This window comes from Peromyscus eremicus, chromosome 15 (genome assembly GCF_949786415.1).
Source record: "Peromyscus eremicus chromosome 15, PerEre_H2_v1, whole genome shotgun sequence".
Classification (NCBI taxonomy): Eukaryota; Metazoa; Chordata; class Mammalia; order Rodentia; family Cricetidae; genus Peromyscus; species Peromyscus eremicus.
This window is the reverse complement of record NC_081431.1, coordinates 92350428-92422516: the sequence shown is the minus strand read 5'-3', so window position 1 is coordinate 92422516 and position 72089 is coordinate 92350428.

Genomic DNA, 72089 nt, shown 5'->3' with positions numbered 1-72089 from the left:
GGAAACAAACACTAGCTCGCCTTACAAGAAACACACTCTGCATTTGAGAAATGAGCACTCTTCTACTCTACTGTGTTTCCATAGGGCCAGAACTGTGAGCTTGCTCAGAACAAAAGAACTGTGCTTCCTACACACACTGGCCATTTAGTTCAACTCTGCTTATGAAACTGACAAGAACAGTTGCTTCTCTTCAATCCAATACACTGTATTTGCTGGGAACAGACACGAGTGCTATTTGCAATGTATATGGCAATGGTAGCTCAACAGTGACTTTCCTTACCAGAAAACAACTCTTGCTTGTAGGACAAAAAACTGCATGTGATTCAACACCGTTTATGAATGTGAAACAAACACTAGCTCACCTTACCGGAAACAAACTCTGCTTTTGAGAAAAGATCACTCTTCTACTCTAATGTCTTTCCTACTGGGCCAGGAGACTGAGCTTGCTCAGACAAAAGTACTATGCTTCCTACATACATGGTCCATATCTAGTTCAACTCTGCTTAGGAAACTGACAAAAACAGTAGCTTCTCTTCAATCCAATACACTGTACTTGCTTTGAACAGACGCGATTGCTATTTTCACTGTGTATGGCAATGGGAGCGTAATAGTGACTTTTTTTTTTTTTTTTTACCAGAAAACAACTCTTGCTCGTAGGACCAGAAGTTGCATGTGATTGAACTCCGTTTATGAATGGGAAATAAAAACTAGCTTGCCTTACAAGAAGCACACTCTGCTTTTGAGAAAAGAATACTCTTCTACTCCTCAGTGTTTCCTATAGATCCAGAACATTGAGTTTGCTCAGAACAAAAGAACTGTGCTTCCTACACACAAAGGCCATATGTAGTTCAACTCTGCTTATAAAAATGACAAGAACAGTAGCTTCTCTTCAGTCCAATACACTGTACTTGCTGGGAACATACGCGAGTGCTATTTGTATTGTGTATGGCAATGGGAGCAGGAGCACAATAGTGACTTTCCTTTCCAGAAAACAATTCTTGCTCCTAGAACCAGAAACTGCATGATTCAATTCCGTTTTTGAATGGGAAACAAACACTAGCTCGACTTACAAGAAACACACTCTGCCTTTGAGAAAAGAGCACTCTTCTACTCTACTGTGTTTCCATAGGCCCAGAACAGTGAGCTTGCTAAGAACAAAAGAACTGTGCTTCCTACACACACGGGCCATATCTCGTTCAATTCTGCTTAGGAAACTGACCAGAACAGTAGTCTCTTAAGTCCAATACACTGTACTTGCTGGGAAAATATGCGAGTGTTATTTGCACTGTGTATGGCAATGGGAGCGCAATAGTTACTTTTTTTTTTTCCAGAAATCAATTCTTGCTCTTAGGACCAGAAACTGCATGTGATTCAACTCCGTTTTTGAATGGGAAATAAACACTAGCTCGCCTTAAAAGAAGCACACTCTGCTATTGAGAAAAGAGCACTCTTATACTCTACTGTGTTTCCATTGTGCCAGAACAGTGAGCTTGCGCAAAACTAATGAACTGTGCTTCCTACACACGGGCCATATCTAGTTCAACTCTGCTTAGGAAACTGACAAGAACAGTAGCTTCTCTTCAGTCCAAAACCATGTACTTGCTGGGAAAAGACGCTAGTGCTATTTGCACTGTGTATGGCAATAGGAGGACAATAGTGACTCTTCTTATCAGAAAACAACTCTTGCTCATAGGACCTGAAACAGCATGTGATTCAACTCCATTTCTGACTGGGAAACAAACACTAGCTCGCCTTACAAGAAACACACTCTGCTTTTTAGAAAACAGCACTCGTCTACTCTACTCTTTTTCTGATACGGCCAGAACCGTGAGCTTGCTCAGCACAAAAGAAGTGTGCTTCCTACACACACGGGCCATATCTAGTTCAACTCTGCTTAGGATACTGACAAGAACAGTAGCTTCTCTTCAGTCCAATACACTGTACTTGCCGGGAACAGACGCGAGTGCTATTTGCACTGTTTATGGCAATGGGAGCCCAATAGTGACTCTTCTTACGAAAAAACAACTCTTGCTAGTAGGACCAGAAACTGCATGTGATTCAACTCCATTTCTTACTGGGAAACAAACACTAGCTCGCCTTACAAGGAACAGAATCTGCTTTTCAGAAAAGATCACTCTTCTACTCTACTGTGTTTTCTATTGGGCCAGAACAGTGAGCTTGTTCAGAACTAAAGAACTGTGCTTCCTACATACACGGTACATACCTAGTTCAACTCTGTTTAGGAAACTGACAAGAAGTGTAGCTTCTCTTCAGTCCAATATACTGTAGTTGGTGGAAACATACGCGAGTGCTATTTGCACTGTGTATGGCAATGGGAGCGCAATAGTGACTTTCCTTTCCAGAAAACAACTCTTGCTCCTAAAACCAGAAACTTCATGTGATTCAACTGTGTTTATGAATGGGAAACAAACACTAGCTCGCCTTAGAAGAAACACACTCTTTTTTTGAGAAAAGACCACTCTTCTACTCTACTGTGATTCCATAGGGCCAGAACTGTGAGCTTGCTCAGAACAAAAGAACTGTGCTTCCTACACACACTGGCCATTTAGTTCAACTCTGCTTATGAAACTCACAAGAACAGTAGCTTCTCTTCAGTCCAATACACTGTACTTGCTGGGAACAGACACGAGTGCTATTTGCAATGTATATGGCAATGGTAGCTCAACAGTGACTTTCCTTACCAGAAAACAACTCTTGCTTGTAGGACAAAAAACTGCATGTGATTCAACACCGTTTATGAATGTGAAACAAACACTAGCTCACCTTACCGGAAACAAACTCTGCTTTTGAGAAAAGATCACTCTTCTTCTCTAATGTCTTTCCTACTGCGCCAGGAGACTGTGCTTGCTCAGACAAAAGTACTATGCTTCCTACATACATGGTCCATATCTAGTTCAACTCTGCTTAGGAAACTGACAAAAACAGTAGCTTCTCTTCAATCCAATACACTGTACTTGCTTTGAACAGACGCGATTGCGATTTTCACTGTGTATGGCAATGGGTGCGTAATAGTGACTTTTTTTTTTTTTTTTACCAGAAAACAACTCTTGCTCGTAGGACCAGAAGTTGCATGTGATTGAACTCCGTTTATGAATGGGAAATAAAAACTAGCTTGCCTTACAAGAAGCACACTCTGCTTTTGAGAAAAGAATACTCTTCTACTCCTCAGTGTTTCCTATAGTTCCAGAACATTGAGTTTGCTCAGAACAAAAGAACTGTGCTTCCTACACACAGGGGCCCTACTAGTTCAACTCTGCTTAGGAAACTGACAAGAACAGTAGATTTTCTTCAGTACCATACACTGTACTTGCTGGAAAAAGACGTGAGTGTTATTTGTACTGTGTACGGCAATGTTAGCACAATAGTGACTTCCTTACCAGAAAACATCTCTTGCTCTTAGTACCAGAAAGGGCATATGATTCAATTCCTTTTATGGATGGGAAACAAACACTAGCTTGCCTTACAAGAAACACACTGCTTTTGAGAAAAGAGCACTCTTCTACTCTACTGTGTTTCCTATAGGGCCAGATGAGTGAACTTGCTAAGAGTGAAAGAAATGTGCTTCCTACACACAAAGGCCATATGTAGTTCAACTCTGCTTATAAAACTGACAAGAACAGTAGCTTCTCTTCAGTCCAATACACTGTACTTGCTGGGAACATACGTGAGTGATATTTGCATTGTGTATTGCAATGGGAGCAGGAGCACAATAGTGACTTTCCTTTCCAGAAAACAATTCTTGCTCCTAGAACCAGAAACTGCATGATTCAATTCCGTTTTTGAATGGGAAACAAACACTAGCTCGACTTACAAGAAACACACTCTGCCTTTGAGAAAAGAGCACTCTTCTACTCTACTGTGTTTCCATAGGCCCAGAACAGTGAGCTTGCTAAGAACAAAAGAACTGTGCTTCCTACACACACGGGCCATATCTCGTTCAATTCTGCTTAGGAAAGTGACCAGAACAGTAGTCTCTTAAGTCCAATACACTGTACTTGCTGGGAAAAGACGCGAGTGATATTTGCACTGTGTATGGCAATGGGAGCGCAATAGTTACTTTTTTTTTTTTCCAGAAATCAATTCTTGCTCTTAGGACCAGAAACTGCATGTGATTCAACTCCGTTTTTGAATGGGAAATAAACACTAGCTCGCCTTAAAAGAAGCACACTCTGCTATTGAGAAAAGAGCACTCTTATACTCTACTGTGTTTCCATTGTGCCAGAACAGTGAGCTTGCGCAAAACAAAAGAACTGTGCTTCCTACACACACAGGCCATATCTAGTTCAACTCTGCTTAGGAAACTGGCAAGAACAGTAGCTTCTCTTCAGTCCAATACCCTGTACTTGCTGGGAAAAGACACTAGTGCTATTTGCACTGCGTATTGCAATAGGAGGACAATAGTGACTCTTCTTAGCAGAAAACAACTCTTGCTCGTGGGACCAGAAATTGCATGTGATTCAACTCCATTTAGGACTGGGAAACAAATGCTAGCTCGCCTTACAAGAAACACACTCTGCTTTTGAGAAAAGAGCACTCTTCTACTCTACTGTGTTTCCTATAGGGCCAGAACAGTGAGCTTGCTCAGAACAAAAGAACTGTGCTTCCTACACACAAGGGCCATATCTAGTTCAACTCTGCTTAGGCAACTGACAAGAACAGTAGCTTCTCTTCAGTCCAATACACTGTACTTGCTGGGAACAGACGAGAGTGCTATTTGCACTGCGTATGGCCATGGGAGCACAATAGTGACTCTTCTTAGCAGAAAACAACTCTTGCTCGTAGGACCAGAAACTGCATGGGATTCAACTCCGTTTAGGACTGGGAAATAATTGCTAGCTCGCCTTGCAAGAAACACACTCTGCTTTTGAGAAAAGAGCACTCTTCTACTATACTGTGTTTCCTATAGGGCCAGAACAGTGAGCTTGCTCAGAACAAAAGAAATGTGCTTCCTACAAACACGGGCTATATCTAGTTCAACTCTGCTTAGGAACCTGACAAGAACAGTAGCTTCTCTTCAGTCCAATACACTGTACTTGCTGGGAACAGACGCGAGTACTATTTGCACTGTGTATGGCCATGGGAGCACAATAGTGACTCTTCTTAGCAGAAAACAACTCTTGCTCGTAGGACCAGAAACTGCATGGGATTCAACTCCGTTTAGGACTGGGAAACAAACGTTAGCTCGCCGTACAAGAAACACACTCTGCTTTTGAGAAAAGAGCACTCTTCTACTCTCCTGTGTTTCCTAGAGTGCCAGAAGAGTGAGCTTGCTCAGAACAAAAGAGCTGTGCTTCCTACACACACGGGCCATATCTAGTTCAACTCTGCTTAGGAAACTGACAAGAACAGTAGCTTCTCTTCAGTCCAATACACTGTACTTGCTGGGAACAGACTGAGTGCTATTTGTTCTGTGTATGGCAAAAGGAGCGCAATAGTGACTCTTCTTACCAGAAAACAACTCCTGCTCGTAGGACCAGAAACTGCATGGGATTCAACTCCATTTCTGACGGGAAACAAATACTAGCTCGCCTTACAAGAAACACACTCTGCTTTTGAGAAAAGAGCATTCTTCTAATCTACTGTGTTTCCTATAGTGCCAGAACAGTCAGCTTGCTCAGAACAAAAGAACTGTGCTTCCTACACACACGGGCCATATCTAGTTCAACTCTGCTTAGGAACCTGACAAGAACAGTAGCTTCTCTTCAGTCCAATACACTGTACTTGCTGGGAACAGACGCGAGTACTATTTGCACTGTGTATGGCCATGGGAGCACAATAGTGACTCTTCTTAGCAGAAAACAACTCTTGCTCGTAGGACCAGAAACTGCATGGGATTCAACTCCGTTTAGGACTGGGAAACAAACGTTAGCTCGCCGTACAAGAAACACACTCTGCTTTTGAGAAAAGAGCACTCTTCTACTCTCCTGTGTTTCCTAGAGTGCCAGAACAGTGAGCTTGCTCAGAACAAAAGAGCTGTGCTTCCTACACACACGGGCCATATCTAGTTCAACTCTGCTTAGGAAACTGACAAGAGCAGTAGCTTCTCTTCATTCCAATACACTGTACTTTCTGGGAACAGACGCGAGTGCTATTTGTTCTGTGTATGGCAAAAGGAGCGCAATAGTGACTCTTCTTACCAGAAAACAACTCCTGCTCGTAGGACCAGAAACTGCATGGGATTCAACTCCATTTCTGACGGGAAACAAATACTAGCTCGCCTTACAAGAAACACACTCTGCTTTTGAGAAAAGAGCATTCTTCTAATCTACTGTGTTTCCTATAGTGCCAGAACAGTCAGCTTGCTCAGAACAAAAGAACTGTGCTTCCTACACACACGGGCCATATCTAGTTCAACTCTGCTTAGGAACCTGACAAGAACAGTAGCTTCTCTTCAGTCCAATACACTGTACTTGCTGGGAACAGACGCCAGTGCTATTTGCACTGTGTTGGCAATGGGAGCACAATAGTGACTCTTCTTAGCAGAAAACAACTCTTGCTCGTAGGACCAGAAACTGCATGGGATTCAACTTCGTTTACGAGTGGGCAACAAACACTAGCTCGCCTTACAAGAAACACACTCTGCTTTTGAGAAAAGAGCACTCGTCTACTCTACTCTTTTTCCGATAGGACCAGAACCGTGAGCTTGCTCAGCACAAAAGAAGTGTGCTTCCTACACACACGGGCCATATCTAGTTCAACTCTGCTTAGGAAACTGACAAGAACAGTAGCTTCTCTTCAGTCCAATACACTATACTTGCTTGGAACAGACGCGAGAGCTATTTGCACTGCGTATGGTAATGGAAACGTAATAGTGACTTTCCTTACAAGGAAACAACTCTTGCTCATAGGTCCAGAAACTGCATGTGATTCTACACCATTTACGAATGGGAAAAAAAAACCTAGCTTGCCTGACAAGAAAGACACTCTGCTTTCAAGAAAAGAGCACTCTTCTGCTCTAATGTTTTTCGTAAAGAGCCAGAACAGTGATCTTGTTCAAATCAAAAGAGTGGTGCTTCCTACACACACAAGCCATATCTAGTTCAACTCTGCTTATGAAACTGACAAGCACAGTAGCTTCTCTTCAATCTAATAAGCTGTTCTTGCTGTGAACAGATGGCAGTGCTATTTGCACTGTGTATGGCAAAGGAAGCACAATAGAGACTTTCCTTAAAAGAAAACAGCACTTGCTTGTAGGACCAGAAACTGCAAATGATTCTACACCATTTATGAATGGGAAACAAACACTAGCTCGACTTACAAGAAACACACTCTGTTTTTGAGAAAAGAGCACTCTTCTAAAGTACTCTGTTTCCTTTTGATCCAGAAGAGTGAGCTTGCTCAGAACAAAAGAACTGTGCTTCCTACACACACGGGCCATATCTAGTTCAACACTGGTTAGGAAACTGACAAGAACAGTAGCTTCTCTTCAGTCCAATACAATGTACTTTCTGGGAACAGACGTGAGTGATATTTGCACTGTGTATGGCAATGGGAGCACAATAGTGACTTTCCTAACCAGAAAACAATTCTTGTTCATAGGACCAAAAACTGCATGCGATTCAACTCAGTTTAGGAATGGAAATCGAACAGTAGCCTGCCTTACAAGAAACACACTCTGCTTTTGAGAAAAGAGCACCCTTCTACTATCCTGTGTCTTTTATAGGGCCAGAAATGTGAGCTTGATCAGTACAAAAGAACTGTGATTCATACACACGGGCCATATCTGGTTCAACTCTGCTTAGGAAACTGACAAGAACAGTAGCTTCTCTTCAGTCCAATAAACTGTACTTGCTGAGAACAGACTCAAGTGCTATTTGTACTGTGTATGGCATGGGAGCGTAATTTTGTCTTTCCTAACCAGAAAACAACTTTTGCTGTAGGAACAGTAACTGCATGTGATTCAACTCCATTTATGACTAGGAAACAAACACCAGCTCGCTTTACAAGAAACACACTCTGCTTTTGAGAAAAGAGCACTTATCTACTCTACTGTGTTTCCAATAGGGCCAGAACAATAAGCTTGCTCAGAACAAAAGAACTGTGCTTCTCACACACGGGCCATATCGTGTTCAACCCTGCTTAGAAAACTGACAAGAACAGTAGCTTCTCTTCAGTCCAATACACTGTACTTGCTGGGAACAGAAGCAAGTGCTCTATGCATATGTATGACAATGGGAGCACAATAGTGACTTTCCTAACCAGAAAACATCTCTTGCTCATGGGAAGAGAAACTGCATGTCATTCAGCTCCATCTATGAATGGGAATCAAACACTAGCTCGCCTCAGAAGAAACACACTCTGCTTTTGAGAAAAGAGCACTCTTCTACTGTACTGTGTTTCCTAAAGGGCCAAAACAGGGTGCTTGCTCAGAACAAAAGAACTGTGCTTCCTACACATACAGGCCATATCTAAATCAACTCTGCTTAGAAACTAACAAGATCAGTTGCTTCTATTCAGTTCAATACACTGTAATTCCTCTGAACAGACGTGAGTGTTGTTTGAACTGTGTTTAGCAATGGGAAAACAATAGTGACTTTCCTAACCAGATAACTATTCTTGGTCCTAAAACCAGAAACTGCATGTGATTCAATTCCGTTTATGAATGGGAAAAAAAAAACACTACACCCTCTTGCAAGAAATACACTTTGCTTTTGAGAAAAGAGCTCTCTTCTTCTCTAATGTGTTTCCTATAGAGCCAGAACAGTGAGCTTGCTCAGAACAAAAGAACTGTGCTTCCTACACACACGAGCCATGTCTTGTTCAGCTCTGCTTAAGAAAATGACAAGAACTGCAGCTACTTTTCAGTCCTATACACTGTACTTGCTGGGAACAGACTTGAGTGCTATTTGCTCTGTGTATTGCAATGGGAGTGCAATAGTGACTTTCCTAACCAGAAAACAACTCTTGCTCATAGGAACAGAAACTGCCTGTGATTCAACTCCGTTTATGAATGGGAAACAAACACAACCTCCCCTTACAAGAAACACACTCTGCTTTTGAGAAAAGAGCTCTCTTCTTTTCTAATGTGTTTCCTATAGGGCCAGAACAGTGAGCTTGCTCAGAACAAAAGAACTGTGCTTCCTACACACATGAGCCATATCTAGTTCAGCTTTGCTTAGGAAACTGACAGGAACAGTAGCTATCTACAGTCCTATACACTGAACTTGCTGGGAACAGACGCGAGTGCTATTTGCACTGTGTATGGCAATGGAAGCACAATAGTGATTTTCCTAACCAGAAAATTACTCCTGCTCATTGGAACAGACACTGCCTGTGATTCAATCCATTTATGAAATGGAATCAAACACTAGCTAGCCTTTCAAGAAACACACTCTGCTTTTGAGAAAAGAGCACACTTCCACTCTACACTGTTAGCTATAAGACCAGAACAGTGAGCTAGCTCAGAAAAAAAAAAACTGTGTTTCTTACACACGGGCCATATCTGGTACAACTCTGCTTAGGAAACTGACAAGAACAATATCTCCTCTTCTGTCCAATACACTGTATTGCTGGAAACAGACATGAGTGCTATTTGCAGTGTTTGGAAATGGGAACAAAATTGTGACTTTCCTAAACAGAAAACATCTCTTGATCTTGGCACCGGACACTGCATGTGAATCAACTCCGTTTATGAATGGGAAAGAAACACTACCTCCCCTTACAAGAAACACACTCTGCTTTTGAGAAAAGAGAACTCTTTTTTCTCTAATGTGTTTCCTATAAGGCCAGAACAGTGAGCTTGCTCAGAACAAAAGAACTGTGCTTCCTACACACTCGAGCCATATCTAGTTCAACTCTGCTTAGGAAACTGACAAGAACAATAGCTACTCTCCAGTCCAATACACTGTACTTGCTGGGATTAGACTCGAGAGCTATTTGCACTGTTTATGGCAAAGGGACCGCAGTAGTGACCTTTCTAACCAGAATACAACTCTTGCTCATAGGACCAGAAACTGCATGTGATTCAACTCCTATTATGTATGGGAATCAAACTCTAGTTCGCCTTACAAGAAACACACTCTGCTTTTGAGAAAAGAGCACTCTCCTACTATTCTCTGTTAGCTAAAAGTCCAGAACAGTGATTTTTCTCAAAGAAAAGAACTGAGAATCCTACACACACGAGCCATGTCTAGTTCAACTCTGTTTGGACTGAAAGAACAGAAGCTACTCTCCAGTACAATACACTGTACTTGCTGGGAACAGACGCGAGTGCTCTTTCCACTGTGTATGGCAATGGGAGCTCAATAGTGACTTTCCTAATCAGAAAACAACTCTTGCTTGTAGGATCAGAAAGTGCATGTGATTTAACTTCGTTTATGAATGGGAAAGAAATACTAGCTCGCCTTACAAGAAACACACTCTGCTTTTGATAAAAGAGCACTCTTCTACTCTACTGTGTTTCCTACAGGGCCAGAACAGAGAGCTTGCTCAGAACAAAAGAACTGTGCTTCCTACACACGGGCCATATCTGGTTCAACTTTGCTTAGGAAACTGACAAGAACAGTAGCTTCTCTTCAGTCCAATACACTGTACTTGCTGGGAACAAACCCGAGTGCTATTTGCACTGTGTATTGCCGTGGGAGCACAATAATGACTTTCCTAACCTGAAAAAAACTCTTGTTCATAGGAACAGAAACTGCATGTGATTCAACTCAATTTCTGACTGGGAAACAAATACTAGCTCGCCTTACAAGAAACACACTCTGCTTATGAGAAAACAGCACTCTTCTACTCTACTGTGTTTCCTGTAGGGCCAGAACTGTGAACTTCCTCAGTACAAAAGAACTGTGCTTTCTACAAACACAGGCCAAATCTAGTTCATCTCTGCTTAGGAAACTCACAAGAACAGTAGGTTCTATTCATTTCAATACATTGAACTTGCTGGGAACAGATACGAGTGCTCTTTGCACTGTTAGGCAATGGGAGCACAATAGTGATTTTCCTAAACAGAAAACTACTCTGGCTAATAGGACCAGAACCTGCAACAGATTCATCTCTGTTTATGAATGGGAATCAAACATTAGCTCTCCTTACAAAAAACAAACTCTACTTTTGAGAAAAGAGCACTTTTCAACTCTACTGTGTTTCCTATAGGACCAGAACTGTGAGCTTGCTCAGAACAAAAGAACAGTGCTTCCAGACAAACACGGGCCATACCTAGTTCAACTCTGCTTAGGAAACTGACAAGAACAGTAGCTTCTCTTCAGTTCAATACACTGTACTTGCTGGGAACAGGTGCGAGTGCTATTCGACTGTGTCTGGCAATGGGAGCACAATAGCGACTTTCCTCACCAGAAAACAACTCTTGCTCGTAGGAACAGAAACTGCATGTGAATCAACTCCATTTATGAATGGAAAACAAACACTACATCGCATTACAGGAAACACACTCTGCTTTTGAAAAAAGAACACTCTTCTACTCTACTGTGTTTCCTTTAGTACCAGAACAGTGAGCTTGCTCAGAACAAAAGATCTCTGCTTCCTACACACACGAGCCATATCTAGTTCAACTCTCCTTAAGAAACTGACAAGAACAGTAGCTACTCTCCAGTCCAATACACTGTACTTCTGGGGAACAGACAGGAGTGCTATTTGGACTATGTATGGCAATGGGAGCACAATAGTAACTTTCCTAACAAGAAAACAACTCTTGCTAGTAAGACCAGAATCTCTCTGTGATTCAATCCTGTTTATGAAAGGAAACCAAACACTAGCTCTCCTTAAAAGAAACACAATCTGCTTTTGGGAATAGAGCACTCTCCTACTCTATTCCGTTAGCTATAAGGCCAGAACAGTGAGCATGCTCAGAACAAATGAACTGTGCTTCCTCTACACACGGGCCATATCTAGTTCAACACTGCTTAGGAAACTGACAAGAACAGTAGCTTCTCTTCAGTTCAATACACTGTACTTGCGGGAACAGACAGGAGTGCTATTTGGACTGTGAACGGCAATGGGAGCGCAATAGTGACTTTCCTAACCGAAAAACAACTCTTGCTAGTAAGACCAGAAACTACATGTGATTCAACTCTGTTTATGAATGGGAATCAAAACCTAGTTCGCCTTATAAGGAAAACACTCTGCTTTTGAGAAAAAAGCACTCTTCTACTCTACTGTGTTTCCTGTAGGGCCAGAACTGTGAACTTGCTCAGTACAAAAGAACTGTGCTTTCTACAAACACAGGCCAAATCTAGTTCATCTCTGCTTAGGAAACTCACAAGAACAGTAGGTTCTATTCATTTCAATACATTGAACTTGCTGGGAACAGATACGAGTGCTCTTTGCACTGTTAGGCAATGGGAGCACAATAGTGATGTTCCTAAACAGAAAACTACTCTGGCTAATAGGACCAGAACCTGCAACAGATTCATCTCTGTTTATGAATGGGAATCAAACATTAGCTCTCCTTACAAAAAACAAACTCTACTTTTGAGAAAAGAGCACTTTTCAACTCTACTGTGTTTCCTATAGGACCAGAACTGTGAGCTTGCTCAGAACAAAAAAAAACAAAACAAAACAAAATTGTGCTTCCTAGACGCGGGCCATATCTGGTTCAACTCTCCTTAGAAAACTGACAAGAATAGTAGCTTCTCTTCAGTAGAAAACACTGTACATGCTAGGAACAGACGCGAGTGTTATTTGCACTGTGTATGACCCTGGGAATGCAATAGTGACTTTCCTAACCAGAAAACAACTCTTGATCTTAGGAACAGAAACTGCATGTGATTCAACTCCATTTATGACTGGGAATCAAACTCTAGCTCGCCTTACTGAAACACACTCTGCTATTGAGAAAAGAGCACTCTTCTTCTCTACTCTGTTTCCTATAAGGCCAGAACAGTGAGCTTGCTCAGAACAAAAGAACTGTGTTTCCTACACAGGGGCCATATCTGGTTAAACTCTGCTTAGGAAACTGACAAGAATGGTAACTTCTCTTCAGTCCAATACACTGTACTTGCTGGGAACAGATGCGAGTGCTAAGTGCACTGTTTATGGAAATGGGACCGCAATAGTGACTTTCCTAACCAGAAAAGAACTCTTGCTCGTAGGAACAGATACTCATGTGATTCAACTCCGTTTCTCAATGGGAAACAAACACTAGCTCGCCTTACAAGAAACACACTCTCCTTTTGAGTAAAGAGCACTCTTCTACTCTACTCTGTTTCCTATAAGGCTAGAACATTGAGGTTGCTCAGAACAAAAGAACTGTGCTTTCTAAACACACAGGCCATATCTAGTTCAACTCTGCTTAGGAAACTGACAAGAACAGAAGAACAGTAGCTTCTCCTCAGTCCAATACACTGTACTTGCTGGGAGCAGACGCGAGTGCTATTTGGATAGTGTATGGCAATGGGAGTACAATAGTGACTTTCCTAAACAGAAAACAAGTCTTGCTCATAGGAACAGAAACTGCATGTGATTCAACTCAGTTTATGAATTTGAATCAAACACTGGCTCACCTTACAAGAAACATACTCTGCTTTTGAGAAAAGAGCACCCTTTTACTCTACTGTGTTTCCTATAGGGCCAGAAATGTGAGCATGCTCAGAACAAAAGAACTGTGCTTCCTACACACATGGCCCATATCTAGTTAAACAATGCTTAGGAAACTGACAAGAATAATAGCTTCTCTTCAGTCCTATACACTGTACTTGCTGGGAACAGACGCGAGTGCTATATGCACTGTGTATAGCAATGGTAGCACAATAGTGACTTTCCTAACCGGAAAACAATTCTTGCTAATTAGACCAGAAACTACATGTGATACACTCCGTTCATGAATGGGAATCAAACGCTAGTTCGTCTGACAAGAAAAACACTCTGCTTTTGAGAAGAAAGCACTCTTCTACTCTACTCTGTTTCCTGGAGTGTCAGAACTGTGAACTTGCACAGAACAAAAGAACTGTGCTTTCTACACACGGGAAATATGTTGTTCATCTGTGCTTAGGAAACTGGCAAGAACAGTAGCTTCTCTTCAGTCCAATACACTGTACTTTCTGGGAACAGACGCGAGTGCTATTTGTACTGTGTTTGGCAATGGGAACACAATAGTAACGTTCCTAACCAGAAAACAACTCTTGCTCATAGGACCAGAAACTGCATTTGATTCAACTCTGTTCACAATGGGAATCAAACCCTAGCTTGCCTTACAAGAAACACACTATGCTTTTGAGAAAAGATCACTCTTCTACTCTCCTGTGTTTCCTATAGGGCCAGAACTGTGAGCTTGCTCAGAGCAAAAAAAAAACTGTGCTTCCTACACACGGCCATATCTGGTTCAACTCTGCTTAGGAAACTGAGAAGAACAGTAGCTTTTCATCAGTCCACTATACTGTACTTGCTGGGAACAGATGCGAGTGCTAAGTGCACTGTTTATGGCAATGTGGGCACAATAGTGACTTTCCTAACCAGAAAACAACTCTTTCTTGTACAAACAGAAAGTGCATGTGTTTCAATTCCATTTATGAATGGGAATCAAACACTAGCTCGCCTTACAAGAAACACACTCTGCTTTTGAGAAAAGAGCACTCTTCTACTCTACTCTGTTTCCTATAAGGCTAGAATAATGAGGTTGCTCAGAAAAAAAGAACTGTGCTTTCTACACACACAGGCCATATCTGGTTCAACTCTGCTTAGGAAACTGACAAGAACAGTAGCTTCTCTTCAGTCCAATACACTGTACTTGCTGGGAACAGACGCGAGTGCTATTTGGACAGTGTATGGCAATGGGAGCACAATAGTGACTTTCCTAAACAGAAAACAAGTCTTGCTAATAGGAACAGAAACTGCATGTGATTCAACTCAGTTTATGAATTTGAATCAAACACTGGCTCACCTTACAAGAAACATACTCTGCTTTTGAGAAAAGAGCACCACTTTACTCTACTGTGTTTCCTATAGGGCCAGAATTGTGAGTTTGCTCAGAACAAAAGAACTGTGCTTCCTACATAAACGGCCCATATCTAGTTCAACAATGCTTAGGAAACTGACAAGAACAGTAGCTTCTCTTCAGTCCAATACACTGTACTTGCTGGGAACAGACGCGATCACTAATTGGACTGTGTCTAGCAATGGGAGCGCAATAGTGACTTTCCTAACCGGAAAACAACTCTTGCTAGTTAGACCAGAAACTACATGTGATACACTCCGTTTATGAATGGGAATCAAACGCTAGTTCGTGTGACCAGATAAACACTCTGCTTTTGAGTAAAAAGCACTCTTCTACTCTACTCTGTTTCCTGGAGTGTCAGAACTGTGAACTTGCTCAGAACAAAAGAACTGTGCTTTCTACACACACGGGGAATATATAGCTCATCTCTGCTTAGGATACTGACAAGAACAGTATCTTCTCTTCAGTCCAATACACTGTACTTTCTGGGAACAGACGCGAGTGCTAAGTGCACTTTTTATGGCAAAGGGAGCACAATAGTGACGTTCCTAACCAGAAAACAACCTTTGCTCCAAGGAACAGAAACTGCATGTGATTAAACTCCACTTATGAATGGGAATCAAACCCTAGCTCACCTTACGAGAAACACACTCTGCTTTTGAGAAAAGAGCACTCTTCTACTCTACTGTGTTTCCTATAGGGCCAGAAATGTGAACTTGCTCAGAACAAAAGAACTGTGCTTCCTACACACGGAACATATCTAGTTAATCTCTGCTTAGGAAACTGACAAGAACAGTGTCTTCGCTTCAGTTCAATACATTGAATTTGCTGGGAACAGACACGAGTGCTATTTGTACTGTGTTTGGCAATAGGAGCACAATAGTGACGTTCCTAACAAGAAAACAACTCTTGCTTATAGGACTAGAAACTGAATTTGATTCAACTCTGTTCACAATGGGAATCAAACCCTAGCTTGCCTTACAAGAAACACACTATGCTTTTGAGAAAAGAGCACTCTTCTACTCTACTGTGTTTCCTATAGGGCCAGAAGACTGAGCTTGCTCAGAAAAAAAGAACTGTGCTTCCTACATACACGGGCCATATCTAGTTCAACACTGCCTGGGAAACAACTCTTGCTAGTAAGACCAGAAACTGCATGTGATTCAACTCTGTTTATCAGCTTTTCATCAGTCCACTACACTGTACTTGCTGGGAACAGACGCGAGTGCTAAGTGCACTGTTTATGGCAATGTGGGCACAATAGTGACTTTCCTAACCAGAAAACAACTCTTTCTTGTACGAACAGAAACTGCATGTGTTTCAATTCCATTTATGAATGGGAATCAAACACTAGCTCGCCTTACAAGAAACACACTCTGCTTTGGAGAAATGAGCACTCTTCTACTCTACTCTGTTTCCTATAAGGCTAGAACAGTGAGCTTGCTCAGAACAAAAGATCTCTGCTTCCTACACACACTAACCATATCTAGATCAACTCTTCTTAAGAAACTGACAAGAACAGTAGCTACTCTCCAGTCCAATACACTGTACTTCCAGGGAAAAGACACGAGTGCTATTTGGACTGTGTATGGCAATGGGAGCACAGTAGTGAATTTCCTAACCATGAAAACAACTCTTGCTAGTAAGACCAGGATCTCCCTGTGATTCAAACTGGTTTATGCATGGAAATCAAACACTAGCTCCCCTTAAAAGAAACAGAATCTGCTTTTGAGAAAAGAGCACTCTCCTACTCTATTCTGTTAGATATAAGGCCAGAACAGTGAGCTTGTTCAGAACAAGAGAACTGTGCTTCCTGCATACACGAGCCATGTCTAGTTCAACTCGGATTAGGAAACTGACAAGAACAGAAGCTCCTATTCAGTCCAATACACTGTACTTCCTGGGAACAGACATGAGTGCTATGTGTTCTGTGTATGACAATGGGAGGGCAATAGTGACTTTCCTAACCAGAAAAAAACTGTTGCTTGTAGCACCTGAAACTGTACGTGATACAAGTCCTATTATGATTGGGATTCAAACACTACCTCTTTTTTACAAGAAACACACTCTGCTTTTGAGAAAACAGCACACTTTTACTCTACTCTTTTAGCTATAAGGCCAAAACAGTGAGCTTGCTCAGAACAAAAGAACTGTGATTCCTAAACACACGAGACATATCTAGTTCAACTTTCTTTAGGAAACTGAAATAACAGAAGCTACTCTTCAGTACAATACACTGTACGTGATGGGAACAGATGCGAGTGCTATTTGCACTGTGTATGACAATGGGAGCACAATAGTGACTTTTCAAAACAGGAAAAACTCTTGCTTGTAGGACCAGAAACTGCGTTTGATTCAACTCCGTTTATGAATGGGAATCAAACACCAGCTCTCCTTAAAAGAAACACACTTTGCTTTTAAAAAAGAGCAATAATCTCCTCTGCATGTTTCCTATAAGGCCAGAACAGTGAGCTTGCTCAGAACAAAAGAAATGTACTTCCTACATCCAGGCACCATATATTGGAAATTCTGCTTAGAAAACTGACAAGAAGAGTAGCATCTCTTCAGTCCAATACACTGTACTTGCTGGGAACGAACACGAGTGCTATGTCAACTGTGTATAGCAAAGGGAGCGCAATAGTGACTCTTCTTACCAGAAAACAACTCTTGCTCGTAGGACAAGAAACTGCATGATTCAACTCCGTTTATGAATGGGAAACAAACAGTAGCTCACCTTACAAGAAACACACTATGCTTTTGAGTAAAGAGCAGTCTTCAACTCTAATGTATTTCCTATTGTGCCTGAACATTGAGCTTGCTCAGAACAAAATAACTGTGCTTCCTACACACAGGGCCATATCTAGTTCAACTCTGCCTAGGAAACTGACAAGAACAGTAGCTTCTCTTCAGTCCAAAACACTGTACTTGCTTGGAACAGACATGAGTGCTATTTGCACTGTGTATGGCAATGGGAGCACAATAGTGAATCTTCTTACCAGAAAACAACTCTTGCTCGTAGGACGAGAAACTGCATGAGATTCAAATCCATTTATGAATCGGAAACAAACACTAGCTCTACTTACAAGAAACACACTTTGCTTTTGATAAAAGAGCACTCTTCTATTCTTCTGTGTTTCCTAAAGGGCCAGAACAGTAAGCTTGTTCAGAACCAAAGAACTGTGCCTATTTCACACACGGCCATATCTAGTTAAACTCTGCTTAGGAAACTGACAAGAACAGTAGCTTCTCTTCAGTCTAATACACTGTACTTTCTGGGAACAGACGTGAGTGCTCTTTGCACTGTGTATGTCAATGGGAGCGCAAAAGTGTCCTTTCTTACGAGAAAACAACTCTTGCTCATAAGACCAGAAACTGAATGAGACTCAACTCCATTCATGAATGGGAAACAAACAGTAGCTTGCCTTACAAAAACACACTCTGCTTTTGAGAAAAGAGCCCTCTTCTACTTTTCTGTGTTTCCAATAGGGCCAGAAGAGTGAGATTCCTCAGATAAAGAACTGTGCTTCCTACACACACGGCCATTTCTAATTCAACTCTGCTTAAGAAATTGACAAGAACTGTAGCTTCTCTTCAGTCCAATACACTGTATTTGCTGGGAACAGACATGAGTGCTATTTGCACTTTGTATGGCAATGAGAGCAAAATAGTGACTCTTCTTACCAGAAAACAACTCTTGCTCTTAGGACCAGAAACTGCATGTGATTCAACTCCATTTCTGACTGGGAAACAAACACTAGCTTGTCTTACAAGAAACACACTCTGCTTTTGAGAAAAGAGCACTCTTCTACTCTACTGTGTTTCCTAAAGGGCCAGAACAATGAGCTTGCTCAGAACAAAAGAACTGTGCTTCCTAATATACACGCACCATATATTGGAAACTCTGCTTAGGAAACTGACAAGAACAGTAGCTTCTCTTCAGTCCAATACACTGTACTTGCTGGCTACAGACGCGAGTACTATTTGCACAGTGTATGGCAATGGGAGCGAAATAGTGACTCTTCTTACCAGAAAACAACTCTTGCTAGTAGGTCTAGATACTACATGATTCAACTCCGTTTATGAATGGGAAACAAACACTAGCTCGCCTTACAAATAAAACACTCTGCATTTGAGAATAGAGCACTCTACTACTCTACTGTGTTTCTTGTAGGGACAACTGTGAGCTTGCTCAGAACAACTGAACTGTGCTTCCTACACACACGGGCCATATCTAGTTCAACTCTGTTTAGTAAACTGGCAAGAACAGTAGTTTCTCTTCATTCCAATACACTGTACTTGGTGGGAACAGACGCGAGAGCTATTTGCACAGTGTATGGCAAAGGGAACACAATAGTGACTCTTCTTACCAGAAAACAACTCTTGCTTGTAAGACAAGAAACTGCATGTGATTCAACTCCATTTATGAATGGGAAACAAACAGTAGCTTGCCTTAAAGGAAACACACTCTGCTCTTGACAAAAGAGCACTCTTCTACTCTACTGTGTTTCCTATAGGACCAGAACAGTGAGCTTGCTCACAACAAAAGATCTGTGCTTCCTATACACACGGGCCATATCTAATTCAACTCTGCTTAGGAAACTGACAAAAACAGTAGCTTCTCTTCAGTCCAATACACTGTATTGCTGGAAACACACACAAGTACTATTTGCACTGTGTTTCTCAATGGGAGCACAATAGTGACTCTTCTTACCAGAAAACAACTCTTGCTCGTAGGACCAGAAACTGCATGGGATTCAACTCCATTTATGAATGGGAAACACACAGTAGCTCGCCTACCAAGAAAGACACTCTGCTTTTGAGAAAAGAGCACTCCTCTACTCCACTGAGTTTCTAATAGGGCCAGAAGAGTGAGCTTGCTCAGAACAAAAGAACAGTGCTTCCTACGCACATAGGCCATATCTAGTTCAACTCTGCTTAGGAAACTGAAAAGAAGGGTAGTTGTTCTTCAGTGTAATACAATGTACTTTTTGGGACAGACGCCAGTGGTCCTTATACTGTATGTGGCAATGGGAGCGCAATAGTGTCTCTTCTTAGCAGAAAATAACTCTTGCTCTTAGGACAAGAAACTGCCTGTGGCTCAATTCCATTTATGAATGGGAAACAAATGCTAGCTCGCCTTACAAGAAACACACTACGCTTTTGAGAAAAGAGCACTCTTCTACTCTACTATGTTTCTCATGAGGACAGAATAGTGAGATTGCTAAGAAAAAAAAGAACTGTGCTTCCTGCACACACGGGCCATATCTAGTCCAACATTCCTTAGGAAACTGACAAGAACAATAGCTTCTCTTCAGTCCAATACACTGTACTTGCTGGGAACAGACGCCAGTGCTATTTGCACTGTGTATGGCAATGGGAGTGCAATATTGACTCTTCTTAACAGAAAACAACTCTTGCTCGTAGGAACAGAAACTGCATGTGATTCAACTCCATTTCTGACTAGGAAGCCAACACTAGCTCGCCTTACATGAAACACACTCTGCTTTTGAGAAAAGAGCACTCTTCTACTCTACTGTGTTTCCTATAGGGCCAGAACAGTGAGCTTGCTCAGAACAAAAGAACTGTGCTTCCTACACACACGGGCCATATCTAGTTCAACTCTGCTTAGGAAACTGACAAGAACAGTAGCTACTCTTCAGTCCAACACACTGTACTTGCTGGGAAAAGACACGAGCGTTATTTCCACTGTGTATGGCAATGGAAATGCAAGAGGGACTCTTCTTACCAGAAAACAAATCTTGCTCATAGGACCAGAAACTGCATGTGATTCAACACCATTTATGAATGGGAAACAGACACTAGCTTGCCTTACAAGAAACACACTCTGCTTTTGAGAAAAGAGCACTCTTCTACTCTTCTGTGTTTCCGATAGGGCCAGAACAATGAGCTTGCTCATAAAAAAAGAACTGTGCTTCCTACACACGGGTCATATCTACTTAAACTCTGCTTAGAAAACTGACAAGAACAGTTACTTCTCTTCAGTCCAATACACTGTACTTGCTGGGAACAGACGTGAGTGCTATTTGCACTGTGTATGCCAATGGGAGCCCAATAGTGACTCTTCTTACCAAAAAACAACTGTTGCTCGTAGGAACAGAAACTGCATGTGATTCAACTCCACTTAAGAATAGGAAACAAACACTAGCTCGCTTTACAAGAAACATACTCTGCTTTTGAGAAATGAGCACTCTTCTACTCTTCTGTTTCCTATAGGGCCAGAACAGTGAGCTTGCTCAGAACAAAAGAACTCTGCTTCCTGCACACACGAGCCATATCTACTTCCACTCCACTTAGGAATCTGACAAGAGCAGCAGCTTCTCTTCACTCCAGTACACCGTAATTGCTGGGAATAGACGTGAGTGCTATTTGCACTATGTATGCCAATGGGAGCGCAATAGTGACTCTTCTTACCAGAAAAAAATCTCTTGCTCGTAGGCGCAGAAATTGCATGTGATTCAACTCCATTTATGAATGGGAGACAAACTCCAGCTTGCCTTACAAGAAACACATTCTACTTTTGAGAAAAGACCACTCTTCTACTCTTCTGTGTTTCCTATAGGGCTAGAACAAGAGCTTCCTCCGAACAAATGAAAAGAGTTTCCTACACACACTGGCCATATCTAGTGAAACTCTGTTTAGGAAACTGACAAGAACAGTAGCTCTTCTTCAGTCCAATACTCTGTACTTGCTGGGAACAGACTCGAGTACTATTTGCACCGTGTATGGAAAAGGGAGAGCTATAGTGACTTTCCTTAACAGAAAACAACTCTTGCTCTTAGAACCTGAAATTGCAAGTGATTCAATTCCCTTTATGAATGGGAATCAAACGCTAGCTTGCCTTACAGGAAACACACTCTGCTCTTGAGAAAAAAGCTCTCTTCTACTTTACTGTGTTTCCTATAGATCCAGAAGAGTGAGCTTTCTCAGAACAAAAGAATTGTGCTTCCTAAACACACGGATTATATCTGGTACAACTCTGCCTAGGAAACTGACAAGAACAGTAGCTTCCCTTCAGTGCAATACACTGTGCTTGCTGGGAGCACATGCGAGTGCTATTTTTCCTGTGTGTGTCAATGGGAACACAATAGTGACTCTCCTTACCAGAAAAAAACTCTTACACGTAGGACCAAAAACTGCATGTGATTCAACTCCGATTATGAATAGGATACAAACAGCAGCTTGCCTTACCAGAAACACACTCTTTTTTTGAGAAAAGAGCACTCTTCTATTTTACTGTGTATCCTATAGGGCCAGAAGAGTGAGCTTGCTCAGAACAAAACTACTGTGCACCCTACACACTCGGGCCATATCTAGTTCAACTTTGCTTAGGTAACTGACAAGAACAGTAGCTTCTTTTCAGTCCAATACACTGTACTTGCTGGGAACAGACACGAGGGCTATTTGCACTCTGTATGGCAATGAGAGCACAATAGTGACTTTCCTTACCAGAAAAAAACTGGTGATCGTAGGACCAAAAACTGCATGTAATTCAACTCCGTTTATGAATGGGAAACAAACACTCGCTCGCCTTACAAGAAACACACTCTGCTTTTTAAAAAAGAGCACTCTTTTACTCTATTTTGTTTTCTACAGGGCCATAGGAGAGAGCTTGCTTAGAACAAAAGAACTGTGCTTTCTACAAACACGAGCCATATCTAGTTCAGCTCTGGTTAGGAAACTGACAAGAACAGTAGCTTCTCTTCTGTCCAATACACTGTACTTGCTCTGAACACACACAAATGCTATTTGCTCTGTGTATCTCAAAGTGGGCAAAATAGTGACTTTCCTTACAAGAAAACAAATCTTGCTGGTAGGACTAGAAACTGCATGTGATTTAACTCCCCTTATGAATGGAAAACGAACACTAGATTGTCTTAAAAGAAACATACTCTGCTTTTGAGAAAAGAGCACTCTTCCTCTTTACTGTGTTTCCTATAGGACCAGAACAGTGAGCTTGCTCAGAACAAAAAAACTGTGCTTCCTACACACGGGCTATATCTACCTCCACTCTGTTTAGGAAACTGACAATAACAGTAGCTTCTCTTCAGTCCAATACACTGTACTCGCTGGGAACAGACTCGAGGGCAATTTGCACTGTGTATGGCAAAGAGAACACAGTAGTAACTTTCCTTACCAGAAAACAACTCTTGCTTCTAGGACCAGAAACTGCATGTGATTCAACTCCGTTTATGAATGGGAAACAAACACTAGCTCGCCTTACAAGAAACACACTCTGCTTTTGACAAAAGACCACTCTTCTACTCTATTGTGTTTCCTTTAGGTCCAGAACAGTGAGCTTGATCAGAACAACACAACTGTGCTTCCTACACACATGGTCCATATCACGTTCAACTCTGCTTAGGAAACTGACAAGAACAGTAGCTTCTCTTCAGTCCAATACACTGTAATTCCTGGGACCTGACGCGAGTGCTATTTGCACTGTGTATGGCAAAGGGAGAGCTATAGTGACTTTCCTTAACAGAAAACAACACTTGCTCTTAGAACCTGAAACTGCATGCGATTCAATTCCCTTTATGAATGGGAAACAAACCCTAGCTCGCCTTACAGGAAACACACTCTGCTTTTGAGAAAAGAGCACTCTTCTACTCTACTGTGTTTCCTATAGATCCAGAAGAGTGAGCTTTCTCAGAACAAAAGAATTGTGCTTCCTAAGTACACGGACCGTATCTGGTACAACTCTGCTTAGGAAACTGACAAGAACAGTAGCTTCTCTTCAGTCCAATACACTGTGCTTGCTGGGAACACACGCGAATGCTATTTTCCCTGTGTGTGGCAATGGGAACACAATAGTGACTCTCCTTACCAGAAAACAACTCTTACTCGTAGGACCAAAAACTGCATGTGATTCAACTCTGATTATGAATGGGATACAAACAGCCGCTCGCCTTACAAGAAACACACTCTTCTTTTGAGAAAGGAGCACTCTTCTATTTTACTGTGTATCCTATAGGGAGAGAAGAGTGAGCTAACTCAGAACAAATGAACTGTACTTCCTCCACACACGGGCCATATCTAGTTCAAATTTCCTTAGGTACCTGACAAGAACAGTAGCTTCTCTTCAGTCCAATACACTGTACTTGCTGGGAACAGACACGAGGGCTATTTGTACTCTGTATGGCAATGAGAGCGCAATAGTGACTTCCCTTACCTGAAAAAAAATCTTGCTCGTAGGACCAAAAACTCCATTGATTCAACTCCGTTTATGAATGGGAAACAAACACTAGCTCGCCTTACAACAAACACACTCTGCTTTTAAAAAAAGAACACTCTTTTACTCTACTGTGTTTTTTATAGGGCCATAGGAGTGAGCTTGCTCAGAACAAAAGAACTGTGCTTCCTACACACGGGCCATATCTAGTTAAACTCTGCATAGGAAACTGACAAGAACAGTAGCTTTTCTTCAGTAAAATACACTGTAATTGCAAGAGAACACATGCGAGGGCGATTTGCACTGTGTATGGCAATGAGAGAAAAATAGTGACTTTACTTATTCAGAAAACAACTCTTGTTCATAGGACCAGAACCTGCATGCAATTCAATTCCATATATGAATGGGAAACAAACGCTAGCTTGCCTTATAAGAAACACACTCTGCTTTTGAGAAAAGAGCACTCTTCTTCTCTGCTGTGTTTCCTATAGTGCCAGAAGAGTGAGCTTGCTCAGAACAAAAGAACTGTGCTTCCTAAACACACGGGCCATATCTAGTTCAACTCTGCTTAAGAAACTGACAAGAACAGTAGCTTCTCTTCAGTTCAATACACTGTGCTTGCTGGGAACAGACGCAAGTGCTATTTGCTCTTTGTATGGCAATGGGAACGCAATAGTGACTTTTCTTACCAGAAAACAACTCTTGCTAGTAGGCGCAGAAATTGCATGTGATTCAACTCCATTTATAAATGGGAAACAAACACTAGCTCGCCTTACAAGAAACACATTCTACTTTTGAGAAAAGAGCACTCTTCTACTCTTCTGTGTTTCCTATAGGGCTAGAACAAGGAGCTTGCGCCGAACAAATGAACAGAGCTTCCTACACACACAAGCCATATCTAGTTAAACTCTGCTTAGGAAACTGACAAGAACAGTAGCTCCTCTTAAGTCCAATACTCTGTACTTGCTGGGAACAGACGGAAGTGCTATTTGCACCGTGTATGGCAAAGGGAGAGCTATAGTGACTTTCCTTAACAGAAAACAAGTCTTGCTCTTAGAACCTGAAACTGCATGCGGTTCAATTCCCTGTATGAATGGGAAACAAACCCTAGCTCGCCTTACAGGAAACACACTCTGCTTTTGAGAAAAGAGCACTCTTCTACTCTACTGTGTTTCCTATAGATCCAGAAGAGTGAACTTTCTCAGAACAAAAGAATTGTGCTTCCTAAATACACGGACCGTATCTGGTACAACTCTGCTTAGGAAACTGACAAGAACATTAGCTTCTCTTCAGTCCAATACACTGTGCTTGCTGGGAACACACGCGAATGCTATTTTCCCTGTGTGTGGCAATGGGAACACAATAGTGACTCTCCTTACCAGAAAACAACTCTTACTCGTAGGACCAAAAACTGCATGTGATTCAACTCTGATTATGAATGGGATACAAACAGCCGCTCGCCTTACCAGAAACACACTCTTCTTTTGAGAAAAGAGCACTCTTCTATTTTACTGTGTATCCTATATTGAGAGAAGAGTGAGCTAACTCAGAACAAAGGAACTGTACTACCTCCACACACTGGCCATATCTAGTTCAACTTTTCTTAGGTAACTGACAAGAACAGTAGCTTCTCTTAATTCCAATACACTGTACTTGCTGGGAACAGACACGAGGGCTATTAGTACTCTGTATGGGAATGAGAGCGCAACAGTGACTTTCCGTACCAGAAAAAACTCTTGCTCCTAGGACCAAAAACTGCATGTGATTCAACTCCGTTTATGAATGGGAAACAAACACTTGCTCGCCTTAAAAGAAACACACTGTGCTTTTAAAAAAGGAGCACTCTTTTACTCTACTGTGTTTTCTATAGGGTCATAGGAGTGAGCTTGTTCAGAATAAAAGAACTATGCTTCCTACAAACACGAGACATATCTAGTTCAGCTCTGGTTAGGAAACTGACAAGAACAGTAGCTTCTCTTCTGTCCAATACACTGTACTTGCTCTGAACACACACGAGTGCTATTTGTTCTGTGTATGTCAAAGGGGGCAAAATAGGGACTGTCCTTACAAGAAAAAAACTCTTGCTGGTAGGACTAGAAACTGCATGTGATTCAACTCCTTTTATGAATGGAAAACAAACACTAGATTGTCTTAAAAGAAACACACTCTGCTTTTGAGAAAAGAGCGCTCTTCTTCTCTACTGTGTTTCCTGTAGGGCCAGAACAGTGAGCTTACTCAAAACAAAAATCTGTGCTTCCTACACACACGGGCTATATCTACCTCCACTCTGCTTAGGAAACTGACAAGAACAGTAGCTTCTCTTCAGTCCAATACACTGTACTCACTGGGAACAGACTTCAGTGCAATTTGCACTGTGTATGGCAAAGAGAACACAGTAGTGACTTTCCTTATCTAAAAAAAACTCTTACTCGTAGGACCAGAAACTGCATGTGATTCAACACCGTTTATGAATGGGAAACAAACACTAGTTCGCCTTAAAAGAAACACACTCTGCTTTTGAGAAAAGACCACTCTTCTACTCTACTGTGTTTCCTATAAAGTCAGAAGAGTGATCTTGTTCAGAACAAAGGAACTGTGCTTCCTAAACAGACGGGCCATATCTAGTTCAACTCTGATTAGGAAACTGACAAGAACTTCTCTTTAGACCAATACACTGTACTTGCTGGAAACAGACGCGAGTGCAATTTGCTCTGCCTATGACAATGGGAGCTCAATAGTGACTCTTCTTACCAGAAAACCACTCTTGCTCATAGGACCAGAAACTGCATGTGATTCAACTCAATTTATGAATGGGAAACAAACACTAGCTCGCCTTACAAGAAACACACTCTGCTTTTGAGAAAGAGCACTCTTCTACTCTTCTGTGTTTCCTTAGGGCCAGAACATTGAGCTTGCTCAGAACAACACAACTTTGCTTCCTACACAAGGGGCCATATCTAGTTCAACTCTGCTTAAGAAACTGACAAGAACAGTAGCTTCTCTTCAGTCCAATACACTGTAACTGCTGGGACCAGTCGCGAGTGCTATTTGCACTGTGTACGGCAAAGAGAACATAGTAGTGACTTTCCTTACCAGAAAACAACTCTTGCTTCTAGGATCAGAAACTGCATGTGATTCAACTCCGTTTATGAATTGGAAACAAACACTAGCTCGGCTCACAAGAAACACACTCTGCTTTTGAGAAAAGAGCACTCTTCTACTCTACTGTGTTTCCTATAGGGTCAGAAGAGTGATCTTGCTCAGAACAACACAACTGTACTTCCTGCACACATGAGCCATATCTAGTTCAACTTTTCTTAGGAAACTGACAAGAACAGTTACTTATTTTCAGTCCAATACACTGTACTTGCTGGGAACAGACGCGAGTGGTATTTGCACTATATATGGCAAAGGGAGCACAATAGTGACTCTTCTTATCAGAAAACCATTCTTGCTCGTAGGACAAGAAACTGCATGCTATTCAACTCCATTTATGAGTGGGAAACAAACACTAGCTCGCCTTTTAAGAAACACACTCTGCTTTTGAGTTAAGAGCCCTCTTTTCTACTCTTCAGTGTTTCCTTTAAGGCCAGAACAATGAGCTTGCTCAGAACAAAAGAACTTTGCTTCCTACACACATGGGCCATATCTAGTTCAATCTGCTTAGGAAACTGACAAGAACAGTAGCTTCTCTTCAGTCCAATACACCGTACTTTCTAGGGACAGACGCGAGTGCTGCACTGTGTATGGCAATGGGAGTGAAACAGTGACTCTTCTTACCAGAAAACAACTCTCGCTCGTAGGAGCAGAAACTGCATGTGATTCAACTCCATTTATGAATGAAAAAAAAAAACACTAGCTCGCCTTACAAGAAACACACTCTGCTTTTGAGTTAAGAGCACTCTTTTACTCTTCTATGTTTCCCATAGGGCCAGAACAATGGTCTTGCTCAGAAAAAAAGAACTGAGCATCCTACAGACACGGGCCATATCTAGTTCAACTCTGCTTGGGAAACTGACAAGAACAGTTACTTCTATTCTGTCCAATACACTGTACTTGCTGGGAACAGACGCGAGTGCTAATCGCACTGTGTATGACAAAGGGAGCCCAATAGTGACTCTTCTTACCAGAAAACAACTCTTGCTCCTAGGAACAGCAACTGCATGTGATTCAACTCCATTTATGACTAGGAAACAAACACTAGCTCGCTTTACAAGAAACACACTCTGCTTTTGAGAAAGGAGCACTCTTCTGCTCTTCTGTGTTTCCTTAAGGGCCAGAACAGTGAGCTTGCTCAGAACAAAAGAACTGTGCATCTTACAGACACGTTCCATATCTAGTTCAACTCTGCTTTGGAACCTGACAAGAACAGTAGCTTCTCTTCAGTCCAATACACTGTACTTGCTGGGAAGAGACGAGAGTGCTATTTGCACCCAGTATGGCATTGGGAGCACAATAGTGACTCTTCTTACCAGAAAACAACTCTTGCTCGTAGGACCAGAAACTTCATGTGATTCAACTCCATTTATGAATGGGAAACAAACACTAGCTCACCTTACAAGAAACACACTCTGCTTTTGAAAAAAGAAAACTCTTCTACTCTATTGTGTTTCCTTTAGGTCCAGAACAGTGAGCTTAATCAGAAAAAAAGAACTGTGCTTCCTGCACACCCAGGCCATATCTACTTCAACTCTACTTAGAAATCTGACAAGAACAGCAGCTTCTCTTCAATCCAATACACTGTAATTGCTGGGAACAGAAGTGAGTGATATTTGCACTCAGTATGCCAATGGGACCGCAATAGTGACTCTTCTAACCTGAAAACAACTCTTGCTCGTAGGGGCAGAAATTGCATGTGATTCAACTTCGTTTATGAATGGGAAACAAACACTAGCTCGCCTTACAAGAAACACATTCTACTTTTGAGAAAAGAGCACTCTTCTACTCTTCTGTGTTTCCTATAGGGCTAGAACAAGGAGCTTGCTCCGAACGAATGAACAGAGCTTCCTACACACACTGGCCATATGTAGTTAAACTCTGCTTAGGAAACTGACAAAAACAGTAGCTCCTCTTCAGTCCAATACTCTGTACTTGCTGGGAACAGACATGAGTGCTATTTGTACCATGTATGGCAAAGGGAGAGCTATAGTGACTTTCCTCAACAAAAAACAACTCTTGCTCTTAGAACCTGAAACTGCATGCGGTTCAATTCCCTTTATGAATGGGAAACAAACGCTAGCTCGCCTTACAGGAAACACACTCTGCTTTTGAGAAAAGAACACTCTTCTACTCTACTGTGTTTCCTATAGATGCAGAAGAGTAAGCTTTCTCAGAACAAAAGAATTGTGCTTCCTAAACACACGGACCATATCTGGTACAACTCTGCTTAGGAAACTGACTAGAACAGTAGCTTCTCTTCAGTCCAATACACTGTGCTTGCTGGGAACACGCGCGAGTGCTGTTTTCCCTGTGTGTGGCAATGGGAACACAATCGGGACTCTCCTTACCAGAAAACAACTCTTACTCGTAGGACCAAAAACTGCATGTGATTCAACTCCAATTATGAATGGGATATAAACTGCAGCGCGCCTTACCAGAAATACACTCTTCTTTTGAGAAAAGAGCACTCTGCTATTTTACTGTGTATCCTATAGGGCCAGAAGAGTGAGCTAACTCAGAACAAATGAACTGTACTACCTCCACACACTGGCCATATCTATTTCAACTTTGCTTAGGTAACTGACAAGAACAGTAGCTTCTCTTCATTCCAATACACTGTACTTACTGGGAACAGACATGAGGGCTATTTGCACTCTGTATGGCAATGAGAGCGCAATAGTGACTTTCCATACCAAAAAAAACTCTTGCTCATAGGACCAAAAACTGCATGTGATTCAATTCCGTTTATGAATGGGAAACAAACACTAGCTCGCCTTAGAAAAAACACACTCTGCTTTTGAGAAAAGAGCACTCTTCTACTCTACTGTGTTTCCTACAGGGCCTGAACAGTGAGTTTGCTCAGAAAAAAAGAACTGTGCCTCCTACACACACGGGCCATATCTAGTTAAACGCAGCTAGGGAAACTGAAAAGAACAGTAGCTTCTCTTAAGTCCAATACACTGTACTTGCTGAGAACAGAAGCGAGTGCTATTTGCACTGTGTATGGCAATGGGAGCACAATAGTGACTCTTCTTACCAGAAAACAACTCTTGCTCATAGGACCAGAAACTGCATGTGATTCAACTCCATTTCTGACTGGGAAACAAACACTAGCTCGCCTTACAAAAAACACACTTTGCTTTTGAGAAAGGAGCACTCTTCTACTCTACAGTGTTTCATATAGGGCCAGAACAGTGCACTAACACTCAAAAAAAAGGACTTTGCCTCGTACACACACGGGCCATATCTAGTTCAACTCTGCTTAGGAAACTGACAAGAACAGTAGCTTTTCTTCACTCCAATACACTGTACATGCTGGGAACAGACGCGAGTGCTATTTGCACTGTGTATGGCAATGGGAGCGCAATAGTGACTCTTCTTACCAGAAAAAAACTCTTGCTCATAGGACCAGAAACTGCATGTGATTCAACTCCATTTCTGTCTGGGAAAAAAAACACTAGCTCACCTTACTAGAAACACACTCTGCTTTTGAGAAAAGAGCACTCTTCTACTCTACTGTGTTTCCTATAGGGCCAGAACAGTGAGCGTGCTCAGAACAAAAGAACTGTGCTTCCTACACGCATGGGCCATATCTAGTTCAACAATGCTTAGAAAACTGACTAGAACAGTAGCTTCACTTAAGTCCAATACTCTGTAATTGCTGGGAACAGACGCAAGTGCTATTTGCACTGTGTATGGCAATGGGAGCGCAATAGTGACTCTTCTTACCAGAAGAAAACTCTTGCTCATAGTACCATAAACTTAATGTGATTCAACTCCATTTCGGCCAGAACAGTGAGCTTGCTCAGAACAAAAGAACTGTGCTTCCTACACACTCAGGCCATATCTAGTTCAACTCTGCTTAGGAAACTGACAAGAACAGTAGCTTCTCTTCAGTCCAATACACTGTACTTGGGGGAACAGACGCGAGAGCACTTTGCCCTGAGTATTGCAATGGAGCGCAATTGTGACTCTTCTTACCAGAAAACAACTCTTCCTGGTAGGACCAGAAACTGCATGTGATTCAACACCATTTCTATCTGGGAAACAAACACTAGCTTACCTTACAAGAAACACACTCTGCTTTTGAGAATATAGCACTGTTCTACTCTACTGTGTTTCCTATAGGGCCACAACAGTGAGCTTGCTCAGAACAAAGAACTCTGCTTCCTACATACATGGGCCATATCTAGTTCAACTCTGCTTAGAAAACTGACAATAACAGTAGCTTCTCTTCAGTCCAATACACTGTACTTGCTGGTAACAGACAAGAGTGCTATTTTCACTGTGTATGGGAATGGGAGTACAAGAGTGACTCTTTTTACCAGAATACAACTCTTGCTCATAGGACCAGAAAATGCATGTGATTCACCTCCATTTTTGACTGGGAAACAAGCACTAGCTCGCCTTACAAGAAACACCCTCTGCTTTTGTGAAAAGAGCACTCTGCTACTCTAATGTGTTTCCTTAAGGGCCAGAACAGTGAGCTTGCTCAGAACAAAAGAACTGTGCTTTCTACACACAGGGGCCATATCTAGTTCAACTCTGCTTAGGAAACTGACTAGAACAGTAGCTTCACTTCAATCCAATACTCTGTAATTGCTGGGAACAGACGCCAGAGCTATTTGCACTGTGTATGGCAAAGGGAGCGCAATAGTATCTCTTCTTACCAGAAAATAATTCTTGTTCGTAGGACCATAAACTGCATGTGATTCAACTCCATTTCTGACTGGGAAACAAACTCTAGCTCGCCTTACAAGAAATACACTCTGCTTTTGAGAAAATAGCACTCTTCTACTCTACTGTGTTTCTTATAGGGCCAGAACAGTGAGCTTGCTCAGAACAAAAGAACTGTGCTTCCTACACACACTTGGGCTGTATCTATTTAAACTCTGCTTAGGAAACTGACAAGAACAGTAGCTTCTCTTCAATCCAATACACTGTTCTTGCTGGGAACAGACACGAGTGCTATTTGCACTTTGTATGGCAATGGGAGCACAATAGTGACTCTACTTACCAGAAAACAACTCTTGCTCGTAGGACCAGAAACTGCTTGTGATTCAACTCCTTTTATGACTGGGAAACAAACACTAGCTCGCCTTACAAGAAACACACTCTGCTTTTGAGAAAAGAACACTCTTCTTCTCTAAAGTGTTTCCTAAAGGGCCAGAACAGTGTGCTTGTTCAGAACAAAAGAACCTGCTTCCTACACACATGGGCCATATCTAGTTAAACTCTGCTTATGAAACTGACAAGAACAGTAGCTTCTCTTCAATCTAATACACTGCAATTGCTAGGAAAGGACGCAAGTGGTATTTACACTGTTAATGTCAATGGGAGCACAATAGTGACTCTTCTTACCAGAAAACAACTCTTGCTCCTAGGACCAGAAACGCCATGTGACTCAACTCAGTTTCTTACTGGGAAACAAACACTAGCTCACCTTACAAGAAACACACTCTGCTTTTGAGAAAAAGCACTCTTCTACTCTACTATGTTTCCTATAGGGCCAGAATAGTGAGCTTGCTCAGCACAAAAGAACTGTGCCTCCAAAACACATGGGCCATATCTAATTCAACTCTGCTTAGGAAACTGTCAAGAAAAGTAGCTTCTCTTCAATCCAATCCACTGTACTTGCTGGGAACAGACGTGAGTGCTATATGCACTCTGTATAGCAATGGTAGCACAATAGTGACTCTTCTTACCAGAAAACAACTCTTGCTCGTAGGACCAGAAACTGCATGTGATTTTACTCCAATTCTGACTGGGAAACAAACACAAGCTCGCCTTACAAGAAACACACTCTGCTTTTGAGAAAATAGCACTGTTCTACTCTACTGTGTTTCCTATAGGGCCACAACAGTGAGCTTGCTCAGAACAAAGAACTCTGCTTCCTACATACATGGGCCATATCTAGTTCAACTCTGCTTAGAAAACTGACAATAACAGTAGCTTCTCTTCAGTCCAATACACTGTACTTGCTGGTAACAGACAAGAGTGCTATTTTCACTGTGTATGGGAATGGGAGTACAAGAGTGACTCTTTTTACCAGAATACAACTCTTGCTCATAGGACCAGAAAATGCATGTGATTCACTTCCATTTTTGACTGGGAAACAAGCACTAGCTCGCCTTACAAGAAACACCCTCTGCTTTTGTGAAAAGAGCACTCTGCTACTCTAATGTGTTTCCTTTAGGGCCAGAACAGTGAGCTTGCTCAGAACAAAAGAACTGTGCTTTCTACACAGAGGGGCCATATCTAGTTCAACTCTGCTTAGGAAACTGACTAGAACAGTAGCTTCACTTCAATCCAATACTCTGTAATTGCTGGGAACAGACGCCAGAGCTATTTGCACTGTGTATGGCAAAGGGAGTGCAATAGTATCTCTTCTTACCAGAAAATAATTCTTGTTCGTAGGACCATAAACTGCATGTGATTCAACTCCATTTCTGACTGGGAAACAAACTCTAGCTCGCCTTACAAGAAATACACTCTGCTTTTGAGAAAATAGCACTCTTCTACTCTACTGTGTTTCTTATAGGGCCAGAACAGTGAGCTTGCTCAGAACAAAAGAACTGTGCTTCCTACAAACACTTGGGCTGTATCTATTTAAACTCTGCTTAGGAAACTGACAAGAACAGTAGCTTCTCTTCAGTCCAATACACTGTACTTGCTGGGAACAGACACGAGTGCTATTTGCACTTTGTATGGCAATGGGAGCACAATAGTGACTCTACTTACCAGAAAACAACTCTTGCTCGTAGGACCAGAAACTGCTTGTGATTCAACTCCTTTTATGACTGGGAAACAAACACTAGCTCGCCTTACAAGAAACACACTCTGCTTTTGAGAAAAGAACACTCTTCTTCTCTAAAGTGTTTCCTAAAGGGCCAGAACAGTGTGCTTGTTCAGAACAAAAGAACCTGCTTCCTACACACATGGGCCATATCTAGTTAAACTCTGCTTATGAAACTGACAAGAACAGTAGCTTCTCTTCAATCTAATACACTGCAATTGCTAGGAAAGGACGCAAGTGGTATTTACACTGTTAATGTCAATGGGAGCACAATAGTGACTCTTCTTACCAGAAAACAACTCTTGCTCCTAGGACCAGAAACGCCATGTGACTCAACTCAGTTTCTTACTGGGAAACAAACACTAGCTCACCTTACAAGAAACACACTCTGCTTTTGAGAAAAAGCACTCTTCTACTCTACTATGTTTCCTATAGGGCCAGAATAGTGAGCTTGCTCAGCACAAAAGAACTGTGCCTCCAAAACACATGGGCCATATCTAATTCAACTCTGCTTAGGAAACTGTCAAGAAAAGTAGCTTCTCTTCAATCCAATCCACTGTACTTGCTGGGAACAGACGTGAGTGCTATATGCACTCTGTATAGCAATGGTAGCACAATAGTGACTCTTCTTACCAGAAAACAACTCTTGCTCGTAGGACCAGAAACTGCATGTGATTTTACTCCAATTCTGACTGGGAAACAAACACAAGCTCGCCTTACAAGAAACACACTCTGCTTTTGAGAAAAAAGCACTCTTCTACTCCTCTGTGTTTCCTATAGGGCCATAACATTGAGCTTGCTCAGAACAAAAGAACTGTATCTCCAACACACATGGGCCATATCTCGTTCAACTCTGCTTAGGACACTGACAAGAACGGTAACTTCTGTTCAGACCAATACACTGTACTTGCTGAGAACAGACACGAGTGCTATTTGCACTGTGTATGGAAATGGGAGTGCAATAGTGACTCTTCTTACCAGAAAACAACTCTTCCTGGTAGGACCAGAAACTGCATGTGATTCAACTCCATTTCTGACTGGGAAATAAACACTAGCTCGCCTTACAGGAATCACACTCTGCTTTTGAGAAAAGAGCACTCTTCTATTCTACTGTGTTTCCTTTAAGGCCAGAACAGTGCGCTTGCCCAGAACAAAAGAACTGTGCTTCATACACACACGGACCATATCTAGTTCAACTCTGCTTAGGAAACTGACAACAATAGTAGCTTCTCTTCAGTCCAACACACTGTACTTGCTGGGAACAGACAAGAAAGCTATTTGTATTGTGTATGGCAAAGGGAGCACAATAGTGACTCTTCTTACCAGAAAACAACTGTTGCATGTAGGACCAGAAACTGCATGTGATTCAACTCCATTTCTGCCTGGAAAACAAATACTAGCTCAACTTAGAAGAATCACACTCTGCTTTTGAGAAAAGAACACTCTTCAACTCTACTGTGTTTGCTATAGGACCAGAACAGTGAGCTTGCTCAGAACAAAAGAACTGTGCTTCCTACACACACGGGACATATCTAGTTCAACTCTGCTTAGGAAACTGACAAGAACAGTAGCTTCTCTTCAGTCCAATATACTGTACTTGCTGGGAACAGACGTGAGTGCTATTTTCATTGTGTATGGCAAAGGGAGCACAATAGTGACTCTTCTTACCAGAAAACAACTCTTGCTCGTAGGACCAGAAACTACATGTGATTCAACTCCATTTAGGACTGGGAAACAAACTCCAGCTTGCCTTACTTGAAACAAACTCTGCTTTTGTGAAAAGAGCACTCTTCTACAATACAGTGTTTCCTACAGGGCCAGAACAGTGAGCTTGTTCAGAACAAAAGAACTGTGCTTTCTACACTCAAGGGCCATATCTAGTTCAACTCAACTTAGGAAAATGACAAGAGAAGTAGCTTCTCTTCAGTCCAATACACTGTACTTGCTGGGAACAGACGCGAGTGCTATTTGCACTGTGTAGGGTAATGGGAGCACAATAGTGACATTTCTTACCAGGAAACAGCTCTTGCTCGTAGGAACAGAAACTGCATGTGATTCAACTCCATCTCTGACTGGAAAACAAACACTAGCTCGCCTTGCAAGAAACACACTCTGCTTTTGAGTAAAGAGCACTCTTCTACTCTACTGTTTTTCCTATAGGGCCAGAACAGTGAGCTTCCTCAGAACGAAAGAACTGTGCTTCCTACACACATGGGCCATAGCTAGTTCAACTTGCTTAGGAAACTCACAAGTACAGTAGCTTCTCTTCAGTCCAATACACTGTACTTTGGGGAGCAGACGCTAGAGCTCTTTGCACTGTGTATGGCAATGGGAGCACAATAGTGACTCCTCTTACCAGAAAACAACTCTTGCTCATAGGACCAGAAACTGCATGTGATTCAACTCCATTTCTGACTGGAAAACAAACACTAGCTCGCTTCACAAAAAGCACACTCTGCTTTTGAGAAAAGAGCACTCTTCTACTCTACTGTGTTTCCTTTAGGGCCAGAACAGTGAGCTTGCTCAGAACAAAAGAACCGTGCATCCGACAAACATGGGCCATATCTAGTTTACTCTGCTTAGGAAATTGACAAGAACAACATCTTCTCTTCAGTCCAATACACTGAACTTGCTGGGAACACATATTAGTACTCTTTGCACTGTGTATTGCAATGGGAGCACAATATTGACTTATCTTAAGAAAAGAACTTTGTTCATAGGACCAGCAAATGAATGTGATTCAACTCCTTTTATGAAAGAGAAACAAACCCCAGCATGCCTTCCATGAAACAAAGTCTGCTTTTGAGAAAAGAGCCCTCTTCTACTCTATGGTGTTTCCCATTGGGCCAGAACAGTGAGCTTTCTCAGAACAAATAAACTGTGCTTCCTACACACATGGGCCATATCTAGTTCAACTCTGCATACGAAACTGAAAGAACAGTAGCTTCTCTTCAGTCTAATACACTCTACTTGCTAAGAACAGACGCGAGTGATATTTGCACTGTGTATGGCAATGGATCGCAGTAGTGACTTTCTTTCCCAGAAAACAACTCTTGCTCATAGGACAAGAAACTGCATGTGATTAAACTCCGTTTATGAGTGAGAAACAAACCCCAGCTCGCCTTACATGAAACACACTCTGTTTTTGTGAAAAGAGCACTCTACTACTCCTCTGTGTTTCCTATAGGGCCAGAACAGTGAGCTTGCTCAGAACAAAAGAACTGTGCTTTCTACACGCAAGGGCCATATCTAGTTCAACTCAACTTAGGAAAATGACAAGAGCAGTAGCTTCTCTTCAGTCCAATACACTGTACTTGCTGGGAACAGACGCGAGTGCTATTTGGACTGTGTAGGGTAATGGGAGCACAATAGTGACATTTCTTACCAGAAAACAGCTCTTGCTCGTAGGAACAGAAACTGCATGTGATTCAACTCCATCTCTGACTGGAAAACAAACACTAGCTCGCCTTGCAAGAAACACACTCTGCTTTTGAGAAAAGAGCACTCTTCTACTCTACTGTGTTTCCTATAGGGCCAGAACAGTGAGCTTCCTCAGAACAAAAGAACTGTGCTTCTCTACACCTACGGGCCATATCTAGTTCAACTTTGCTCAGGTAACTGACAAGAGCAGTATCTTCTCTTCAGTCCAATACACTGTACTTGCTGGGAACAGACGCCAGTGCTATATGCACTGTGTATGGCAATGGGAGCTGAACTGTAGCTTGAGTTTTCCTGCCTGGCCCACAGTCAGGACAAATCTCTGTCACCCTCCAGTTCCACAGCCACTCAGAATCATCTAAGTAAACAAAGAGACTTATATTGGTTACAAACTGGATGGCCATGGCAGGCTTCTTGCTAACTGTTCTTACAGCTCAAATTAATCTATTTCTATAAATCTATACCTTGCCACATGGCTCGTGGCTTACCGGCCTCTTCACTTGTGGCTTGTCATGGTGGCGCCTGGCAGTGTCTCCCTCACCCAGCTTCCTGTTCTCTCAATTTTCCTCTCTGTTAGTCCCATCGGTACTCTCTGCCTGGCCGCTGACCAATCAGTGATTTATTTATTGACCAATCAGCAATACATTTGACATACAGACCATCCCACAGCATTTCCCCTTTTCTTTTCTTAAAAAGGAAGGTTTTAACCTTTACACATCTCCAAAGTCAGCTTGGTATATTTGGGAATTTGGGCGTAGCTTCTCTTACTACTTCCTGCTGGAGGGGCCCGCTGTATCTTTTGGGGACACAAAGAAAATTTTAGGATTATGTAATAGTCCATGAGGCTGTATTGTCTGAGCCAGTTGCCTTCAAATCATTCTGGAAGTTGGATCATCTGGGCCATGATGTCATCGGAGACCTTTCAGGGGGTCTTGGCTGGTCAAACCTGATGTATCTTAATCTGGAACAAATCCATAGCCTCTGGCTTTCAGTGGGAACAAAAGCAGAGTCTCCTTTCCAAAGCAACATATCTTTACATCCAAATTTTGAAGTCAAGGCACCTTTAAAATATACATTTTGGCATAATTCAACAGCTTTCGTAATCAAATGTTTTTCTTCAGTTACAAATATCAAAGAGAACATAATCCAGATTCTCTGTGTGGTAGCCATCTTTACATGGCTTATTTTTTTATATTAGCTTGAGCCTATTGTTTTAAACTGCAGCCTTCTAAGCCTGAAACGGCGCTGGCGCTATGGCTGCTGGCTCCGCCCACTTCAGCTTCCCAACATGGTGGTGGTATGTTTTCTGCCAGCTCTGGGAGCCATCAACGCTCAGAAATAGTGGGTCTATGCTTCTATCAAAGAAGCGTGTAGCCCAGAAACCTCTTTTTTTTTTGTTTTGTTTTGTACTACCAAAGGCTAAATCCACCACACAGCTTAATGTGCCACTTGCAGAGGCCTCATTCCCACCATACCGCAGGAACCCACCAGTAGTTCAAACTGGCAGCTGCCGCTCATTTGAGAGAGACAATTAGGAACCATTTTTAGCTCCGTTTTAGAATCTTTTTTCTCAGTTTTTAGGTGAAAACTCTTGCCAACACGTTGGGCACAATTTGTAGCTAGAGTTTTTCTGCCTTGCCCACAGTCAGGACAAAATTCTGTCACCCGCCAGTCCCACAGCTGCTCAAACCCAACCAAGTAAACACAGAGATTTATATTGGTTACAAACTGGATGGCCTTGGCAGGCTTTTTGTTAACAGTTCTTACAGCTCAAATTAATCCATTTCTATAAACCTATACCTTGCCACATGGCTCGTGGCTTACCGGCATCTTCACATGTGGATTGTCATGGTGGCGGCTGGCAGTGTCTCCCTCACCCAGCTTCTTATTCTCTCATTTCTCCTCTCTGTTAGTCCCGCCTATACTCCCTGCCTGGCCACTGACCAATCAGCGATTTATTTATTGACCAATCAGCAACACATTTGACATACAGACCATACCACAGCACATGCTTCCTACACACAAGGCCATATCTAGTTCAACTGTGCTCAGGAAACTGACAAGAGTGCTAGCTTCTCCTCAGTCCAATACACTGTACTTGCTGGGAACAGACGCCAGTGCTATATGCACTGTGTATAGTAATGGGAGCAGAACAGTGACTTTCTTTACCTGAAAACAATTCTTGCTCATAGGACCAGAAACTGCATGGGATTCAACTTTGTTTATGAATGGGAAACAAACACTAATTTACCTTACTAAAAACACACTCTGCTTCTGAGAAAAGACCACTCTTCTACACTTCTGTGTTTCGAAAAGGCCAGAAAAGTGAGCTTGCTCAGAACAAAGAACTGTGCTTCCTACACACACGGGGCATATCTAGTTCAACTCTGCTTAGGAAACTGACAAGAACAGTAGCTTCTCTTCAGTCCAATACACTGTACTTGCTGGGAACAGACGTGAGTGCAATTTGCACTGTGTATGGCAATGGGAGCGCAACAGTGACTTGCCTTATATGAAAACAACACTTGTTCATAGGACCAGAAACTGCATGTGATTCAACTTTGTTTATGAATGGGAAACAAACACTAGCTCGCCTTACAAGAAACACACTTTGCTTCTGAGAAAAGACCACTCTTCTACACTTCTGTGTTTCAGGAAGGCCAGAACATTGACCTTGCTCAGAATAAAAGAACTGTGCTTCGTGCACACACGGGCCATATCTAGTTCAACTCTGCTTAGGAAAATGACAAAAACAGTAGCTTCTCTTCAGTCCAATACACTGTACTTGCTGGGAACGGAAAAGAGTGCTATTTACAATGTGTATGGCAACAGGAGCACAATAGCGACTTTCCTTACCTGAAAACAAATCTTGCTCATAGGCCCAGAAACTGCATGTGATTCAACTCCATTTATGAATGGGAAACAAACACCAGCTCGCCTTACAAGCAACAAACTCTGCTTCTAAGAAAAGAGCACTCTTCTGCTCTACTGTGTTTCCTATAGGGCCAGAAGAGTGAGCTTGCTCAGAACAAAAGAACTGTGCTTCCTACACACACGGGCCATATCTAGTTCAACTCTGCTTAGGAAACTGACAAGAACAGTAGTTTCACTTCAGTCCTATATACTGTACTTGCTGAGAAGAGACACAAGTACTCTTTGCACTGTGTATGGCAATAAAAGCACAATAGTGACTTTCCTTACCAGAAAACAACCCTTGCTCATAGGACCAAAAACTGCATGTGATTCAACTCGGTTTATGAATGGGAAACAAACACCAGCTCGCCTTACAAGAAACACACTCTGCTTTTGAGAAAAAAGCACTCTTCTACTCTACTGTGTTTCCTATAGTGCCAGAAGTGTGAGCTTGCTCAGAACAAAGAACTGTGCTTCCTACACACACGGGCCATATCTAGTTAAACTCTACCTAGGAAACTGACAAGAACAGTAGCTTCTCTTCAGTCCAATACACTGTACTTGCTGGGAACAGACATGAGTGCTATATGCACTGTGTATGGCAATGGGAGCACAACAGTGACTTGCCTTACCAGAAAATATCTCTTGCTCATAGAACCAGAAACTGCATGTTATACAACTCTGTTTATGACAGGAAAACAAATCCCAGGTCACCTTACATGAAACATACTTTGCTTTTGTGAAAAGAGCTCTCTTCTACTCTTCTGTGTTTCCAAAATGCCAGAACAGTGAGCTTGCTCAGAACGAAAGAACTGTGTTTCCTACACAAACAGGCCATATCCAGTTCAACTCTAATTGGAAACTGACAAAAACAGTAGCTTCTCTTCTCAAGAATACACTCTACTTGTTGTAACAGATGCAAGTGCTATTTGACTCTGTGTCAATGGGAGCACAATAGTGTCATTCCTTAACAGAAAACAACTCTTGGTCATAGGACAAGAAACTGCATGTGATTCAACTCCGTTTATGAATGGGAAACAAACACCAGCTCGCCTTACAAGAAACACACTCTGATCTTGAGAAAAGAGCACTCTTCTACTCTAATGTGTTTCCTACAGGGCCAGGACAGTGAGCTTGCTCAGAACAAAAGAACTGTGCTTCCTACACACACGGGCCATATCTAGTTCAACACTACTTAGGAAACTGACAAAAACAGTAGCTTCTCTTCTATACAATACAATCTACTTGCAGGGAAAAGACGCGAGTGTTATTTGTACTGTGTGTCAATGGGAGCACAATAGTGACATTCATTACCAGAAAACAACTCTTGCTCATAGGACCTGTAACTGCATGTGATTCAATTCCATTTAAGAACGGGGGAAAAAACACTAGCGTGCCTTATTTGAAACACATTCTGCTTTTAAGGAAAGAGTACTCTTCTGCTCTACTGTGTTTTCTATAGTGCCAGAACACTGAGCTTGCTCAGAACAAAAGAACTGTGCTTCCTACACCCACGGGCCATATCGAGTTCAACTCTGCTTAGGAAACTGACATGAACAGTAGCTTATCTTCAGTCCAATACACTGTACTTGCTGGGAACAGATGTGAGTGCTATTTGTACTGTGTATGGCAATGGGAGCACAAGAGTGACTCTTCTTACCAGAAAACAACTCTTGCTCGTAGGACCAGAAACTGCATGTGATTCAACTCCATTTAGGACTGGGACACAAACACTAGCTCGCCTTACTAGAAACACACTCTGCTTTTGAGAAAAGAGCACTCTTCTACTCTACTGTGTTTCCTATAGGACCAGAACAGTGAGCTCGCTCAGAAAAAAAGAACTGTGCTTCCTACACACACGGACCATATTTGGTTCAACTATGCTTAGGAAACTGACAAGAACAGTAGCTTCTCTTCAGTCCAATACACTGTACTTGCTGGGAACAGACGCGGGTACTATTTGCACTGTGTATGGCAATGGGAGCACAATAGTGACTTTCTTTAAAAGAAAAGAACTCTTGCTTTTAAAACAGAAACGGCATGTGATTCAACTACATTTATGAATGGGAAACAAACATTCGCTAGCCTTACATGATACACACTCTTCTTTTGAGAAAACAGCACTATTCTACTCTACTGTGCTTCCTGTATGCCAGACCAGTGAGCTTGCTCAGAACAAAAGAACTGTGCTTCCTACACAGTGGCCATATCTAGTTCAACTCTGCTTAGGAAACTGACAAGAACAGTAGCTTCTCTTCAGTCTAATACACTGTACTTGCTGGGAACAAATGCCAGTGCTATATGCACTGTGTATGGCAAAGGGAGCAGAACAGTGACTTTCCTTACCTGAAAACAATTCTTGCTCATAGGACCAGAAACTACATGTGATTCAACTTTGTTTATGAATGGGAAACAAACACTAATTTGCCTTACTAGAAACACACTCTGCTTTTGAGAAAAGACCACTCTTCTACACTTCTGTGTTTCGAAAAGGCCAGAAAAGTGAGCTTGCTCAGAACAAAGAACTGTGCTTCCTACACATGCAGGCCATATGTATTTAACTCTGCTTAGGAAACTGACAAGAACAGTAGCTTCTCTTCAGTCCAATACATTGTACTTGCTGGGAACAGATGTGAGTGCAATTTGCACTGTGTATGGCAATGGGAGCACAACAGTGACTTGCCTTACCTGAAAACATCTCTTGCTTATAGGACCAGAAAATGCATGTGATTCAACTCCATTTATGAATGGGAAACAAATACCAGCTTGCCTTACAAGCAACAAACTCTGCTTTTGAGAAAAGAGCACTCTTCTACTCTACTGTGTTACCTATAGATTCAGAAAAGTGAGCTTGCTCAGAACAAAAGAACTGTGCTTCCTACACACAAGGGCCATATCTAGTTCAACTCTGCTTAGGAAACTGACAAGAACATTGGCTTCTCTTCAGTCTAATACACTGTACTTGCTTGGGACCAGACGTGAGTGCTATTTGCACTGTGTCAGGCAACTGAGCACAATAGTGACTTTTCTTATCACAAAACATCTCTTGCTCATAGGACCAGAAAATGCATGTGATTCAACTCAGTTTATGAATGGGAAACAAACACTAGCTTGCCTTACGAGAAACACACTCTGCTTTTGAGAAAAGAGCACTCTTCTACTCTAGTGTGTTTCCTTTAGGGCCAGAACACTGAGTTTGCTCAGAACAAAAGAACTGTGCTTCCTACACACATGGGCCTTATCTAGTTCAGCTTTGCTTAGGAAAGTGGCAAGGACATTCGCTTCTCTTCATTCCAATAAACTGCACTTGCTGGAAACAGACGCGACTGCTATTTGCACTGAGAATGGCAATGGGAGCACAATAGTGACTTTCTTTTCCAGATAACAACTCTTGCTCGTAGGACCAGAAACTGTATGTGTTTCAACTCCTTTTTTGAATGTGAAACAAACACTAGCTTGCCTTACAAGAAACACACTCTGGTTTTGAGAAAAGAGCACTCTTCTACTCTACTGTGTTTCCTATAGAGCCAGAACAGTGAGCTTGCTCATATCAAAAGAACTGTGCTTCCTACACACAGGGGTCATATATAGTTCATCTTTGCTTACCAAACTAACAAGAGGAGTCGCTTTTCTTCAGTCCAATACACTGTACTTGCTGGGAACGGACACGAGTGCAAAGTGCACTTAGTATGGCAATGGAGCACAATAGTGACTTTCCTTAGAGGAAAACTACTCTTTCTTGGAGGACCAGAAACTGCATGTGATTCAAATCCGTTTATGAATGAGAAACCAACACTAGCTCTCCTTACAAGAAACACACTCTGCTTTTGAGAAAAGGGAACTCTTCTAATCTACTGTGTTTCCTATTGGGCCAGAACACTGAGCTTGCTCAGAACAAAACAACTGTTATTGATACACACATGGGCCATATCTAGTTCAACACTGCTTAAAAACTGACAAGAAAACTAGCTTCTCATCAGTCCAATACACTGTACTTGCTCTGAACAGACGGCTATTTGTACTGAGTATGGCAATGGGAGCACAATGGTGACTTTCCTTACCAAAAATCAACTCTTGCTTGTAGATCCAAGAACTGCATGTGATTCAACTCCGTTTATGAATGGGAAACAAACACTAGCTCACCTTATAAGAAATACACTCTGCTTTTGAGAAAAGAGCACTGTTCTATTCTACTGTGTTTCCTATTGGGCCAGAACACTGAGCTTGCTCAGAACAAAACAACTGTTATTGATACACACATGGGCCATATCTAGTTCAACACTGCTTAAAAACTGACAAGAAAACTAGCTTCTCATCAGTCCAATACACTGTACTTGCTCTGGACAGACGCGAGTGCTATTTGTACTGAGTATGGCAATGGGAGCACAATGGTGACTTTCCTTACCAAAAATCAACTCTTGCTTGTAGATCCAAGAACTGCATGTGATTCAACTCCGTTTATGAATGGGAAACAAACACTAGCTCACCTTACAAGAAATACACTCTGCTTTTGAGAAAAGAGCACTGTTCTATTCTACTGTGTTTCCTATAGGGCCAGAACAGTGAGCTTGCTCAGAAAAAAAGAACTGTGCTTCCTACATACCAGGGCCATATCTAGTTCATCTCTGCATAGCAAACTGACTAGAAGATTCGCTTTTCTTCAGTCTAATACACTGTACTTGCTGGGAACGGACACGAGTGCTAAGTGCACTCAGTATGGCAATGGGAGCACAGTGGTGACTTTCCTTAAAGGAAAACTACTCTTTCTTGGAGGACCAGAAACTGCACGTGATTCAAATCCGTTTATGAATGAGAAACAAACACTAGCTCGCCTTACAAGAAACACACTCTGCTTTTGAGAAAGGAGCACAGTTCTTCTCTACTGTGTTTCCTATAGGGCCAGAACAGTGGGCTTGCTCAGAACAAAAGAACTGGCTTCCTACACCCACGGGTCATATCTGCTTATCTCTGCTTTACAAACTGAGAGGAACAGTAGGTTCTCTCTGTCCAATCCACTGCACTTACTGGTAACAGACTCTAGTGCTATTTGCAATGTATGTGGAAATGGAAGCACAACAGTGGCTTTTCTTACCCTAAAAGATCTGTTGGTTGTAGGTCAAGAAACTGCATGTGATTCAACTCCGTTTATGAAGGGGAATTCAGCACTAGCTACCTTATGAGAAACACACTCTTCTTTTTAGAATGGAGCAGTCTTCTTCCCTACTGTGTTTCCTATACAGCCAGAACAGTGAGCCTGCTCAGATCAAAAGATCTGTGCTTCCTCCATGCACGGGCAACATAATTCCACTCTGCTTAGGAAACATGACAAATTGCATGTGAATCAACTTTGTTTATGAATGGGAAACCAGCACTAGCTCGCCTTAGGAGAAACACACTCTGCTTTTGAGAATGGAGCACTCTTCTACTCTCCTGTGTTTCCTATAAGGCCAGAACAGTGAGCTTGCTCAGAACAAAGAACTATTCTTCCTACACACATGGGCCATATCTAGTTCACCTCTGTTTAGGAAACAGACAAGAACAGTAGCTTCTCTTCCCTCCAATGCACCGTACTTGCTGGCAACAGATTGTTTTTTCCATGCTGTATCTTATTTGGAGCCCCATAGTGACTTTTCATGCCAGAAAATAATTGTTGCTTCTAGCTGAAGAGACCACATGTGATTCCTCTTCCTTTATGAAGGGGAATTCAGTAATGAGTTGCCTTAGAAGATACATACTCTTCTTTTGAGAAAGGATAATTCTTCTATTCTACCCTGTTTCCTCTTCACCCAGAATAGTGAGCTTGGTCATAGTAAAGCATTTTGCTTCCCCCACACAGGCCATTTCTAATTCAACTCTGATTAAGATTCTGAGCAGTACAATATCTTCTCTTTTTTTCAATAGACTGTACTTGCTGGGAATAGACGCGAGGACTATTTCTGCTGTGAATCTCATTGGGAGTTTAATAGTAACTTTCATTACCAGAAAAGATCTGTTGCTTTTAAGACAAGAGACAGCATGTGATTGAACACTGTTTATGAAGAGGAATTTAACACTGAATTGCCTTGCCAGAAACACACTCTGCTTTTGAGAAAGGAGCACTCTTCTATTCTACTGTTTTTCTTATACAGCCAAAAAATGAGTTTTCTCAGAACAAAACACCATATGTATTTCAGCACTTCTTAGGAAACTGATTCTCTTCCATCCAATGCACTGTACTTGCTGGGAACAGATGTGAGTGCTATATCCACTGTGTATCTCAAAGAGTTCCAGATACTGACTTTCCTACCAGAAATGAATTTTTGCTGGTAGGACAAGAGACAGCATGTGATTCAACTTGGTTTATGAAGGGAAATTCAATAGGGAGTTGTGCTGTGGGATGTATGGCAAATGTGTTGCTAATTAATCAATAAAACACTGATTGGCCGTTGGCTAGGCAGGTAGTATAGGCGGGGCAAGGAGGAGAATAAAGCTGGGAAGTGGAAGGCTGAGTCAGAGAGACACTGCCAGCCGCCATGATGAGAAACAGCTTGTGAAGATGCTGGTAAGCCACGAGCCATGTGGCAAGGTATAGATTAAAGGAAATGGATTAATTTAAGGTATAAGAACAGTTAGCAAGAAGCCTGCCACGGCCATACAGTTTGAAAGCAACATAAGTCTCTGTGTTTACTTGGTAGGGTCTGAGAGGCTGTGGGACTGGCAGGTGAAAGAGATTTGCCCTGACTGTGGGCCAGGCAGGAAAACTCTAGCTACAAATGGCGTCCAACGTGGTGGCAAGAGTTTCCACCTAAAACCTGAAAAAAGATTCTAAAATGGAGCTAAAAACAGCTTCCTAATTGTCTCTCTCAAATGAGCGGCAGCTGCTGGTTTGAGCTATTGGCGGGTTCCTAGCGCGTGTGCTTGATCTGCAGTAGGGTGGAAATGAGGCCTCTGCAAGTGGCACATTAAGCTGCATGGTGGATTTAGACATTGCTAGTATAAAACAAAAAAATAAGTTTCTGGACTACATGCTGCTTGGATAAAAGCATAGACCCATGATAGCTCCCAGAGCTGGTGGTAAACATAGCCATGTTGAGAAGCTGTGGGCAGAGCCAGCAGCCACAGCTGCTGCAGCTTAAAGCAATAGATTCACAATAAGACAGATTCAGATGTAATAGTTTACAATGTGTGTAAAAGATACGTAGGCTTGAAAAAGACAAAAAAGGTGATATATACAGTTATAGAAAAAAAATACATAGTTTTAAAAAATAAAGTCTTTAAAGAGACAGTAAAATTAATATAAAAAATAAGCCATGTGAAGATGACTATTACACAGAGAATCTGGATTGTGTTGTCTTTGGGATTTTTAAATGCAGAAAAACATTTGATTGTAAAAGCTGTTGAGTTATGCCAAAATGTATATTTTAAAGATACCTTGACTTCAAAATTTGAATGTAAGGATATGTTACTTTGGAAAGGAGACTCTGCTTTTGTTTCCACAGAAAGCCAGAGGCTATGGATTTGTTCAAGATTAAGATACATCAGATTTGACCAGCCAAGACCCCCTGAAGGTCTCCAATGACACCATGGCCCAGATGATCCAACATCCAGAATGGTTTGAAGGCAACTGGCTCAGACGATACACCCTCATGGACTATTCCATAATTCTAAAATTTTCTTTGTTTCCCCATAAGATACAGCGCCCCCTTCCAGCAGGAAGTAGTAAGAGAAGCTACGCCCAAATTCCCAAATTATATGTAATTTTACTTTGGTAAGGTTAAAACCTTCCTTTTTGAAAAAAAAAAAGGGGGAAGTGCTGTGGGATGTATGGCAAATGTGTTGCTAATTAATCAATAAAACACTGATTGGCCGTTGGCTAGGCAGGAAGTATAGGCGGGGCAAGGAGGAGAATAAAGCTGGGAAGTGGAAGGCTGAGTCAGAGAGACACTGCCAGCCGCCATGATGAGAAACAGCTTGTGAAGATGCTGGTAAGCCACGAGCCATGTGGCAAGGTATAGATTAAAGGAAATGGATTAATTTAAGGTATAAGAACAGTTAGCAAGAAGCCTGCCACGGCCATACAGTTTGAAAGCAACATAAGTCTCTGTGTTTACTTGGTAGGGTCTGAGAGGCTGTGGGACTGGCAGGTGAAAGAGATTTGCCCTGACTGTGGGCCAGGCAGGAAAACTCTAGCTACAGAGTTGCCTTACAAGAAACGCACTCTGCTTTTGAGAAAGGAGCATTGTTTCACTCGACTATAGTGCTAGAACAGTGAGCTTGCTCAGAACAAAAGAACTGTGCTTTGTACTTTCACAGACGCAAGTACTATTTCCACTGTGCATCTTAATGGGATCCCAAAGGTGACTTTCCTTTCCAAAAAAGATATGTTGCTCATAGAACAAGAGACAACATGTAGTACCACTCCATTTATGAAGGGCAATTCCACAGTGATTTGCCTTACAAAAAACACACTCTGCTTTTGAGAAAGGAACACTCTTCTACTTTACTGAGTTTCCTATACAGCCAGAACTGTGAACTTGCTCAGAACAAAAGATCTTTGCCTCCTATACACATGGGCCATATCTAGTTTAAGTCTGCTTAGGAAACTGAAAAGAACAGTACCTCTCTTCCATCCAATGCATTGTACTTGCTGGGAATAGATGGGAATGCTATTTCCATTGTGTATTTCAATTTCAGCCCAATAGTGATTCTCCTTACTAGAAAAGTACTTTTGCTTATAGCATATGACACAGCATGTGATTCAACTCTGTTTATGAATGGGAATTTAACACTGAGTTGCCGTACCAGAAACACATTCTATTTGAGAATGAAGCACTCTTTATAGTGTTTCCAATACAGGAGGAACCGTGAGTTTTCCCAGAACAAAAGAATTGTGCTTCCTACACATGGTCCATATCTAGTTCAAGTCTGCTTTGGGAACTAATAAGAACAGCAGCTTCTCTTCCTTTCAAAGCACTGTGCTTTTTGGGAACATATGTGAATTCTATTTGCACTGTGTATCTCAATGGTAGCCCAATAGTGACTAGTCTTACCACGAAAGCACTGTTGCTGGTAGAACAAGAGACAGCATGTGATTAGACTCTGTTTTGGATTGTGAGTCCAACACTGAGATCCCTTACAAGAAACACACTCTACTTTTGAGAAAGAAGAACTCTTCTTCTTTACAGTGTTTAAAATTCAGCAGGAAGAGTGAGCTTGCTCAGAACAAAAGAACTTTGCTTCCTACACATGGGCCATTTCTCCTTCAACTCTCCTTAGAAAACTCATAAGAACAGCAGCATCTTTTACATCCAATGCATTGCACTTGTTGGTAACAGACACAGGTGCTATTTTCACTGTGTATTTCAAAGGGAGCCAAATAGTGACTCAGCTTACCAGAAAAGAACAGTTGCTCATAGGACAAGAGACAGCATGTGATTAGAGTCCATTTTAGAAAGGGAATTCAACACTGTTCCCTTACGAGTAACACTCTCTGCTTTTGAGAAGGAAGCACTCATCTGCTTTACAGTATTTCGAATACAGCAGGCACAGTGAGCTTGCTCAGAATAAAAGAACTGTACTTCCTACACACATGGGCCATATCTAGTTCAGCTCTGCTTAAGAAACTGACAAGAACACTATTTTCTCTTCTGTCCTATACACTGTACTTGCTGGGACCAGACTGTAGTGCTATTTCCACTGTGTATGTCAAAGGGAGCCCAATAGTGGCTAGGCTTTCCAAGAGAAGAAATGTTGCTCATGGGACAAGAGACTGCATGTAATTATATACTCCATTAGCAGGAGCAGATTGAAGTCCTTGAGTTGATACTCAGCTTTAGTAGGATGGAATGTTTTACCTTTTTAAGCCCCTGTAAAACCTGAAATGTGTCCCCTTGCAGGGAACCCAGGGATGTACTTGACCAGAGTCTATTTTTACTGGTCAGTACTTAATTAAAGCTTGCTTTAAATTTTGTTCAAAATTTTTGAATTCATGCAATCCCCATCAAAACACTAACACAATTCTTCACAGACCTGGAAAGAAAAATAGTCAACTTCTTATGGAAAAACAAAAAACCCAGGATAGACAAAAGAATCCTGTACAATAACACAACCTCTGGAGGCATCACAATCCCTGACTTCAATCTCTACTATAGAGCTACAGTAATGAAAACAGCTTGGTTCTGGCATAAAAACCGACATGTGGACCAGTGGAATTGAATTGAAGTCCCTGATATTAATCTGCACACCTATGAACATATAATTTTTGACAAAGAAGCCAAAAGTGCACAATGGAAAAAAGAAAGCATCCTCAACAAATGGTGCTGGCATAACTGGATATCAACATGTAGAAGGCTGCAAATAGATCCATATCTATCACCGTGCACAAAACTTAAGTCCAAGTGGATCAAGGACCTCAACATAAATCCAGCTACTCTGAACCTGCTAGAAGAGAAAGTAGGAAGTAGTCTTGAATGCATTGGCATAGGAGATCACTTCCTAAATATAACACCAGTAGCACAGACACTGAGAGAAACAATCAATCAATGGGACCTCTTGAAACTGAGAAACTTTTGTAGAGCAAATGATATGGTCAACAATGCAAAATGACAGCCTACAGAATGGGAAAAGATCTTCACCAACTCCACATCTGACAGAGGACTGATATCCAGAATATATAAGGAACTCAAGAAATTAGACATCAAAATGCCCAACAGTCCAATTAAGAAATGAGCTATAGAACTAAACAGAGAATTCTCAACAGAGGAAACTGAAATGGCTGAAAGACATTTAAGGAATTGCTCAACATCCCTAATCATCAGGGAAATGCAAATCAAAACAACTCTGAGATACCACCTTATGCCTGTCAGAATGGCTAAGATCAAAAACACTGAAGACACCTTATGCTGGAGAGGATGTGGAGCTAGGGGAACTCTCCTCCACTGCTGGAGGGAATGCAAGCTTGTACAACCACTTTGGAAATCGATATGGCGCTTTCTTAGAAAATTGGGAATCCATCTCCCCCAAGATCCAGCTGTACCACCCTTGGGCATATACCCAAGGAATGCTCAACCATACCACAAGAGTACTTGTTGAGCTATGTTCATATCAGCATTGTTTGTAATAGCCAGAACATGGAAACAACCTAGATGCCCTTCAACTGAAGAATGGATAAACAAAATGTGGTACATATACACAACAGAATACTACTCAGTAGAGAAAAACAATGACATCATGAGGTTTGCAGACAAATGGATGGATCTAGAAAAAATCATCCTGAGTGAGGTAACCCAGACTCAGAAAGACAAACATGGTATGTACTCAGTCATAAGAGGATACTAGATGTGGAACAAGGATGACTGGACTGCTACTCACATCACCAGGGAGGCTACCTGGAAAACAGGACCCCAAGAAAGACACGGGGATTACCCAATGACAGAGAAATGGAAGAGATCTACATGAACAGCCTGGACATGGCGGGGGGGTAATGAAGGGCGAGGGTCGAGGGAAAGAGAGCTTGGGGGAGCAGGAGATCCCAGCTGAATCAACAACAGAGAGGGAGAACAAGGAATAGGAGACCATGGTAAATGAAGACCACATGAGAATAGGAAGAAGGAAAGTGCTAGAGAGGCCCACAGAAATCCACAAAGATACCCCCACAACAGACTGCTGGCAATGGTTGAGAGACAGCCTGAATTGACCTACTCTGGTGATGAGATGGCCAAACACCCTAATTGCCATGCTAGAAACCCCATCCAACGACTGAGGGATCTGGATGCAGAGATTCATGGCTAGGCCCCAGGTGGATCTCTGGGAGTCCAATTAGAGAGAATGAGGAGGGTTTATATGAGCAAGAATTGTTGAGACCAAGGTTGGATAAAGCACAGGGACAAATAGCCAAATGAATGGAAACACATGAACTATGAACCAAAGGCTGAGGGGTCCCCAACTGGATCAGGCCCTCCGAATGGGTGAGACAGTTGATTGGCTTGATCTGTTTGGGAGGCATCCAGGCAGTGGGACCAGGTCCTGTGCTCATTGCATGAGTTGGCTGTTTGAATCCTGGGGCCTATGCAGGATCGCTTGGCTCGGCCTGGGAGGAGGGGACTGGACCTGCCTGGACTGAGTCTACCAGGTTGATCTCAGTCTTCGGGGGAGGCTTTGCCCTGGAGTAGGTGGGAATGGTGGGTGGGCTGAGGGGAAAGTGAGGGGGGCCGGAGGGGGTGAACAAGGGAATCCGTGGCTGATATGTAGAACTGAATTGTATTGCAAAATAAAAATAAAAAAAAATTTTAAAAATCCCAAAGACAACACACACAAAAAAAATTTTGAATTCACTTTTTTTCTCACAAATCTCAAGATTAAGATTTGGAGGCTCCAGTAATATGAGAGAAAAAAATCCATTCCATCTAAATTCTGGAGCTGGACTCTCCAATCTGGCAGTATTAGGCCACCTTTGGATATTTGTGGGGACCTTGGGATGGTCAACCGAGTAGTTGTGTTAGTTTCTCTAGTGAATGACTGCACTTGAAGGAGACAGCACGCATTATTTATGAAGGCCTCATTTTGACAAGTCATAGAAGCCATTTTAGTTTTCTGTGACACTTTTCTCTTGGTTTCTGGATTCTGGTTTTGAGATACCCAGATCTGGGAATGGAGAAGACTTTATGAGGTCTATGAATCCCCATTTTGGGTAAAGACAGATGTCCCACAGTTCACTGGTCATTTCTGGTTAATTTCTGGGAATTCAGCTAGAGACACCAGTTTTCTTTATGACATGCCTTGGAGCCCTGAGAACACACTGGTAATAGTGGGAACCATGGAAAAACTCAGAAAGCCCCAGCAGCTTGGTTCTCATTAGCAGGGTTCTAATATTAGGCTGCACAATATAGCCAAGGATGCCCTAGGACACTGGACTTAGAGTTTGAAGAGACCCAGTATAGGCATTGGGAAATTCAGGGGTTTTCGAAGGAAACAACTGAAACAACACCTTATCTATAAATTTCTCTTGGTCAGATTGGCATAGCTTTCCATACAACACCAATTGTTACATGTCATTTTCTTATGTTTTCTGTTGTAATTTTGGCTCTGTGTCTTATATGGCGTCTATTCTTGTCTTACTGATATGGGTCTCCAGAATTGTGACAGGAATAGTACAAATCAGAATAGTTAAATGATTATTGGTTTCATTTAATTGTCTAAAAGTGTTATATGAACTTTCTATATCTCAAAAGTTAACAATTTCAAACTGATAACATGAGGTTTTTCATTAGAAACCTATGCATACTGCTGAAGGTGAAACTGGGAGTGACCCAGGATCTTTGGATAGGTCAAAAAGTATTGTGGATCAAACTCATATGTCAAGCATTTAATTGTTTGTACTGCTTGAGCTTAGTTTTACCTTCTGTCCCCAATGCTATGGAGACCACAGGACTCTGGGCTAACCATCTAAGTAACGGTCTCTGTCATTTTAATTGATCCATTGGCCATTTGGATTATAATTCTTGATTTAATTTATCCTTCTCAGATGTCTGATGACATTGACAACTAGACTAATTGTAGCTTTGTCAGCTTGTCAGTAGAAGACAACTGGCTCCTCCCCGCTGAGCTGCAGCCTCCATGTTGGTTCATCTAGACTACTAGGTTTCTCATTAATAAAAGGCAAGCAGGTTGTCTTGTTAGCAGTCTTCATAATAAAGGTTTCAGGTGTAGCTTTTCACTAAAGTAATATGCCTTGCAATGACTGATCTCAAAAACTACTCATGTCTCTGGCAAATGATTAGATATAAAAATGATTTGAGAGATATGAAAAATGGAAGATGTTGATCACCCTTCCCCCTCTATGCGATCATTATACTAATATTTTAAAGCTTCAGATTTTTAACATTGAGCAATGGAGTTCCAATAAACTGATTACTTACTAATCAGTTACAAGCTCAAGATTTTAAATTTCCTTAGGGTGTCTTCCAAGTATATACTTAAAGCTTCTTCTCACTGGCCTAAAAACAACTCTATCCAATCTATGTATCTGGCTCTCTAGACAAAGGAAAAATGCTCATGATTTTTTTAAATTTTATTTTATAATTAATTTAATTTTACATATCAGCCACAGATTCCCCTGTCTTCCCTCCTCCCACCCCCCACCTTACCCCACAATCTCCCCCCATTCCCACCTCCTCCAAGGCAAGGTCTCCCCTGGGGATTCAGCTCAGCCTGGTAGATTCAGTTGAGGCACGTCCAGTCCCCTCCTCCCTACACCAAAGCTGAGCAAAGTGTCTCAGCATAGGCCCTAGGTTCCAAAAAGCATAAGCACTAAGGACATGTCCCAGTCCCAATGCCTGAGTGCCTCCTAATAGTTCAAGCTAATCGACTGTCTCACTTATCCAGAGGGCCTGGTCCAGTTCTATGGGGGTTCCTCAGCTATTGGTTCATAGTTAATGTGTTTCCATTAGTTTGACTATTTGTCCCTGAGCTTGAAAAAATGCTCATGATTTTTAATCCAACACTACAATTTCCCCTTGAATACCAAGGCAAAAGTCTATTTTAGATGTTTTACAATGTAGATTTTTGTATAGATTATAAACCATGGTAATGCTAATATATGTTGCTAGATTTTTCCTGGTCCTGCCTGGCCCATGGTCCAGACAAGTCTCTCTTGCCCACCAGTCCCTCAGCTGCTCAGACCCAACCAAGTAAACACACAGAGATGTGTATTACTTATAAACTGTGAGGCCATGGCAGGCTTCTTGCTAACTGTACTTATATCTTAAATTAACCCATTTCTATTAATCTATAAGTTGCCATGTTGCTCGTGGCTTACTGGTATCCTAGCATCTGCTTCTCATCCTGTTGGCTGGCAGCATCTCCCTGCCTCAGCCTTCCACTTCTCAGAATTCTCCTCTCTCCTTGTCCTGTCTATACTTCCTGCCTGGCTACTGGCCAATCAGCACTTTATTTATCAATCATGCATCCATGATTATATCTAATCTATATATATATATATAGCAAATATATCTAAAACTTCTATCTCATTTTTGTAAGCTAAAAATTTATGTAAATTTATACAAAAATTTATGTAAACTTCAGGCAGTCAATGAAATCATAAAATTTGCATCCATCTGTTACAGGTCAAATGGACCACATATAAGTACAGCTTAAGTTTTCCCCCCTGTCTCTTCATGAGGATGGGATCTTTTTCTCTCTCATGATTATGAGATGCCTCCCATCTTCAAGTTATTAGAACTATAGGCCTGAACATTCCAAATGTAGTATTTCCCTTTAAGTTACTAAACTTTAATTTCTGTTCCTAGTTTGTATCTGTTTCAGCATATTTCTACTTGGCTAACAGATAGAATCAAGGAATCAGCAGCAGACTGAAAGTGCTGAGCTCTGGACTTTCTGAAAGCTGATATGAACCAAGTGATACTCACTGTCTGCGTCAGATAACAAGATACTTATAACGAATGCCTCATTTCCCAGCCATCGATTAGATTTTCACCTTCCCTGGACCCTGTAAATAAAGTCCTACTTTCATCCATTAGTAGCAGCAGATGAGAATATGCTATCTCTGTCCCAATAGGTTGAAGTGCTAAATCAAAAGGAAACCCATGCATAGGGAAAAAATTGGCATACCAGGAAAGTGGGTCCAGGTTTATCAACAAGGTCATTAATAAACTGAAATAGTACTATAATATGAAAGGCACTCAGCCTGCTTTATGCAGAACAAATAGGTGTTATATAATTTCAGGAAAAAATATTGTTTTTATGTAAATCATTCTGAATTATAACCTGGCTATACACAAAAAACATAGCTAAAAGGGGACATGAGATGAAATAAACATGACCCCATCCATCTTTAGGCTCCTTCTCAATAGTAACTCTGATGTCAGCCATCACAGGGCCCTTCTGGTTCTGCTAGTTACTGTTGGATCTTTCATCACTGATGCCTTAACTGAATAATAATTCCTATCTGGGTACCATTGAGCTAATGGCTATCAGATCCCAATATAAACAGTTACCCACTTCACAGTTAAAGATTTAACTTAGGATACAACACAAGGGGAGAATGTAAGAACCAAAGTTAATCTGTAAGCCCTACATGCCCAAGGACAAGGTAACTTTCTGGTACTCTGGGAGTTGTAGTTCTTGAGAAATAACAAGCCACATGTTTTGACTTCCTTAAACAACTTTATGTGAACCAACTGTAACTGATATACTTGGTCACATGTAGTTGGGTTATGTAGGCAGGAAATAAGTCAGAATACATGTTTACCCCTGATTGGACCTGAAGGAAAATGGAATAAATTATGGATTTTGTCTTTTTAAGCCCTTGTAAAATGCGACTCATGGCCACTTGCCAGGAACCCAAGGGTAGACCTGACAGAGTCCATTTTTCTAGTCAGTACTTAATTAAAGCTTGCTTCAAATTTGGCTTAAAATTGTCGAACTAGGTTTTCTTTCTCAAATCTCAGGATTAGCAATAAGACTTAAGGTGGTAATGGGTAGAAGGATGGAAAAGAGAAAGCATGATAAAATATATTAGGGTTACTGTCAGAATGTTTCCCAGATATGGCCCCACCCTTTATCTGCCATATGGTGGAGTGGGAGAGATGACTAAACCACTAACCACTTGTGGGTGGGAGAGTTGGTCCTGAGATCATGAGAATGGGTGAATTGACACTGCCTGCCATTGGCAGCTGCACTCAGGAAAGCAGGCACATTATCTCACATGAATAGCACAATAGAGCTGACCATGTTAGTGGGCTGCAGGTGAGATGGACAGGGAAGCATGAGAGAAGGACACCTCCCTCACCTGCCATGTAGAGGCATGGGTGAGGAAAAAAATACCCTCCATTTCCTCAATTCCTGCTACCTGTGGCAGGTGAGAGAGCTGGCCCTAGGATCATGAGAGTGGAAGGGCTGGCCCTGCCCCATACCACCTGCAGTACATGGCTCTTGACCTGGGCAACACACTAGAGCTGACCCTGTTTGTGGGGGCACAGGTAAGCAGGCTTGTAGGTTTGAGAGCAAGAGAACAGCCTCTGCTCCCTCATATAACATGAGGTGTCAAGGGTAAGAGAACTATGCCCCCCAAACCCATTGCCTTCTGCAAGAGGTGGGAATGCTGGCCTCGGGGGCATAAAAATGAAAGAGCTCAACTAGCTACTCACCAATAGCAGAAGCCAGAGGGAAGGCCCTGTACTTCATCTAGGCAAAACAGATTCAGCAAAGAGCTACAATTTTTAATTTCATAAATCAGAAGAACTTTACAAATGAAGGAAAAGGGAGAAGTGCAATTTTTGGAAGGTTTCTGTTTTTGGTGTTTAACCTTACCGTTGAATTAGATGTTCAATCATTTCCTAGATTTTGAAGAGACTTGCCTTGATTCTAAAGCATGTTCTCTTGATAAACAATGTTCAAAATGATGACAATATATTGAAGGGAAAAGGACACAAATGAACATATTTTAAATTTTATTATGTGACAAATAAAAACTTGGCAATGCAAATAAAAATCTCTCCAAGAAGATAAAAGTAAAAAGTAAAAGTTTATGACAAAAAAATAAAATTACTCACTTATAAACCACTGACATTATGTTTTTCCCATTGAGAACATTTTTGAAAGTACAAATGGAACATGAGTGTAGCACAAATCCTAATTTGTCTTAATAATAAGAATCTGGAGCCAGATATCAGGGGTAAATGCTGAAAGATCAGTAGAGGAGCCAGTCACTAGAGAGACTTCTTACCTCTCTCAGTCCTCAGCCTAAAAGGACCAAGCACCTATCTCCACCCCGCCTTGTCACTTCCTCTTTCTACTCAGCCATATCACTTTCTGATTCCTCCTCACAAGTGCTGTGATTAAAGGAGTGTGCCACACTGACTGGCCTCTAGTGGCTAGCTCTGCACTCTTATCTTTAGGCAAGAATTATTTGTTAAAGCACAAACAAAATATCATGACACATAAGGATCAGTATAAAGTTGTTTCACTACAAAAGACCAAATCACTTGTTCCTAAAGAAAAGTGTAGCATTTATTGATGCAAAGCTGTGCTTTACTCTTGTCTCCTACTGCAAACACATTTATAAGTGATGACTGACAAGAAAAAAACACACATAACACTTGATAGTGATGAAAAATAATAAAATATATTATTGGTACTTTCTATTTCCTCATGTTTCTCTCCTTACCACACTTTATTAAAAATGAGGCATCTATATGCACTTCAGATCTTTCCTCCTGAAAAAAAATGTTTATCATTGGGACCACTATTATTAACCTTCTTGGAATCTTCATTAATCTTGGAAAAATTTACTTGTCACAGTAACTATTAACAGTGCTTATTTTCAGTTTCCATTTGAGAATATTTTCTTATTTCTTGAAATTCACTGTGACTGTGTACTTATACCATTTTCAATAAGGTTAATCATGGTCGATAAAATATTAAAGATGAATGCTATTTTAAGTATTAAAAGAACACCTGAGTACAAACTATGACTAACAATTCCCTGGCTCTACAGATCCACACATTTTATTTCAGTGCTGAATGTTATTGTGTCAGAAACTAGAATCTCCTCTAGTAAGCAAAGCAGAATCTCCAAGTAAGTTCAGTGTTAGCACTATAAATTGTGTTCTTAAATGCTCAGGAGATCCTTTCAATAAACCCTAAAGTACTCAAAGAATAGACACCTAAACCTTACTTAATAAAAATTCTGAAATTAGTTAAAATAATGGTCTCAAAAATCAACAAATTAATAAGTAAACATGTTATCACAAAATATCTATTCATGCACAAGAGTACAGTTTGATGAAAAATGAGAGGTCATGACCATCAGGGAGGCAAAGTTGAGATACTAGAGGATGGATTTTGGATCTCTCTTTGTTCATGACATCTGAGTGTCATATGTTGCCACAAGTGTGACAGGAAATTTTATGTTCATATATATACATATATATATGTATATATATATATACATACATTATCAGCCCTAAATTATTAATTTACATATTACAAAACCCATGATTTATAATACTTCTGAAAACATTATTAATTTATAAATATTTTAGAAGTAATACGAAGATATAAAATAAAAGTGAAACAAAACAAAACGTTAGCCAGCTTTGTCTAAAAGCAAGGTGGACTAAGTGGGCCTCTTTTTCAGGCTCTGATGGACATTGTATCCTACTGCATTGCACATCATCATTACTGAAGCCACTACTCCCCACATGGTTTCTTCATTTTGTAAAAGTCAATTATAAGATTCTTCCCTCACTTCATAGGTCCATCAATATCATAGCAATGCAACTGAGTATAAATAAAAGGTAGCATTTCTCCTTGAGAAACAGCTAGCAAAATAAAATAACTATGGTATATAAAAGCCACACTATTTTTAAACTCAGAATCTTAAATTTAATATATAGAAAAAGTTACTACTTTCTCCTAAAATATCTAAATTTTGAAGAATTAATTCATTTGTATAAATTTTACTTCAAATATAAGAGAACAAATATAGTAGATAGAAGTAACATTTCTGTTTGTAAAACATACATCCTCCACCTTAATGGTCAAGTTAATATTCTGTTCAAATTTCTTAACTTTGTCATAGAACATGCACACAAAGGAACATGCACAGAATGAACACTTGTAAGATAAACTGATACAATGATTTGCTTTGTTTTGGAAAAACCATTCAGTTTTTTGCTCCAAACATCTTCCCACTTATGACAGGATTCCTTAAATCACACAGTTGTTATTAGCAAAATACAAATAACATGTTCTCTTCTGTAAATGTACTGATTAAATCTCCAAGTTTAATAACTAGACTTTAGTAGTTTGAAATACTATCAAAAAGTATTTTTGTTTGTGAAGTCTTAATTTTTCTTCTTTTCCAATACATCATTGGGCTCTTGTACTTGAGACTCTCTACTACTGGATTCCTGCTCTTTACTCTCTTCTGTCTCTGATTTTCCATTTCATCTTTGAATATGTCACATCACTCTTCTATTTATGTGCTGTCAACTTAGTAGATTCAATAGCATATGATACTGATGACACCCTGTGGCAGGCCAAAGCAAAAGCAGCCTATAAGTACAGAACTCTTGAATATAGACTGTGGAAAGAGAATTCAGTTGCACTTGAATGGAATTCTGACATAAAAAGCATGATATAAATTTAAGGCCACAAAATATTTCTCCTGGATGCTATTGAACATAGTTTCAATGAATAAATGTCAATAATTGAGCAATACCTACCATGTTAAAGACTCAAAAATAAAATCCCTGTGCTCACTGTAGATCATCTCTTCTCCCTCTGTTCCCTCATATCTAATCTCTCAGTATCATTCCCAGCACTGAAACAGGACCCTTGTGGCAGCCTTCCCTGCTTCTCTGTTCCCATATCCTGTGGATCCCATAGATCTTTTCTTTTTAACCTTCCACATTCTTTGTTTTGTCCCAGCCCCCAACTCCAGCAGGCACAGCCCTTATATCCCACAGGACACAATAATCAGGAAACCAAATACGATGCCTGCAAGAACTTACCATGTTAAAGACACTAAGACAAAATATCTATGCTCACTACAGATTATCTTTTCTCCTAAGTTTAGCTAGATGTAATCCCCAAGTCTCATCTTCAGTTTAGGAGCAGAAAATCTACTGTGGCCTCCCTTTCCTCTCTGACCCCATCCTCAGTGGATCACAAAGATTTCTCCAACTTTCCTCCCCACAACTCATTCCATTATCTCAGGCTCCAAAGCCAGCAAGCATTTACTGGGAACACACCTGCCCTGAAGGCTAGAGAAACAGGTAAGCCTACTGAAGATATTCAACACTCTCTCATCTTCTATCCTTAGAATAGAACACTATTTAGAGACTCTCCCTGCTCCACAATGACCCACATCACTTGTGGATCCCACAAACTATCTCTGTCTTTCCCCTACACATTATCTCAGCTCCAGTTTCATCATATACCCCATGATATAAGCCATGCTTGCCAGAAAACCAGGTGTGCTGCCTGAAGAAATTTTCTTTTTCCTCTGTTCTCCTAGATCCAGTGCCCCAATCTTATGCCCAACTCTGCAGAAGAATACTTGTGGGATCCATCCCTGCACCTCTCCCTCCAGTTTCCATCTCCTGTGGATTCCACAGATCTTCCACTTCTAATTTCTTTCCACGACTCATTGCTTTGTCCCAACTTTCAACCTCAGCAGGCACCCCTAACTAAGCCAAGGATTCCCATGCCACATATGCATACTTCTGTTTCTTTTCCATAAGTTCCATTCTCCCAAGTTTAATTTCCAGCCCTGTTGCAGAAAATCTGCAATCTCCCTTTTTTTTTCTGACACCAACCCCAATGGATCACAAAGATTTTCTACTTAAATCTTCCTACCTGCAAATCATACCATTATTCGAGCATTCAACAGGATGTATTCCCTGGGAACATACCAGCTGAACAGGTCAAGAAAACAGATCCTCAGAAAATTTCTTATCAGGCAGCACATAGCCACCAAACTCTCCTAAAGTCCAAGGGGGAAGCAAAAACAAAAGAACAAAGTGGTCACCCAACAGAGGCAAAACCAGATATTATTACTTATACCTATAAGTATTCTAATCCCAAACATTTAGACATTAGTGTTAAAACACAATCAGTAAAAGCCAGGGCAATATGTCTCCACTCATGCCCAGCAAAGTTATCACAGCAGGCACTAAAAAGCCCAAGCATAATGTCCAAAAAAAAAGACCTACCTTGAAATAGCCTATATGAACATGATGGAGGTCCTTAAAAAAATGAATATATCCAGGAAAACAGAAGAGTGTGAGGAAATAAGTAAATCTTTTAGTGAAATCCAGGAAAAATAATCAAATATGCAAGTACATTAATAAAACCAATGAAGACCAGAAGATGAAAGTAGAATCAATGAAGAAAACCCAAAATTTAGCAAATTACAGAAAGGAAAAATACCTTCCAAACAGAAGGTACAGAAGCAAGTCTCACTAACAAATAATGAGTGATGGAAGCTAGAATCTCCGACATTGAATATATGGTAGAAGTAATTGATATGTTTATCAAAGAAAATGTTATATCTAAAAATTTCTGACATGAAACATGCATGGGAAATCTGAGACACTAAGAAAAGACCAAACAAACCTAAAGATAATAGGAACAGTGGAAGGAGACGAATTCCAGCTCAAAGTCACAGAAATTAATTTCAATAAAATCATGTAAGAAAATTTTCCTAACTTGAAGAAGGTAATGACTTTAAAGGTATAAGAAACATACAGAACTCTAAGTAGATTGGACCAGAAATGAGAGTCCACTACACATACAAAATGAAAACACTAAAATAGTGGTTCTATACTTTCCTAAACCTGCAACCATTTTAATTCAGTTCCTGGTACTCTTGTATCTGCATTTGTGTGTAACTGACCTGAAAACAGATAGAGGAGTATTGTCTCAATTTCTAAGACCATGGGATATGTGTTTTCCAATGGGCATTGGTGATCCTTTGGGTGTTACACCATACAAGTTGAAAACTACTGCAAGCATACAGAGTAAAGAAAAAATATTAAAAGTTGCGAGGGCAAAAGACAAGTAGCATATACAGACAGATGTATTAGACCTATTAGAATCACATCTGTCTTCTCAATGAAGACTCTGAAAACCAGAAGGTCCTGGACACATGTGCTGCAAATTCTAAGAGACCACAGATGCCAAGCAAAATTCTCAATCACCATAAATGGAGAAAGTAAGTTATTCAATGATAAAGCCAAATTTAAACAGTGTATATTCACAAGTCCAGCTCCACAGAGGGGGCTAGAAACAAAAGTCCAGCCTCAGAAGGTTAAATATAATAATGAAACCAGAGAATAAATAATCACAAACCAACAAAATCAAAACAAGTAAAAACACACATCCACACAGACACAGACACAACATCACCATCACTAACAAAATAACAAGAATCAATAATCATTGGTTATTTATATATATATATATAAATATATAAATATATAAATATATAAATATATATATATATATATATATATATATATATATATAAATATATATATAGTCTCACTAAAAAGACAGACTAACAGACAGGACCTATCATTTTGTTGCATTCAAGAAACACACTTTAACATCAAAGATAGATATTACCTCAGGGTACAGGATTGGAGGAAGATATTCCAAGCAAATGCACCTAACAAACAAGCTGGTATAGCCATTTTACTATCTAACACAATAGACTTTAAATGAAAACTAATAAGAAGAGATAGGGAAACTACATAGTCATCAAAGGAATAATCCAGCAAGATAACATTTTAATTCTTAACATCTGTAACCCAAACACAAGGTATACACATTTTTAAAAGAAACACTACTATATGTTAAATCACATATTTACCCTCACACACTGAAAGTAGGCCATTTCAGTACCCAACTCTCACTAGCAGTCAGGACATCTAATCAAAAACTAAACACAGAAATGCTGAAGCTAACAGACATTATAAACCAAATGGACCTAACATATCTATTGAACGTCATACCTAAACAAAAACAACAAAAATACAATCAGAGAGTCCTGCCTCTAGGACCCAGGCCCTGGGAAACAGCCAGTCCCCAGGAACGCTACCCAACTGTATCCCCAGTTGCCTGCCTACAAGGAAAACCCCTGCAGGCAGGCTCCTCAACTAACCCCCCCCATCAGACCCTGCTATCAACAAGACCCATATCCTACCACAATATGCATCTGCCTGTGACTCCAGTAACTTCCTGAGACAAGGAATCCACCAGCTCTCATTAGACCAAGAGCAGAGAAAACTGCTGTGACCAGGGTCCCCCACCAAAACCCCCCATTGGACCCTGCATTCTACAAAAAGCATGTCTTATCCCAATACCCATCTGCCGCGATGCCAGTAACTTGCTGAGACAAGGAATCCACTGGCTTTCATTAGATCAAGAAGTGAGTGACTCCTCTCCCACCCAGAGAGTCCTGACTCAAGGACCTAGGTCCTGGAACACAGCCAGTCTCCAGGAAACCCCACCCATCTCTGCTCCAGTTGACAACCAGCAGGGAAACTTCTGTGGGCAGGCCCGACCACCAAAATCCCCCAACAGACCTTGCAATCTACAAGACCCATGCCATAACCCAATACCCATCCACCTGTGACCCCAGTAACTTCCTGAGACAAGGAATCCACCAACTCTCATTGGACCAAGAGGTGACTGACTCTTCTTCCACCTAGAGAGTCCTGCCTCTAATATCCAGTCCCTGGGACAACCAGTCCCTGAGAACTCCTACCCAACTCTGCTCCAGTTGCTGGATAGTAGAGAAAACTCCTGCAGGCACGTTCCCCCACCAAAATCCCCATTAGACCCTGCAATCTACAAGTTCCACACCCTATCCCAATACCCATCTTCCTGCGACCCCAGTAACTTCTTGAGACATGGAATCCTCCAACTCTAATTGAACCAAAAGGGGCTTTCTGAGACACAGAATCTGCCAGCTCTCATTGGACCAAGAGTGGCTCTCTGAGCCACAGAATCTGCTAGCTTGGATTGTACCAAGAGCAGCTACCCAAGATTCAGAATCTGCCAGCTCCAATTAGACCAAGAGCTAAGACTGGACTCAGAGAGTCCCCCTGAGATACAGACACAGCAAACACAGATTGGGCCAATAGCAGCTTGCTCAGACACAGGAACCTCTAGCACCTATTGGAGGGAGAGATGGGTAGATGCCAGTAAAAAAATACAAACAACATGAAGAGAAATATGACATCACTAGACCACAGTCCTACAACAGCAAGACCTGGACATCACAATCTAGAAGAAGCAGAAGAAAGTGGCCTTAACAATAACTTCATGAATATGCTAGAGGCCTTTAAAGAAGAAATGAAAAATTCCCTTAAGGAAACTGAGGAAAAGATAAACAAAAAATTGGAAGAAAATTCAATAAATTGTTTAAAGAAAGACAAGAAAACCATGAAAAAGCAATTAACCATGTAAAGGAAACATTTCAAGACCTGAAAAGTGAAATAGAAACAATGAAGAAGATGCAAACAGAGGGAATGCTGGCAATAGAAAATCTGAGTAAATGAACAGGAAACACAGATGCAAGCATACCCAACAGAATGCAAGAGATGGAAGAGAGAATCTCCGGTGTAAAGGATAAAATAGAGGAAATAGATTCATCAGACAAAGAAAGCACCAAAGCCAAAAATTATAACACAAAATATCCAGAAAAAGTGGGACACCATGGAAAGACCAAACCTAAGAACAATAGGGATAGAAGAAGAAGAAGAAGAAGAAGAAGAAGAAGAAGAAGAAGAAGAAGAATACTAACTCAAAGGCAAAGAAAATGTATTCAACAAAATCATAAAAGAAAACTTTCCCAACTTAAAGAAGGAAATGCCTATGAAGATACAAGAAGCTTATAGAACACCAAATAGAGCAGACGCCCAAAAAAGTCTCCTCACCACATAATAATTAAACAACTAAACATACAGAATAAAGAAAGAATATTAAGAGCAGCAAAGGAAAAAGGCCAAGTGACTTGTAAAGGCAGACCCATCAGAATAACACTTGAATTCTCAATGGAGACTTTGAAAACCAAATGATACTGGACAGATGTAAGGCAGACACTAAGAGACCATGGATGGCAGCCTAGACTAATATATCCAGCAAAATTTTCAGTCACCATAGATGGAGTGAACAAGACATTCCAAAACAAAACCAGATTTAAACAATACCTATCCCCAAATCCAGCCTTACAGAAAGCACTAGAAGGAAAATTCCAAACTAAAAAAGTCAGATACACCCACTAAAACACAGAAATAGATACCCCATGATAGTAAATCCCAAAGAAATACACACACACTACCACCAAAAGTTAACAGGAATAAGCAATCACTGGTCATTAATATCCCTTAATATCAATGGACTTAATTCAAGTATAAAAAGACACAAGCTAACAGAATGGATATGAAATCAGAATCCATCCTTCTGCTACATACATAAAACACACCTCAACTACAAAGACAGACACTATGTAAGAGTAAAAGGCTGGGAAAAGTCTTTACAAACAAATGAACTTAAGAAGGAAGCTTGTGAAGCTATCCTAATAGCTAACAAAATAGACATCAAACTAAAATCAATCAAAAGAGATTGAGAAGGACATTACATACTCATCAAAGGAAAGATCCACCAAGATGAATATCCAATTCTAAATATTTATGCCCCAAACACAAGGGCACTCACATATGTAAAAGAAACATTTCTAAAGCTTAAATCACACATAAAGCCCCACACATTCATAGTGGGAGACTTCAACACCCCACTGTCACCACTGGACAGATCTGCCAGCTTGAAACTTAACAGAGAAATAAGAGACATGACAGATGTTATGACTCAAAAGAATTTAATCGATAACTACAGAACATTCCACCCTAACATAAAAAGAATATACCTTCTTCTCAGCACCCCATGGAACCTTCTCTAAAATTGACCACATACTTTGCCACAAAGCAAATTTTAACAGATACAAAAAATTGGAATAACCTCCTATATTCTATCAGACCACCATGGCTTAAAGTTAGATTTTGACAACAACCAAAATTACAGAAAGCCTATAATCTCATGGAAACTGAATAATGCTCAACTGAATCACCAATGGCTTAAGGAAAAATAAAGAAAGAAGTTAAAGACTTCCTGGAATTCAATGAAAATGAATGTACTACATACCCCAAATTATGAGACACTGTGAAAACAGTGCTAAGAGGAAAATTCATAGCACTAAATGCTCACATAAAGAAGCTGGAGAAATCTCACACTATTGACTTAACAGCACACCTAAAAGCTCTAGAACAAAAGTAAGCAAACTCACACAGGAGGAATAGATGCCAGGAAATAATCAAATTGAGAGCTGAAATCAATAAAATAGAAACAAAGAGAACAATAAAATGAATCAATGAAACAAAGAGTTGGTTCTTTGAGAATATCAACAAGATAGACAAGCCCTTATCCAAACTAACCAGAAGACACAGAAAGAGCATCCAAATTAACAATGTCAGAAATAAAAAGATAAGCATAACAACAGGCAACAAAGAAATCCAGATAACAATCAGGGCATTCTTGAAAAACCTGTACTCCACAAAATTGGAAAATCTAAAAGAAAGAGACAACTTTCAGGATAGGTACAACATACCAAAGTTAAATCAAGACCAGTTAAACAATTTAAATAGACTGATAACCCCCAAGAAAATAGAAACAGTCATTAAAAGTCTCCCAACAAACAAACAAACAAACAAACAAAAAGCCCAGGACCAGATGGTTTCAATGCAAAGTTCTACCAGATTTTCAAAGAAGAGTTAATATCAATACTCTTTAAATTGTTCCTACAATAGAAACAGAAGGAACATTATCAAACTCTTTCTGTGAGGCTAAAGTTACTCTGATTCCCAAGCCACACAAAGATGCAACAAAGAAAGAGAGTTATAGACCAATCTCCCTCATGAACATTGATGCAAAAATACTCAATAAAATATTGGCAAACAGAATCCAAGAACACATCAAAAAATTATCCACCATGATCAAGTAAGCTTCATCCCAGAGATGCAAGGTTCAATATACAAAAATCTGTCAATGTAATACACCATGTAAAGAAAATGAAGGAAAGATCAAACCTACATCATCATCTCACTAGATGCTGAAAAAGCCTTTGACAATATCCAACACCACATTATGATAAAGATTCTAGAGAGATCAGGAATAAAAGGAACATACTTAAACATAAGCAAAGGCATTTTACAACAAGCCAACAGCCAACATCAAAGTAAATGGAGAGAAACTCAAAGTGATACCACTATAATCAGGAACAAGACAAGGCTATCTTCTCTCCCCATATTTATTTAATATAGTACTTAAAGTTCTAGCCAGAGAAATAAAAAAACAAAATGAGATCAAGGAGGTACAAATTGGAAGGAAGAAAGCAAACTTTCACTATTTTCAGATGATATGATAGTATACTTAAGTGACCCCAAAATTTCTACCAGGGAAGTCCTACAGCTGATAAACACCTTCAGTAATGTGGCAGGATAAGATTAACTCAAAAAACATCAGTAGCCCTCCTATATACAAATAAGAAACAGGCTGAGATAGAAATCAGAGAAACATAATCCTTTACAATGGCCACAAATATTATAAAAGACCTTGGGATAACTCTACCTAAGCAAGTGAAAGATCTGTATGGCAGAACTTTACGTCCCTGAAGAAAGAAATTGAAGAAGATATCAGAAAATAGAAAGATCTCCCATGCTCATGGATAGGCAGGGTTAACATAGTAAAAATGCAGTCTTACCAAAAGCAATCTACAGATTCAATGCAATCCCCATCAAAATCCCAACACAATTCTTCACAGACTTGGAAAGAACAATACTCAACCTCATATGGAAAAACAGAAAACCCAGGATAGCAAAAACAATCCTATACAATAAAACCACCTCTTGAGACATCATGATGCCTGATATCAAGCTCTGCTATAAAGCCATAGTAATAAAAACAGCTTTATATTGGCATACAAACTGACATGTGGACCAACAGAATTGAATTGAAGACTCTGAAATTAATTCATACACCTATGAACACCTGATTTTTGACAAAGAAGCCAAAACTGTATCATGGAAAAAGAAATGGTGCTGGCATAACTGGTTGTTAACATGTAGAAGATTGCAAATAGGTCCATCTCTATCACCATGCACAAAACTCGAGTCCTAGTGGATCAAAGACCTCACTATATATATAACCAGTTACACTGAACCTGATATAAGAGAAAGTAGGAAGTTGTCTTAAAGACATTGGCACAGCTTCTTGGAGAAGGTGACAATGTTTATATAATACAGGACAATGTTTATATAATAACCAAACTCTAATTCTATGCCACAGGACAGCCATGAATGCATGGGAAAGAAGAATGCATGAGGAAGAAGGGAAGAAAATTGAATCATTTAAGAAAGTTATACAAAGCCTGAAAGAATTTTTCACAGATTTCTTACAAAGGCTGTCATTCAGTAAATAGAATGACACCAGGTTCAGAAGCTAGACAGATAATAATTGAATCTTTGGCTTTTGAGAACATGAATGCAACATGCAAAAGAATAATCAGGCTGTTAAATGAAATAATATTACCTAATAAAATAGGAAGTGCAAATAAGCAGCTTCAAAAAAAATGTGAGTTGACAGAAACAGTCAGCTGCCTGGACAGTCATCCAAGGTGTCCCTGCACATTGGGCATTATCTTCGGCCAACAGACTCATTTGTGAAGTAGGATGTACACAAGACATCCATCTATCTCCATCACTCTAGATTTTTACGAAGCACTTCTTATTTACTTAGTTAATATTATATCTTTCTGAGGACTTTTATGTAGTTGAAGACTAAGTAGTTACAATTTTCCTTGGTTATGATAAAAGATAAGTTAGATATGAAGCCTTAGACTCACAAATATAGGATACATAGAATGCTTTCTTTGATTTGCCAAATATAAATAGACTAGATATTGTAACTATAATTCTTGCTAGATAATTGTCTTGTTATATATAATTTTACTATGTTAAAGCTAAAACTTTTCTTTTTAATTAAACAGAAAAAGGGAAATGCTGTGGGATAATGCTTTTGTACACTGGTTGAATAAAACACTGATTGGCCAGTAGCCAATCAGGAAATATAGGTGGGATAACAGACGAGGAGAATTCTGGGAAGAGGTAGGCTGAGTCAGGAGATGCCAGCCCACTGTTCAGGGAGCAGCATGTAATAGCACACAGGTACAGGCATGGAACACATGGCAACATGTATATTAACAGAAATGGGCTAAGTTTAAGTGTAAGAGCTAGTCCATATTACACCTGAACTAATGGACAAGCAGTTATAATTAATATAAGTCTCTGTGTGATTACTTGGGGGATGCGAGTGAGAGTGATTTGTCCTGACTGTGGGCCAGGTGGGACACAGAAAAACTTCCAACTACAAACATGAAAATCTTGATTATCTGTTTAATCACATCAGTTGATTATCTAATATTACTCAATCAAAGTATTTACTTTTTGTGGACTGGTAAATATTGCTTTCAAATTTTATGTACCAAGTATTATTTTGTTCCACTTTATAGACAAGGAAATTCATATTCAGACTGTTTAATGCACTTATGGAGTTCTCAAGGAAGTGTTAGCATCACCTTCACATTTTTGCCATTATGGCTGCATTTTTTAAGGTAACTTTGGCTTGTTTTCAGCAGACCATCTTGCATCAATTGTTTTCCTTGTTAAGACAACACTTCCAATTTTTCTCTTGAATTTTCCTTCTAATGTTTTTATCCACAAGTTATGTTTGATTCCTATCACCAAAGAATAATATAAGTTTTATTTACTTCTGCCAGTGCATTGTTCACAAAGAAAATTCTACTGCAAAAATAGCACAAATGGCTTAATGATTTTTGACAAAAGGAAATAAAGAAGTGACAAGAGAGTTCTGTCTTGTTTAACTCATTCAGTAACCTGTGTGTAGGCCGACAAAGGTTTCCTTGTGAGAGCTGAGCTTGCTTTACCCAGCAGAGCTGCATTAGAGGATTGCTTGACCAGCTGTATGCTTATTAGGTGATTGGAAAGATTTGAGTTAGGCTGTGCTATGGGGAGGTCTTTGCTACCCTTGGCATGCCTATAAAAAGCTCTTTAGAAAAGACAGAAAGGGCCAGTGGATAATGATCCAGGCCCTCCAAGGCTGTACTGTGTTTTTATCTATCTCTCTCTCTTTTATATTTCTGTCTAAGTCTCTTACCCCTCACTCCTCAAGAGTCTGGGGAAAAACATAGGAGGTTGTCACCCAAAAATGGTACCAAGAACAGGGGCCAGGGACTTGGCAAAAGAAGAGAGAGTGCATTGGGGTATAAGGAAGCATACCTGATAAGGAATTAAAAAATAAAGGTGAGAGTATTTTGTTCTCAGTAGTGAATGAAAGATGGCTAAATGCTGAAGTTAATAGTGAGGCTGCATCAAGTGTCTTTCTCTATCTAGATTTCTTTCTTTTTCTCTCTCTTAATTTCTATCTATAAAAATTAAATAAGAATATAAAGTAGAATATAGGAAAATAGTGTAAGAAAAATTTACAGTAAAGCAGAACATAGAAATATTACATAAGAAGAAATTTAGAACAAGAGTAGAATTTCCTTAGTGTTAAAATGGGGCTTGAAAATAGTAAGCAAAATTTTGAAGATTCACTTGTAGAAAGATTAAAAAAGTAGAGGGGTTGAGGTGGAATTACAACAAGTATGGAGAATTTTGGAATTTATAAAGGAACTGTGTCCTTGGTTTTTTGGTTATTGGAATTTGATTGCAGAATATTGGAAGAGAATATGGGCAGAAATGAAAAAATACTATGAAGAAAATGGGCCAGAAAAGATTCCTGTAGAAGCTTTTGGCTTGTGGGTATTAGTTCAAGACAGCTTAGAATAAACCCCTGAGATGCAGGGGGAAATTTTCCCTGAAACAGATATGGATGAAACAAAACCCACTGCTTTACCGGCAGATGCCATTACAACACTGTACAATCAAAATCAGTTTTCGTTTGACTGTGAAACTAATTTAAAGAACATAAGTCTTAGGATAAGACAAGAGAGGAAGTGAAGGGGTTTGAAAGTTTAGTAATTTCACTAATGCACAAAC